Raw genomic sequence first — 72,089 nt, 5'->3', positions numbered from 1 at the left:
GTCCCTCCCAAGGCCAGTCACTGATCAGCTACCTGTCTGAGCAGGATTTTGGAAGTTGTGCTGATTTGGAAAAGGTAATCTTCAAAATGTTTGCTTCGCTATAGTGTGTGTGTGGCAGTGTGGTGGATAGTGGTGGACATTCTCTTCTCTTCTATTCTCTTCTCTCCCCACAGCAGTAACCGCTGCCTCCGCTCTACTAGGTCCAACCTCCTCCACGTCCCTCCACTTCATGAACTCTGCTTGAGGGCTCATGTTTTTCTATGGTTGCAAATGGTTTTTCTGGGGCTGTAACTTTTTACCTGGAGGAATGAGGCAATTTACCTGGAAGTGGAAGGGAAGTGATTTACATAGGCTTAATCATGATTTATTGATGCTTTTTTTTTTAAATGGACAACATTTGATCGCTCAACCTGCTCTTTGTATGTTTTTTAAAAGAGAGATAGATCCCTTTACCTGTGACTGCCTTTTTCTTTCTTTCAGCAGAAGTATCACAACTAATACGTGGACAGACACTTCCAGCCTTTCCCTTAACAATAATATTAATAAAAATAATGCTTGCATTTGATATAGCGCCTAATCACGTAGTGAGACGTCTCAAAGCGCTTCACAGAATATATTGTAAAGTGAATTGACTGTGCATTTGTGTGCAAAACTTAAACCACTTGCTTGCACAGAGAGCTCTTAAGAGAGGTTTAAAGTTTCAGAGCTGTCATTTCTGGTGTAATTTGTGTGACATATCCACCTCCAGCTTTATGCTTTCATCCAGTGAATGCTTTTGGACGTCATCTCCAACATTTGAACAGGACAGCAGACTGCGATGGAATTCAAAGAAATAGGGATTTTGTTTTCACCTTCAGAAGTTCAATTGTATTTCATTTACTAAATTATAGCAACAGATAATGTTTTGTGAAATCGGATTCCATTAACATTTAGTCTTAGTGTGCTCTTCTTAGGAGAACGCTCATTTCAGTATCTCAGAGTCGCTGATTGCTGCCATTGAGCTGATGAAGTGTAATCTAATGAAGAAGCAAATGGAGGACGACGACGAGGACAGTGACAAGGAAATACAGGAGCTCAAACAGAAAATTCGCATTCGACGTCAGCAGATCCGGAACAAGAAATTCCCGCCGGGAATCCAGGATGCCGAGTCTGACAGTACATATGACGTGTTAATGGAGAGAAACTCTATATGAGTGTTAAATTGTTGCAGGTTTTTGTTGATGCTACAATGTAGTTGTAGCTGAAAATTGAAATCCTGGCCCTGGCAGACATAAACTTTCCCCTTTTGTAATATTTTCTTTTGGTCTTCAGTCTGGACTCTGGCTCAGAGCTGCACAACAGAGTGCTTCTCTTAAAGAAATCTCTCAGAACCAACTCTGCCTCACTTAATCCCATGGCATTTACAGGGACCCTAGAGAAGTCTAGAGCCAGGACTATTTCATCCTTTCTTTGTAAAAGAAAGCGAAGGCCTGTAATGATGACACAGAAGTATTCTAGCTGCCTCCCCTCCCCTACATGCTCCCCACCCACCCCAATGCACACACACAAAAGACCACCATGGGGAAAGGGGGAAAAGTTGTGGTCACTCACCTCTTGTATAGATGAATCTGGTGGTAGAAGGTAGAGTGATATCAGCCCCCTCAAAATAGCACAAGAAATGTCTCAAGACCAGAGGTACTCAAATAAAAGCAATACTTTCATTGGCATAAATCTCCAAAGTAACCTGACCCAAGTAGTGCAAGGTGCAAAGCACAACAGGGAAAGAGGGGTCAATCAGTGACGTGGGAATATTGGGATTAGGTCGAAACATTAACGTCAATCAGGGCATGTCACAAACTAGTTGTTCACAGTGCCACACAGTGGGCATTTTGTATGGTACACTTACTGAGTTTAGTGCTTCAGTTGACCAGTTGACTACAGTAATGTGCATGTAATGTTTACTACATTTTTTCTGTTTCCCCTCCACAGCCTTTACCACCACTGAGAGCGGGTCTCCCATCAGCTCACACGGCTCTGCACCTCTGACTGATTCAGGATCCACAGATGGAGTGGATGAATTTGAGCTAAAAGGTTTCGTATCAAATTATCTAACTTTCTCTGAATTTACCATAAAACCTGAAGTTCAGAATGAGGGAAAAAAAAGTTCTGGTAAGCTTTCTAGCAGACTGCAAAGAATTTCAACTCACTAAGTTCTTGAGAAGGGAATTTAACACAGGGAAATAAATATGCAGTTGATAAAACTGAAGGTTTGTCCAAGCTGCTTGGGGAAGCTAACAACGTTCTTGGTATTGACCCATCATTACAACATACATTGTTCCACAGGTGATTTTTCCGAGCAGCACTGGAACCTTCAGCCTCTCAGTATACTTGATAAATTGTTTCTATATTTATCCTGAAAGCAATTAAACAGATCTTCATGGATCTCTTCTATATTTAATGGCAATTATCCCTGCTACTCTGGAAGTGGTATTATGGTAATCTTGCTAATTTTGTACTCATCCTTTATTTGGACGCTCACAGTTCAAAAATGTCCATGCCTTTAAGCACTGAAGGATAGGATCACCTCCTTATGTCTTCTGTCCAGTGAGGAACTTAAAAATGTTCAGACTGAAAACGATTGTGGTCAATCAGTCCAGTGTCCATTTTCTAAGTACTGTTACTCTCCATTCCCCAAACCGTTAATGGGAATTGTGCTTGGTTGCTCTGAGCCTTGCATCCACACCAAGTACCTTTTGTTTTTATGGATGTATAAGTCGTACATTACATTACTGAGATCACAAATCTTTCGACAATTGACTACTCAACACTTGAACCTATAGTTCGTTCCACTCCTAGGACTATTCTGTATTCAGCCAATGCAGAAACATTTTTTGGGCCTAGGTTGTTAAAATTATTACCTTTTTACAACACATTTTGCCTCCACCAATCACCCCTGCTGTCAATTGATTGTCACTGCACTTTTGTAGCCAGACTGAAATCTGAGAGCTCAAACCTATGCTTGCCAGTTGTCTAACCAACTTATGAATATTCTTCTTGGAGGGGAAAGGTAAGCAGAGATCTTTTGAGGTTGATCTGTACCATGTCTGGCAACCAGCCCATAATCTGATACTTGGGGGAAGGGAAACAATTGAGATTTGACATTCACAAAGATAAGTTGCCTTTTTTTATTTTTACCAGTTCAACTGGACAACATTCCTTTAAAGCACAAATCTTGGAAGTTTATGTATTTTTTGTGCTAATCTCCTTGAATCCTGTTCATTCAACACTGAAGTGTTGAGCATTAAGGTGCTGATCCATTTCTTGTGATAGAGTGTGATAGCTCTTTTGGTCTATTGGTGAGCATGTTGCTGATAACCAGCCTGTTGTAGTACCTCGCTTTATAACCATCGTTGCTGGGAAAATCCTTTAGAATGATTTGAATCTTGTTGTCACTATGTCACACAGATGGTATTGATGAGTCAAATCTCATTCATATGTCTGCGAATGGGCTCTCAACATCAATGGCATCCTTGTTTTCAGGTATTTCATTAGCAATTAGTCATTGTGTCTTCCTTCCCCTCCTCCCTCACAGGACCCCAGGGAGTGCTCATCATATACCTTTGAAACATGTTGATAGAGTTTCAAGGTTAATTTTGGGCCGGACAAATAGTGTTAGGAGGTTTCCATGTGGGTTCAAGTCTTGGAGATCTGTGTTCTCTGCCCATGTCACTGAGTTGTGTTTTCAAATGTTCTTCTGTGCAAAGTGATAGTCAGGTGCTGGGTGCCTCCCTGAAGTAGAAGGAAGAATATCTTGAAGGCACTGTTCTGCCTCCTAGAGAAAGCTAAGAGAATAATTGACAGGGATGGAAGTAGATTGTTTCCAGCTAGTGTTCCGATCAGGTAATATGTCATCCAAAGGATGGACCTCCAATAATGGAGTACTCCTCCACTTGACTGCCAGCCTAGATTCTGAGCACATCTTGGTGTGAACCCATGACCTCTCAAAACTATTTGAGATTTCTGCTAACAACCACCTGACAAACTGAGGATTTCAAGACTTATTCCAACTCTCTCACTACCACCCCAGCTGAGATCAACACCATTCAACAGTGTTGAGCACTGTTGAGCATTCACTGACTGCACCGTTGAACCATTTACCCCAAATGCATTGTTTTGCTTTGTGCCACTAAATATCTGTAGCACTCCCCGAGTCCTGTGATTGAGCGTGCTGAGTTTTGTTGTAGTTAGACTGCACAAAGGACCTTTCCTTAGAAATAATGTTAACAGTCTGTCTGGTGAGATCGATTGCAACCTTACATTTGTATAATATGCTAAACAGTTATAAAGAAATACACAGGAAAGATTTTCCTTAATGATGTTCATACTTTTCTAATCCGGTTAATTTAAATTCTCTATTTGATTAGCACTTGGGGAATGCTGATAGGCAAATGATCTTGTCCTTCACCAAATTTCTTTGAAGGCAGAGTCATCCCTAACTATAAAATGTTTGCAACAGCCTGTCAGGGATGATAAACTCTGTTCCACTAGATCAAGGTTTGCTGTACTGAGAAGTACAGACATTTGGTGCAAAACTTCTCTAAGGTTTAGAATGGAACCTTTAGACTCTCCCAACGAACTGCAAGCTGAGCAACTTTGTGGCTTGTGTGAGTCTAATAATGAGTCAGAAACTACAATGATTCAATCTAGCCATTCTTACCATCTTGTGATTTACTTCTGGATTACTTTCTAAATTTAGATTGCAGAATCTGTTTCCTGAAACTGTTAAACTGTTAGCCGTGCCCTGAGGAAAGGTCCTTTCCATGTGTCTTTGAGAAACATTCTTTCCTCGTTGGCTTCAGTCTCCATCTCCCTGTGAAGTCGCTTATTGCTAAACCCTTAGTGCTACTTGTTTTGAGTGTGGTTCTCAGGTTGGATAACACATTTCATTTTACTGCTTCAATCTTTAACAGATTGTTGGCGTCACTGCCTAGAAAAATGGTTATGTCCTGATATGGCATCAACAAAGATATAGCAATTCTAGAGCCCCTGAACTCTTCTCTCCCCCTGAAAAAGCACAGCAGGCACTGTTCCTCACAAAGTAGTTTAGTTATTTTATAATGAAGCTCACTATGTTTGGGCCTGTGTTGATGGGTTTAGAGTATAACTCAAACTCCTGAATTTCCCTATTGTTAACTTTTTTTTGTGTTGAATAACAATCTGGCAGAAGATATTGAAACATGACCTAGATCCTTGTTAGTTTAGTTTTTTAATGGAGGGGATTACGAATTGACAAAAGTTCAGTTGCTTCCGCTTCATTTGCAGATTGAAGCTTCAGATACAACTTTGGACAGTCATTCCTGGTCCCTATTACTGGAACTAGTTAAGATTTTTTTCTCCGCAACTGAGAAAGTAAATAGGGATGAAAATCTAGGATTTATGTTCAGATAAACTGATGATCAGACTGTGAGGAATTGTCTTTCTGAATGATCCTCACTGTGTCTATCCTGAGTGGTGTAATTTTATTTTGTTTTTCAGATGCAGATATAAAGAGGAGTGTGGCTTCAAGCAACAAGTCTAGGATGAATTCCGCACCCATGTAAGTGTAACGTAAAGTTTCATTATTTTAAAGAGCTCCATCCTGTACCATTGACATTGTGTTGGATAAAACTCGAAAGTTTATTGCTTATGTATACAACTTCCTGCCCAAGCGTCTTCAGAATGATGGGGCAAAGGAGTGTTTGTGCACCATAATTGCAAAGTAATACTGAGGCCTGCACTCTAACCAGTATAAGATCCAAAAAAGAGTTATATCAATCCTAACTTCTTTCAGTTACAATGGTCTTTGTTTGTATGATGTGCTGGAAATATTTCCTCCTTTGCTCCTTTACTCGCTAAAATCAGGCTTGGGATCCTGGCTTTGTCCCCCTTGTTCTTAACCAGGGATGCTGAAGCAAATTGGAGTGACTCCATTGAAGTCAGCAGGAGATGAATTTGCATTCTTGTCTATCTGGCTTGTGATATCTAAACCTACTGGGGCATCAGGGAGCTCTTATTTGTAGTTTTGAGCATTGCACTACTGGAAAAGGACCATTTCTGAGTGGCTGACTGATTCTGCAAGTTTCTAGCTTCTAGGTTGAAACAAAACACTAATATTACAAGTTTAGTTATGCTTTATGCTCTCTGAATAGCTTTGTTAATGTAATTAATATTGATTCTAAACTACATGACAATAAAAAGACAATTTTAATGAGAATAAAATATGGAATTTGCTTTGAAGAAAGCCCCAATGTTCATTATAATAATAATATTGTTTCGCCAAACAAATATACAGTCAATTCACTTCACAGTATATTCTGTGAAGCGCTTTGAGACGTCTAGAAGATGTGAAAAGTGCTATATCAAACGCAAGGATTATTATTAATATTTATTATCATTAATATTCATTTTTGAAATGAAAAGAAGACATTTGAATCAAGCAAGCTACTGAATGGTAATTGTGGGTCTCTGTGTTGCAGCTCATTCTCATTTCTTCATTCAAACTCGGCTGAAGCTGTTGCCATGGGCCTTCTGAGGCAGTTTGAGGGGATGCAGCTTCCGGCTGCTTCTGAGCTGGACTGGCTGGTTCCAGAACACGATGCTCCTCAGAAGGTATGAAATTAAAGGGCTAATCTCCCCGGAAACCTGATGTGTATGGGCAAGTTCTGTCCAAATGCTGCAATTGCGTTTCCTGCATCTAATTTATGTCATACATTTTGCCATAGATGCAGAATCAATTGAGATGTTTAAAAGGGAGATAGATGGAGACTTGGGAAGTAAAGGTATTGCAAGTATGCAGAAATGATCTTAAAAACATGAACTAATAAAATGGTAGAGCAGGATCAAATGTCCATTTCATATCTAGGATCCTCTAAATCTGGCCAATTACTGTAGTAACAATTTGCATTGTAACTAACTTCCAATTGTTCAATCTGAGGATCTACTTGCATCTGTTTTCTTAATATTTGACATTCAGATTCGGTTTGTATCAGTTTCTGCTGATGTTGTATGTGAACTGACCCATTTCTCCTCAGTCAATTCCTCCTGCTCTGTATAATGTAACTTCCTTTCCTTACCCAGCTTTTGCCAATTCCGGACTCCTTTCCAGTGTCCCCTGATGACGGGGAACATGCTGACATTTACAAATTACGGATCCGGGTCCGAGGAAATCTGGAATGGGCGCCACCTCGACCACAAATCATCTTCAACATTCACCCATCGCCCAAGTACTGATTACTACTACACAAATATTAACATTTTGTGTGTGTTATTACCAACACAATGGTTTGCTGAAAGTTGTATTAAGAATAAAACCAAGTGGTAAAATGAACTTTCTGTGTTTGTAGGAGGAAGGTGGTCGTAGCCAAACAGAATTACCGCTGTGCAGGATGTGGCATCCGAGTGGAGCCAGGTCAGTTACTTAACAGTTAGGATTCTTAACAATAATAAATAATGATCTTTGCATTTGATATAGTGTCTTTCATGTTAGGACAACATCTTAAAGTGTTCACAGGATTTTCACTGTGAAATGTAGTAACTATTTTGTAGGTGAATTTAGGTGCCAACATTCAATGATTGTGGGACATTGCCTTGCACAGTTGCTGCCATGGGACAGCGAATTGCCTTGGGGCTGTGAGTCTCAGTGTGTTGGGACATCCTCCCAACGTGAAAGGCACTTTACAAAGGTAATTTTGTTGTTGTTGATCACAAAATAAACAGTCAATCCACTCGACAATGTATTCTGTCAAGCACTATGACACGTCTCAAAGACTTGCTAAGGCACTGTATCAAATGCAAGGATTATTATTATTGACATACTCTTTACCTGTATAATGTTTAGCTGCTACTCAGGAGGAGGTGTACTTTTTCTAAGGATCACGTTCATGTAAAAAGTTATGAAATGTATGTAACTTTCAAGGTAATTTCCCCCCTTTTACACTATTGTGTTGCTAAGGTCTCTTTCTATCAATGGCAAATTTTGTGCGGCATTTTGTGTTTGTAATAAGCAAGCTGTTCGATTGCTACTCCTGGACTTAATGACTGTCTCTGCTTTCTACACCAGACTATATCAAGAGGTTGCGCTACTGCGAGTACCTGGGCAAGTATTTCTGTCAGTGTTGCCACGAGAATGCCCAGGCAATTGTTCCAAGCCGAATCATGCGGAAATGGGATTTCAGCAAGTATTACGTCAGTAACTTTTCCAAGGATTTGTTGAGTAAGATCTGGAATGATCCGCTTTTTAATGTTCAGGACATCAACAGTGCTTTATATCGCAAAGTGAAATCCCTGGATCAAGTCAGAGTAAGCAATTGTTTACCGTTCTACATATCATTATGTTGGTAATGTTGGTATCTGCTGTTGCTATAACACCAGGAACTGGTAGCTCTCCTCTCAAATTGGAAATAAGCCAAAATGCTTTTGTAGATCACCTGCCACTGGGCTTCGGACATTGCTCCTGCTCATGCAACATTCCACCTCCCCCATTCTGGCATGAAATATAATGAGGAAACAATGAATCCTATCTATCAGTTATAACTTCTGGCATCTAAATATTCAACTACTGACACCTATCTAGTGTTCATCTATCATCTCTGGTATCTACTGTACGTTGTAAATGTAGTGGTCAGAATGGGATTCTACCCAGGTGATAGTCTAATAGAGTTATTGGTGTAAGGTAAGCATTCCAGTGGCAAAGTATGGATGTTTTCTGTTGGCTGCAGGGCTGTGGAGATTCTGATCTGTAACTTCATCTGATTTTAAACTAACTGTTGTCCTCTAACTGACTGTTCTGAGTGAACTAAATTCCTGTCATCCTGTCCTCTATAAAAAGATGCTGAGAATTCAGTTGGTTCACATGAAGAATCTGTTCAAGACGTGTCGGTTGGCAAAGACGTGAGTGAAAATCTTATGCGTAAACTAACTGACTCCTCAATCACTGTTTATAATAATAATCCTTACATCTGATACAGTGCCTTACATTTAATACAACATTGAAAGATCTCAAAGCACTTTATGGTATTTAGCGTAAAGGGTAGTGATTGTGTATTTGAAGGCGAACACACCAAATGAGCCATGCTGACACCTCGTAGGGCTGGTAAAATAGAAACTCTCAGTGAAACAAAATGTGGCTCATCTCCAGCAGTGATAATGTGCTGATTTCTTTCCAACCCCAAACTGGACAAAGTCTGATGTATTTAAATTATTCCCCACGCAGCCCCACTCCCCAGTTTCTTCTGTAGTCTCCACACATTATTGTTCACAATGTGATTGTATAATGTGTAAACATCTTATAGTTGCTCCCACATTTCCAGCCTGCAGCTTTCCTGTGAACCTGAACTATTTTTCGATCTTTACTATCTCTTAACCCTGTGAGATGTTGATTTTCAGTGTTGATTTTTCTGTACAGAACTGGAAGTAACCTTATGCGAAAACTGTGAACTTCTTCTTGAAGGCTTTATTTTTGGTTTAATGTACTTCAGCAATACAATTAAACTGTATTTCCTTTCCAGTCTCCTTGATACCTTTGACACAGAACCTGGCCACCTTACTGAGGACCTCCACCTGTATTCGTTGAATGACCTGACAGCGGTAAAGAAAGGGGAGCTGACTGGTAGGCTCAGGGAGCTGGTGAAGACTGGATTGGCACATGTGGCGAAGTGTGTGGTACGTACCATCTAAATGACATAGAATGATACAGCCTGGAAATGGGCTGTTCAGCTCAACTCGTCCATGTGGGTAAATGGTACATGAGCCACCTTGTCGAATTCCACTCTCTTTTCGCTTCTCATACAACAACAACAACAACAAGATTCCATTTATAGAGCGCCATTCACGTCGGGAGGACGTCCCAAGGTGCTGGACAGTTGGGTCAGGACCCGAGCAGGGGGGAAATGGTCAGGGTGAGGGGAGGGAAGGGAGGGAGCGAGGAGGGGGTAGAGAGTCGAGAGGAGAGCTGAAGGCTGAGAGGGGAGCTGCATACCCTTTAATATTCTTTTTCAAGCAAGTGGAGGGCATAGGTGTCAAACGAAAATGCTTCAAGTAAGACTAGAAATTAGACCAATTTCTGATCTCAATAGCTTCTGAATAGCTGATCTGTCAAACAGACTCCAAGCAAAAGTAATCAATTTTCTCAATTAACTCCTTCAAATTAACTGTTTCATTTTCTCCCATCAACACCAGATGCATTTATTCTGTAACTGTGAAAGTATTTGCCCTTCAATCTGTTTTTGACACAATATTTTTCTTTTTATTCACACTATTTATGGCAGCTACAGGGCATAACTCCTGTTATAACATGGTGGGCTGAGGCCACCAGCGCAGATCCCTATGTTAAAAGGAAGCATGAAAAATTTACCTATTTCTGGGTTGTCAAGTTCCCACATTTTTATAGAAATTTATGTTGGGGCTGAAGCTGTATCCAATAAAAATAACTGAGGTTTGTTTTTACTTAGCTTTGTCAAGCAAAAGGCTTCATCTGTGAGTTCTGCAGTGACGACACTGACATCATCTTCCCTTTTGAGCTGAACAAATGCAAGCGTTGTGAAGGTAAGTGCTTTAAATTGCATCACAAGAAGAAACTGTTGTTACGGGAACCTCAAAATACTAAACATCCATTAAAACATTGCTGGGTTTCAGTATATCTCTTGTGTGGAATTTACAGTGTGACTGTTTTAGAACTTTCTGATCATGTGCTATAGCACTCCTGGGTCTGGTGAATACACTTGATTTAGTTGCCTGGTCTAAGGAGCCTCCTAAGCTGTATTAAGGATTGTTAAGAAGCATAATTGTACATGTGTAACTGGAATAATGTCTCTGTTTTTGTTTCATTACAGAATGTAAAGCGTGTTATCACAAATCCTGTTTCACGTCCGATCAGTGTCCTCGGTGTGAGAGGTTGCAAGCTCGGAGAGAACTGCTTGCCAGACAAAACACTGAACTATACTTTTCCGATCCAGAAGACGCACCCAGAAAGCAGCGATTGTGACTCGTGAGAGGAGGTTATAGACCATTTGAATGTTTGAAGTTCAATTTATTTTGATGCACTATCTCTATATGGGAGTTTGTATTAGTCTTTCTGTCCTCTGTGTGCTATAATGAAGATGCAATCTGTATTGCCAGATGCAGACACCTTGGCAAGTGCTCCTTCTTGTGCTGATGAATGTTAATAATTTACTTGTCCATCCTGGCTGCTTAATGAGTTTATTTAGAAGAGTGATATTGCCTACTTTGCTTCATTTCATTGAGGCTGGACTGAGGAGCAAACCGTAATAGCAATCACTTGCTGGCCTGTTGCAATAGGTTTCTGTCCTGCCCTGATTACGTCACATGCTTTCAATTAGCTAAATCTTCAATGTGTCTCCACTCTTTTCACTCCCTCCATCCACTTTCCTCCATCTTGTCTTTCTCCTCATCTGTGTCCTATTTATCCTGGATGAAGGAGGATATGTTCAACATTGAAGTCATGGCGGGTAAATAAAGAGCAATTTTAAGTTATAAAGGCAGTAAAGTAATTCTCTGCCTCTAGTATTGTGTACTCTTGTTGCTTTTAGCTGATATTGTGACTGATGCCCAATATTGCTTGGTTCAGGTGCAGCACTATAGTTTATGCTACACTGGCCTCACCTGGTGTTTTGAGGGCAGGAACCACAGGGATAATGATGTCATTATATCAATTAATTTATTTTAAAAAATCCTTTAAAAACCATGTTTGAATATGCAGGTTCTGCTCCATGGTGCTGATTAGTATATTGCCACCCTGTTAAGAGTTAGTGTAACGTACCTCAGGCAGTCAATGAGGCCTGCAGAAGGAGTTTGTTGTAAACTTAGCCTTTGTTGGTCTGAGAATGGGGCGGGTGCTGCCATTTAAGAATCAAATACTATATATGATTGAAAAGAAACCATTGCTGTGTCCTGGTCATTACTGCCTCTAAGCGCTGAACCATCAAAGCGCCACATTGTAAGAGATCCGGGGTGCTTGTGTCTTGTACAGTTATTTTATCAAGGCCATTTGATTGTACTTCCCCCAGTGGTTTAATTGGAAAGCCACTGTATAGTTGAAACCGAGTCACACAGGCGGTCACGTCCCAGGGTCAGTCTCCAGTCTATGCTGGAAGCTATATTCGGCCTTGCTTCCTTAAGGTTAGGGAGGGAAAAGTCAGTCAGGGATCCTGCTCCTGATCCCTTTCCTTGTGACCTCTATAAAAAGTGGATATACTGAGGTGACGGAAGGATTAAACTCGATTGATGCGCCCAACTTCATATAGTTTGTTAGCATTTGATTCCGGGCTTGCATGCAAAGACTGGTCACTTAGGTGAAGCAGCCTTAAAACTGTAAAAGCTTTCAGGATAGTTGAAGTAATGGTAGATTTTGTTTCAAAATTTATACATGTATTGATTTTAAGCTTAAGTACTTGATGGTTTTAGAGCTGGTGTAAATGAGCAATGCAAACAGACTAGTATTCATCACTTTTCCCCACTTTAGAAAGGTGCTGGCTGACTGATTCAGAACTGTAATGTTTATTGCACTCCTGCCGATTGTGAATGCAACAAATGTGAAAGTAAGCCACATAGACTACAAGGATCCCAATTTATGGAGTCCTGTAGCTCAGTGGTTAGAGCACTCGCTTTGCAAGCGAGAGACCTGAGTTCAATTCCAGGCAGAGGGCGAAACCTTGGGCAAGTTTCCTTACTCCACACGCCTAATAATAATCCCATCAAAACCAAAACCAATAATAAATCGATCATTTTCAATCCACGACTGTCTGTGGGACATTGCTGTGCGCAATTGGCTGCCGCGTTCGCCCACAAATATACAGTCAATTCACTTTACAATATATTCTGTGAAGCGCTTTGGGACGTCCTCCCGACGTGAAAAGCGCTATATCAAATGCAAGGATTATTTTATTATCCCAGACCTGATCCTTGCTAGCATTATAAAGACTACTAGGCTTGGGAGAGTGAAAACAAACTGCTAATCACTATCTAGAGAATGTCAGGTTGGAACAGGTTCAGCTCTGATGCCTCCCAAAGTGGGAAAAGTCTGTCGATACTCACTGTTCAGGCTCACTGAAAGTACCAGACAATAGGAAGAGTCCAGGATAAATCATCGCTTTCAGGAGAGAATAACAGAACAGAGAGATAGGAAGAAGTTCACTGTTGACCAAAGAATGTGATGAGTCTGAACTTTGGGACCATTTGCATTCCAACCTGCAAAATGTACAGAAAATATGTTTTAGTTAGTTAAGGCTGCAAGGATGTCTGTCCAATGTGTGCCTTTATGTAGTACACTTCACCCTTTTGAGCAGTAGATTAATGGTCTTTCTTTTTAAGTTTATAAATATCAATTTGTTCATCAACTACTTTTGTCTGGGGGAGTTCTTTACCTGTCTAAATGTTAGAAATATAAGATTATTGTCCTGCGCAGGCTGTCCTTTAGAGAACATTCTGGCTAAAACATTTAAAACTTGTTTTTAAAAAAACACCCTGATTTATGCACTATAAGGTTATCTTTGCACTATCTTCTTGAGGTGTGGGATGGGATTGATCTTTTGGGTTTTGTTTGCATTGACTGGTACAGGAACTGGTAATGTTCATCCTAGTGAGAGGCAATGGCAGCTGGAAATGCCTTGGGGTTAAAGCGCATGAATAATTCAGCAGGGCTTGCACTTACTGCCCTCTTAACTGGCCCTGGAAATGGCAAATCAGAGTTATGTCAATTAGATCCCATAGAGGAGATGTTGCTGAATGTTGCTGTCCATATGAAAGATGCAAAGCCCACTGTTCCTAACCCTTATGTGTCATTTCTGAGAAGAGTGCCTTCACTTTTTTTACATACATCTTTTAAAAACAAAGTTCTTGGGAGATTATTGAGGTTAACTAATTTAAGTACATTTCCAAGTAAGAGGGATTTTATAATTTGTCGGTTGTAAAGTGTATAATGGGAATAGTGAGTTGATTTTGCTTGCAAGTAAATTACAAAAATCTACAATGATTTGGTTCTGAAGTATTTCTTGTGGAAATTAAATTGTGATTTAGCATTTCCACTTTAAGTTCCTCTGTGCAGTGACTTCTGAGCTCACCCAGGGCTTAATCAACCACTAGAAGCACCTTCTTCCTAGCACCTGATAGTTCATGTGCTTTTATAAAGTCACATTCTGAAAACAGCATTTTAAGGTTGCTACTTGAGTTACTAAACTTGGCCAGTAGTCAGTACTTGATTATTTTATTTTGTTAATAACGGGTTGTGTTACCTTTTTCCATTAAGGTACAATCCATTTAATGAACAAAATCATACAGATTGAAACAACAACCTCCATGTGTATATTTGGTCTTATGTAAATAAATACAAAAATTTGTATTAAAACATTATGAAGTATTGTGTTGGCTAGCACTTTATTGGTTTTCCAATTATCTGTATGTGATTGCTGTAGGATGGTTTAAATGCCTCTAAGGGATGTAATGTGCAAACTTTGATGAATTCTGCGCTTCAATAGTGGGATTGTATGTTCCCTCTGTTGTACTCCACATGATCCTCTCCATGGAGAGGAAGTGTCCTAGTTTATTAAAGCCTCCTTGGCAGTGCAAGTGTGGACTGGTCATTGCAGTGCTCAAGTTTCCATGTGAGGGAAGATCTTCTTGGAAGATTTATGGGTTTCCAAGTCTTTTTGTAGTTTCCTATCTTTGGACTACCATCATCTCACTTAATATTTCATGTACGCGCAAGCAGGGAAAATTAAATCTTTACATCCAGTAGCAAGAGACTGGAAAGCAAAGTTGATGCTAAATGGTATTTAAAGCTGTACATATTGTGAAGAATCTTAAACAGTTATTTTGTAAATAGAGATGGTTATTCTGCCTGTAGGATAAGTATTTGCTTCTCAAGTGTGTGTATGTGTGTGATTTGACTTCAGGAAGTTGTATAATCAGCAACCGTCCACAATAAAAACCTTCCAACAAATGTATTGCTTCATTAGTATGTGTGTATCAAATAAAGTTGTACTGAGATGAGTTTCCAATGATTTCTTGGAACAGGTAATATTGATCCAATCACACAATGCCATTGTGTTTTACAGCTATTATACGGAACATTGGGTGTGGAGATCTGAGAGCAGTTCCAACCACCACCCAACCACCATTAAAACACCCGGTTTATTAAGATCTACACATATTAAAGCTTCTTGAGCCAGATCTGAAATTTAGCCATAATCTTCATTTGCACTACTGTGTAAATGAAGTGCCGGGTGTGAGGGACGCGATCACTGCATTGTCAAAAGTAGTATCCTTCAGGTGAGATGCTAAACTGAGGTCTTGTCAGCCTGTCTGACAGTCAAAAGAATGCAAAAAATGCTATGAGATGTATGGATAGATGCTCACAGCGATCACCAAAAGTGGAATATATGGTTTGTAGAATACACCTGCAAATAAAGACAAACAGGATTTGGGACCAAGGTCACATTATTTTACTTGGCACAGCACTTTGGTTGTGCCTAATATTATCTGCTCAAGTTCCTGAGAGATTCAGATCAAAAGCACTGAGAATTTAGGCATATGTTCATCATCTGACTGTGAACTTTAGCCTATCATGAGTAATTATATCAAATTGTAGAAAACCTCTCAAGGTGTGCAAATTTATAAACATTAGATACGGGTAAACTAAATCATGGGATAAAGGAAACCAATACTTTGTTCCTATTTCCATAAAGAGGATGGCGATTTAATCAAGTCATCGATTAAATTTCCATAAACAGGAAATTAAGTTGTGAAGGTTGTTAATGGATCATTAAAATATTCAAATGAATGTATTTCATACTGGAGTTGTAAGAAAACGCCAGTATGAAATACAACGTTGTAAAACATTGTAAGAAAAAATTTAAAACAAATGGAATATTTTAATGATATGTAAAAGGAAATGAAGCAAATCATATTTGCACATGACTGTATACAGTCATTGTATACAGTCATTTGTATACTACTGAAAGAGTATTATCACCATCTATTGACAAGAATGATATATTCCAGGTACAAGAGGTAGAAATCATGTTAAGGATACTTAAAGACAATTTATTATATCTCCTTCTTTACCACAGAATCTATGGTGGGGAATTCCAAGATCATTATACAGTTACTTTAGGAGGGTTTTAAGCTGAGTTTATCAAGCCACATCAACTGCATATTGAGCCCGACAATGGAAATGCCTTCTGCAGCCTTGCTGTCAGAAAATCGAGAAGCCTGACCATCTTGGGATGTCAATAACAATGTTCAGTTAAGGAAATAAAGCAAGTCTCCAGCCATTTCTCCTTTACTCAGCATAGGGCATCATTCTATACCATGATAACCATATGCAGAAGAACAAGCCTTACATTGGGGCTTTGAACTCACGTCGTCTAGGTTGAGACTGAGTTGCCACCCTTTGAATGAGATGTTAACCAAGGACCTGTCTTCCTGGTCAGGTGATCATTAAAGATCCCATGGCACAATTTGAAAAGAGAAGGGAGTTTCACCTGGTGTTCTGGCAAACAATCCCTAACATCAAATGGATCATTCACTTTATGGATGTGTGTGTGACATTGCTATCCCAAAATGGGCTGCTGCATTTGCAGTCTGTATATACTTTGCAGTATATCCTGTGAAGTGCTTTGAGAATCTTTTTCATACACAGTTAGGATATGGAATGTGCTGCTGGGAGTGATAGGTGAAGCAAAATTTATATTGGCCTTCAAGAGGGAATGAGCCAGAAACCTTAAAAACATCAGCTACAGGGGTGTGGGGAAAGGACAGGTTAGTGGGACTAAAGTAACTGCTCTTTAGGGAGCTGGCATGGGCACGATGGGGCAAATGGGCTTCTTCTGTGCTATAAATGTCGAGGTTTCTATGGTTCTATGATGTTTGACCAAGATAGGAAACTCATTTATTTTTAGAAATAACATCATGGGATTTTTAACATTTACCCGAATAGGGCCAGAAATTTGTTTTAATGCCTCATTCAAAGGATAGCACTTTGAACAGTGCATTGCAGTCCTGCACTGGAGTATCGCCACAGACGCCATCAGCTCAAGTCATGGGGAAGGGAAGTTGAACTCACAACCTTCTGATCCAGATATGGATTACCTTACCAATCAAGCTAATCCATATAAATAGATATTCTATTATTTCATATTCAAACTTTTATTGGTTTTATTTATTTATTTATTTATTTATTTACAATTAAAGTTGTTTACATTCATGTTTTCAAATTATCCTTTATTTTCTCATTTGCGAAGTAGGCTATACAATGTTCACCTTCCAAACAGTATGTTTCAAAGCACATTAATATCAAGCCACCACCAGAGACTCTAGCTCTAGAAGAATATGGAGTAAGATGCCAGAACCACCAGATGATTACAAGAGTGACTGATTAATATAGCTTCATCCATCTGCTCAGTGGAAATATCAAGGAATACAATATCGTAACATTTCAATTTAATATACAGTCAATTTTTTACACACTTTACAGTATATTCTGTGAAGTGCTTTAAAATGTCTCAAAGATGTGATAAGACGCTATATCAAATGCAAATTATATCAAATTATTATTATTATGACTAAATCAACAACGATAAAAATAGTGTGTAGCAGATGTCAAGCAAAATAAGCCCGTAAGTTCATTTAATATTAAGTGAAATTACACAACAATGTAGCTATCTTCACAAGATCTGATGTAGTTTGAAATGCAAAATAAGAGGTGAAAACAAAATGGAGATTCTTATCAGACGTTTATTCCATTATTTTGTTGTAAGATTATTCCCAGTTTTTCTGTTATCTGTTCAAAATAAACAAAAGATCATTACTGAGATAGTTACTGCATAGTTTATAAATTATGTTGCTTACAGTTCAAAAACAAATATAAATACTGAAGTGTTATTTAAGATGAAATTAAGGTTTTTGGATGCAACATTAGTAATGTTCAATCACTCTTATGTTTATCTCCAAAATTGGGGATATTTTCGTAACTTGTTTATAATGGATTTAATGTTCAGCATTAAGAGACAAAAAAGTATGGTGGTAAAACTCCACTGATCTTCAACAATATGCATTAAAAATAAGGAAATCCCAACACAGGTCAACCCTGTTATAAGTTCAACAACACTATTTGACCATTGGAATTTTACCTCAAAGGTTCTGTTATGTCTCAGTTGATAAATTCACTTCCTACATAGAAGCAAGCCATAGAGGGTTGATATAATTTCTGGGTGGTAGTGATTTACCTATTCTCAGAGGGAGATGGAAGGTGGGAAGGAAGGTTGAAATTGGCATTGGCTGGGGAAGTTAAAAATGCACACGTGTTTATGCTTGGTTGAGAGCAGGATTGGATTTTGCTGTGATGCTCCCCTTAGTCTCATAATCCACTTGCTCCCAGTTGTTAGGCTCACACAGAAAGAATGGCCACTGCAGCAATGTAGGAATACAGCTGTTTTGTGTGGAATAATACCCAATAGGAGAGGGGAGAAGTTAGAGGGAATTTAAAATAATTAGATAGAAAGCCAATTACAAAATAAACCCAAATAAAACAGGATCTACCAGATAATGAGACTTTCAAAGGATTCTGAAAACAAAGAACGTGCATATTTAATTTATTTATTGTGACATACCATTTTATACACCTGCAATAGGTCTTGATCCGTAAGATTCTGAGCAGAATTAAATCTTACACCAATGGTCAAAAGAACTGTAAAAAAAAAAGAATGAATGCTACCATGTTTAAATGGCACAAGCAGAGAGTGGATCCACAGTTGTCTGATCACAGGAAATCACTTGATCCAAACAAGCTGTTTCCTAAATGTAATAATAATAATCCTTGCATTTGATATAGCGCTTTTCACGTCGGGAGGACGTCCCAAAGCGCTTCACAGAACACACTGTAAAGTGAATTGACTGTATATTTGTGGGTGAACGCGGCAGCCAATTGCGCACAGCAATGTCCCACAAACAGTCGTAGATTGAAAATGACCAATTTATTATTGTTTTTGGTTTTGGAGGGATTATTATTAGGCTCTGTGTGGAGTAAGGAAACTTGCCCAAGGTTTCGCCCTCTGCCTGGAATTGAACTCAGGTCTCTCAAAGAATATATGTTGTTGATGGTGACATTGTGTAAAATACAATTGAAGCTAATGTTCAAATAAATCTGAATCAACAAATGTTAAGCACTGTACACTGAATGTTTCCTGGTTTTTAATACTATTTTCAACTTTATATTGCCATAATGATGTTTTAAGTGCTGTCTGTTCTTTTCTATCTGTTAAGGTAATTGTATACATTTGAACTATGGTAAATTTGTCAAATAATGTAACAATTGTGAACTCAACCTTTGATAGTTTGTATCGTAAGTTATTGCTTGACAAAAATCAGGTGTTTGTCTTCAGTTTCCTATCACAATTTTGGGGAAAAATAAATTGCAGAATTGAAAAAATTGCAGAATTGAAGTAATTTGTACCTCCTGATGGTGATGTTGTTTTAGGTGTAGTTGAAGCTGAAACACAAAACAAATCTGAATTATGAAATATACAAGCACATTCCTATTGTACGATCAATTTCTGTTAAATTTTACAATTCAATAAATATGTTTTAAAATGAGGTTCATCGCACCGGTTGAGAGAGGAGCAAGAGTTGGGGATGTTTCTACAATGGACAAAAACATAGGAAAACTTTTTAACCATTGTAAAACCACCACGACCAGCAACTTGCATTTATTTAGCTCCCTCCCATACCAGTCGGCATCCCAGAGCACAGAGTGCAGAACCACAGTGGTTCAAAAAAAATGTTTCTTATTGACTGTGAAGTCTCTTCAGAGACGATCCAATAGAGGTGTATACAATTTTAAACGGGATTGAAACAATAAATCCAGATCAATACTTCAGGATGTATCAAGACAGTAGAATAAGAGGGGACATATGTTAAAAGTTGTAAAGTGCAATTTCACGACAGATACCAACAAGGTTTTCTTTACAATGATTCTCAATCTATGATTGGAACAGGTTGCCAAGAAAGATGCTGGAGACCAGGATACTAGAATCATTTAAGAAGCAGCTTGATGCAATGAGGAGAGGACAGTAGGGTGGGTGTTCTAGAGCAATCAGTTTGGAGGGGGTAAAGGGTCTTCAGTATCAACACCAATCTTGTGAAGCAATGACAAACTTTTGAACCATTATAAACTTGGTGACTACACAATAATGACCTTCTTATTAACCAAATCAACTTTTGAGACTTTTTAGAATTTTTTACTGGACTTGATGTGCGAGATGTTCATGTCCAATTTCCATTCAAACTAAACTTTGCAGAAGTGAAACATCTTGCACCTGTTGTTGATGGTGCTGTTGTATTACGTGTAGTTGAATCTGAAATACAAAGAAATGTAAATTGTGAAAACTTAATACAACACACACATTGTACAATTGATTTCTGATAGATTTCACAGTTTCATAATTCTGTTTTAAAATGAAGTGTGTGTTACCTGTTATCAGGGATGTTGAAGGAGGAGTTGTCAATGTTTCTAAAGTGGAAAAAAGAGAAGAAAATGTTTCAATGATTATATAGTGAGTGACTAACTATCCAACGGATTTGTATCAGATTGTTTTTATTGATCACAAATACTTAGTTTCAAGTAAGTGACTAACTATCCAATGGTTTTCAAAGAATGTCTCCCGGCAAACCCGTTTTACCATCGGTGGCCCAGCTTTCAGCCTCTCTGCCCCCACACTCTGGAACTCCATCCCACAGTCCCTTCCCCTCGCTTCCTCCCTCGCCTCCTTCAAGGCCGGTCTCAAAACGCTTCTCTTCGACCGTGCCTTTGATCTCCCTCCCACCTCTCTGCCTTCCCTCACCCCTACACCCCCCCTCCCCCATGCTCGGGCCCCGACACCAGACTGTTCAGCGCTTTGGGACGTGCTCCCGACGCGAAAGGTGCTCTATAAATGTCATTTTGTTGTTGTTGTTGTTTCAAATGTAGTTGAATCTAAAGTAAAACACAATAGTTGGAATGATAAAATGCAACATTTGTGATCTCACTGTTTCAAAGTAGTGCCTTGTAACATTGGGTGACTAAATGAATGTTTATGAACCATTTGCTATTTCTCTTCATTTTACAGAAGTCTGTAACTCTTGTTGGTGTTGCTGCTGTAGTAGATAAAAGTGAATGTGTGACGCAAACAAATCATAATCCTAAAAAATTAAAGCTCAGCACATATCGATGGCTTCTGGAATTTATAGTCTCACAATTATGTTTTAACATGTAGTGCATATTACCTGTTGACAGAGATGTTGAAGGAACAGTTGTGGATGTTGCTGAAGTGGAAAATAACAAGAAAGAGAGTAAAATGTTTGAACGATGACAAACTCAGTGTCTAACTATCCAACGGTTTGGTTTCACATACTTGACATTGACTACATTATACAATTCCTCAAAAATAGCAAATGATGTTGATTGTGAGTGAATACCTGTTGTTTCTGTGGTTGTGTTTGGTGCTGTTGTTTGAAACGGAGTTGAATCTAAAGCAAAATACAATATTTTGAATCATAAACTTGTCAATAAATGTATCATTTGTGAATTTGTTACAAAAGTGAGGCTGTACCTGTTATTAATGGTAATGGTGTGTTAGGTGTGGTTAAACCTGAAATAAAAGGATATCATGATCACGAAAATTTTGAGCACGTCACACATAGATTTGTTTTAGATTACATAGTCAATTAATCATATTTTAACATTAGGTGCATTTTACATGTGGAAAGAGTGGTTGAAGGAGATGTTCCTCAAGTGGAAAAAACACAGGAAAATATTTCAATGATTATAAAGTGAGTGACTAACTACCAAAGGTTTGTATCAGATTGTTTTGACTGACTACATTACATAATTCCTTAAAAATAACAAATTATGTTGATTTGTACTTTGAAACACCTGTTGTTCCTGTGGTTATGAATGATGTTGTATCAAATGTAGTTGACTCCAAAGCAAAATACAGTAGTTGGAATGATATATTTGTCAACTTATGTAAGATTTGTGCACTCACTGTTTCAAAGTAGCGCATTGTAACTTTGGATGAGTAAGTAAATATTTATGAACCGTTTGCTATTTCTCTTAATTTTACAGAAGTAAGTTTGTAATAGGTAAATGTGAATCTGATACAGAAACAAATGAGAATGATAAAACATTTCAAGCTGAACCACATGTCGATTTCTTCTGGAATTTACAGTCTCATAATTATGTTATAACATGCAGTGCATATCACCTGTTGACAGAGATGTTGAAGGAGCAGTTGTGGATGTTGCTAAAGAGGAAAATAACAAGAAAGAGAGGAAATCGTTTGAATGATGATAAACTCATTGACTAACAATCCAAAGGTTTTTTTTATCAGATTGTTTTGATTGACCACAATACATAATTCTTCAAAAATAGCAAATGATGTTGAATTGTAAGGTGAAATACCTGTTGTTTCTGTGGTTATGAATGGTGTTGTTGTTTCAAACGTAGTTGATTCTGAAGCAAAATAGAATAGTTAGAATGATAAATTTGTGAATATATGCAACATTTGTGATCTCACTGTTTCAACGTAGTGCCTTATAACATTGGGTGATTAAATGAATATTTATGAACCATTTGCTATTTCTCTTAATTTTACAGAAGTCTGTAACTCTTGTTGGTGTTGCTGCTGTAGTACATAAAAGTGAATGTGACACGCAAACAAATCATAATCCTAAAAAATTTAAAGCTCAGCACATATCGATTGCTTCTGGAATTTATAGTCTCACAATTATATTTTAACATGTAGTGCATATTACCTGTTGACAGAGATGTTGAAGGAACAGTTGTGGATGTTGCTGAAGTGGAAAATAACAAGAAAGAGAGTAAAATGTTTGAACGATGACAAACGCAGTGTCTAACTATCCAACGGTTTGGTTTCACATACTTGACATTGACTACATTACACAATTCCTCAAAAATAGCAAATGATGTTGATTTGTGAGGTGAAATACCTGTTGTTTCTGTGGTTGTGTTTGGTGCTGTTGTTTGAAACGGAGTTGAATCTAAAGCAAAATACAATATTTTGAATCATACACTTGTCAATAAATGTATCATTTGTGAATTTGTTACAAAAGTGAGGCTGTACCTGTTATTAATGGTGATGGTGTGTTAGATGTGGTTAAACCTGAAATAAAAGGATATCATGATCACGAAAATTTTGAGCACATCACACATAGATTTGTTTTAGATTACATAGTCAATTAATCATATTTTAACATTAGGTGCATTTTACATGTGGAAAGAGTGGTTGAAGGAGATGTTCCTAAAGTGGAAAAATCACAGGAAAACATTTCAATGATTATAAAGTGAGTGACTAAGTATCCAAAGGTTCGTATCAGATTGTTTTGACTGACTACATTACATAATTCCTTAAAAATGACAAATTATGTTGATTTGTACTTTGAAACACCTGTTGTTCCTGTGGTTATGAATGATGTTGTATCAAATGTAGTTGACTCCAAAGCAAAATACAGTAGTTGGAATGATATATTTGTCAACTTATGTAAGATTTGTGCACTCACTGTTTCAAAGTAGCGCATTGTAACTTTGGATGAGTAAGTAAATATTTATGAACCGTTTGCTATTTCTCTTAATTTTACAGAAGTAAGTTTGTAATAAGTAAATGTGAATCTGATACAGAAACAAATGAGAATGATAAAACATTTCAAGCTGAACACATGTCGATTTCTTCTGGAATTTACAGTCTCATAATTCTGTTATAACATGCAGTGCATATCACCTGTTGACAGAGATGTTGCTGAAGTGGAAAATAACAAGAAAGAGAGGAAATCGTTTGAATGATGATAAACTCATTGACTAACAATCCAAAGGTTTTTTTTTATCAGATTGTTTTGATTGACCACAATACATAATTCCTCAAAAATAGCAAATGATGTTGAATTGTAAGGTGAAATACCTGTTGTTTCTGTGGTTATGAATGGTGTTGTTGTTTCAAACGTAGTTGATTCTGAAGCAAAATAGAATAGTTAGAATGATAAATTTGTGAATATATGCAACATTTGTGATCTCACTGTTTCAAAGTAGTGCCTTGTAACATTGGGTGATTAAATGAATATTTATGAACCATTTGCTATTTCTCTTAATTTTACAGAAGTCTGTAACTCTTGTTGGTGTTGCTGCTGTAGTACATAAAAGTGAATGTGACACGCAAACAAATCATAATCCTAAAAAATTTAAAGCTCAGCACATATCGATTGCTTCTGGAATTTATAGTCGCACAATTATGTTTTAACATGTAGTGCATATTACCTGTTGACAGAGATGTTGAAGGAACAGTTGTGGATGTTACTGAAGTGGAAAATAACAAGAAAGAGAGTAAAATGTTTGAACGATGACAAACTCAGTATCTAACTATCCAATGGTTTGGTTTCACACACTTGAGATTGACTACATTATACAATTCCTCAAAAATAGCAAATGATGTTGATTTGTGAGGTGAAATACCTGTTGTTTCTGTGGTTGTGTTTGGTGCTGTTGTTTCAAATGGAGTTGAATCTAAAGCAAAATACAATATTTTGAATCATAAACTTGTCAATAAATGTATCATTTGTGAACTCATTGTTTCAAAGAAGTGCATTGTAACATTTGGTGAGTAGATAAATGTTGATGAACAATTTGCTATTTCTCTTAATTTTACGTGAGGCTGTACCTGTAGTTGGTGGTGATGTTATAACAGGTAAAGTTGAATCTGATACACAATGAAATCAGAATCATGAAAATATCAAGTGCAACAAATATCAATTGCTTTCAGCATTTTCAGTCTCATAAATATGTTTCAATATTCAGTGTAACGACAAACAAATCATAATCCTAAAAAATTTAAAGGAGTCCGTTGTACCATTGGGTGGGTGAATACATTTTTCTGAAACATTTGCAATTGCTCTTAATTCTACAAAAGTGAGGCTGCACCTGTTATTAATGGTAATGGTGTGTTAGATGTGGTTAAACCTGAAATAAAAGGATATCATGATCACGAAAATTTTGAGCACGACACATATAGATTTGTTTGAGATTATATAGTCAATTAATCATATTTTAACATTAGGTGCATTTTACATGTGGAAAGAGTGGTTGAAGGAGATGTTCCTAAAGTGGAAAAAATACAGGAAAATATTTCAATGATATAAAGTGAGTGACTAACTATCCAAAGGTTCGTATCAGATTGTTTTGACTGACTACATTACATAATTCCTTAAAAATGACAAATTATGTTGATTTGTACTTTGAAACACCTGTTGTTCCTGTGGTTATGAATGATGTTGTATCAAATGTAGTTGACTCCAAAGCAAAATACAGTAGTTGGAATGATATATTTGTCAACTTATGTAAGATTTGTGCACTCACTGTTTCAAAGTAGCGCATTGTAACTTTGGATGAGTAAGTAAATATTTATGAACCGTTTGCTATTTCTCTTAATTTTACTAGAAGTAAGTTTGTAATAGGTAAATGTGAATCTGATACAGAAACAAATGAGAATAGATAAAACATTTCAAGCTGAACCACATGTCGATTTCTTCTGGAATTTACAGTCTCATAATTCTGTTATAACATGCAGTGCATATCACCTGTTGACAGAGATGTTGAAGGAGCAGTTGTGGATGTTGCTAAAGTGGAAAATAACAAGAAAGAGAGGAAATCGTTTGAATGATGATAAACTCATTGACTAACAATCCAAAGGTTTTTTTTATCAGATTGTTTTGATTGACCACAATACATAATTCCTCAAAAATAGCAAATGATGTTGAATTGTAAGGTGAAATACCTGTTGTTTCTGTGGTTATGAATGGTGTTGTTGTTTCAAACGTAGTTGATTCTGAAGCAAAATAGAACAGTTAGAATGATAAATTTGTGAATATATGCAACATTTGTGATCTCACTGTTTCAAAGTAGTGCCTTGTAACATTGGGTGACTAAATGAATGTTTATGAACCATTTGCTATTTCTCTTAATTTTACAGAAGTCTGTAACTCTTGTTGGTGTTGCTGCTGTACTACATAAAAGTGAATGTGACACGCAAACAAATCATAATCCTAAAAAATTTAAAGCTCAGCACATATCGATTGCTTCTGGAATTTATAGTCGCACAATTATGTTTTAACATGTAGTGCATATTACCTGTTGACAGAGATGTTGAAGGAACAGTTGTGGATGTTGCTGAAGTGGAAAATAACAAGAAAGAGAGTAAAATGTTTGAACGATGACAAACGCAGTGTCTAACTATCCAACGGTTTGGTTTCACACACTTGACATTGACTACATTACACAATTCCTCAAAAATAGCAAATGATGTTGATTTGTGAGGTGAAATACCTGTTGTTTCTGTGGTTGTGTTTGGTGCTGTTGTTTGAAAGGGAGTTGAATCTAAAGCAAAATACAATATTTTGAATCATAAACTTGTCAATAAATGTATCATTTGTGAATTTGTTACAAAACTGAGGCTGTACCTGTTATTGATGGTGATGGTGTGTTAGATGTGGTTAAACCTGAAATAAAAGGATATCATGATCACGAAAATTTTGAGCACGACACATATAGATTTGTTTGAGATTATATAGTCAATTAATCATATTTTAACATTAGGTGCATTTTACATGTGGAAAGAGTGATTGAAGGAGATGTTCCTAAAGTGGAAAAAATACAGGAAAATATTTCAATGATATAAAGTGAGTGACTAACTATCCAAAGGTTCGTATCAGATTGTTTTGACTGACTACATTACATAATTCCTTAAAAATACAAATATGTGATTTGTACTTTGAAACACCTGTTGTTCCTGTGGTTATGAATGATGTTGTATAAAATGTAGTTGACTCCAAAGCAAAATACAGTAGTTGGAATGATATATTTGTCAACTTATGTAAGATTTGTGCACTCACTGTTTCAAAGTAGCGCATTGTAACTTTGGATGAGTAAGTAAATATTTATGAACCGTTTGCTATTTCTCTTAATTTTACAGAAGTAAGTTTGTAATAGGTAAATGTGAATCTGATACAGAAACAAATGAGAATGATAAAACATTTCAAGCTGAACCACATGTCGATTTCTTCTGGAATTTACAGTCTCATAATTATGTTATAACATGCAGTGCATATCACCTGTTGACAGAGATGTTGCTGAAGTGGAAAATAACAAGAAAGAGAGGAAATCGTTTGAATGATGATAAACTCATTGACTAACAATCCAAAGGTTTTTTTTTATCAGATTGTTTTGATTGACCACAATACATAATTCCTCAAAAATAGCAAATGATGTTGAATTGTAAGGTGAAATACCTGTTGTTTCTGTGGTTATGAATGGTGTTGTTGTTTCAAACGTGTTGATTCTGAAGCAAAATAGAATAGTTAGAATGATAAATTTGTGAATAATATAGCAACATTTGTGATCTCACTGTTTCAACGTAGTGCCTTATAACATTGGGTGATTAAATGAATATTTATGAACCATTTGCTATTTCTCTTAATTTTACAGAAGTCTGTAACTCTTGTTGGTGTTGCTGCTGTAGTACATAAAAGTGAATGTGACACGCAAACAAATCATAATCCTAAAAAATTTAAAGCTCAGCACATATCGATTGCTTCTGGAATTTATAGTCGCACAATTATGTTTTAACATGTAGTGCATATTACCTGTTGACAGAGATGTTGAAGGAACAGTTGTGGATGTTACTGAAGTGGAAAATAACAAGAAAGAGAGTAAAATGTTTGAACGATGACAAACTCAGTATCTAACTATCCAATGGTTTGGTTTCACACACTTGAGATTGACTACATTATACAATTCCTCAAAAATAGCAAATGATGTTGATTTGTAAGGTGAAATACCTGTTGTTTCTATGGTTGTGTTTGGTGCTGTTGTTTCAAATGGAGTTGAATCTAAAGCAAAATACAATATTTTGAATCATAAACTTGTCAATAAATGTATCATTTGTGAACTCATTGTTTCAAAGAAGTGCATTGTAACATTTGGTGAGAAGATAAATGTTGATGAACAATTTGCTATTTCTCTTAATTTTACAGTGATTCCATACCTGTAGTTGGTGGTGATGTTGTAACAGGTAAAGTTGAATCTGATACACAATGAGATCAGAATCATGAAAATATCAAGCGCAGGAAATATCAATTGAAATTAGCATTTACAGTCTCATAATTATGTTTCAAAATGCAGTGCATGTTACCTGTCGACAGAGATGTTGAAGGACCAGTTGTGGATGTTGCTGAAGAGGAAAATAACAAGAAAGAGAGAAGAATGTTGGAACGATGACAAACTCAGTGCCTAACTTTCCAACGGTTTAGTTTCACATACTTGACATTGACTATATTACATCATTCTTTAAAAAATAGCAAATGATGTTGATTTGTAAGGTGAAATACCTGTTGTTTCTATGGTTGTGATTGGTGCTGTTGTTTCAAATGGAGTTGAATCTAAAGCAAAGGACAATATTCAGAATCATAAACTTGTCAATCATTTGTGAATTTGTTGTTTCAAAGAAGTGCATTGTAACATTCGGTGAGTCAATAAATGATGATGAACAAATTGCTATTTCTGTTAATTTTACAGTGAGGCTATACCTGTAGATGGTGGTGATGTTGTAACAGGTACAGTTGAATCTGATACACAATGAAATCAGAATCATGAAAATATCAAGCGCAACCAATATCAATTGGTTTTAGCATTTACAGTCTTCATAATTATGTTTCAAAATGCAGTGCATATTACCTGTCGACAGAGATGTTGAAGGAACAGTTGTGGATGTTGCTAAAGTAGAAAATAACAAGAAAGAGAGGAAAATGTTTGAACGATGACAAACTCAGTGTCTAACTATCCAACGGTTTGGTTTCACACACTTGACATTGACTGCATTACATAATTCTTCAAACATAGCAAATGGTGTTGATTTTTAAGGTGAAATACCTGTTGTTTCTATGGTTGTGATTGGGACTGCTGTTTCAAATAGAGTTGAATCTAAAGCAAAATACAATATTTTGAATCATAAACTTGTCAATAAATGTATCATTTGTGAATTCGTTGTTTGAAAGAAGTGCATTGTAACATTCGGTGAGTCAATAAATGTTGATGAACAATTTGCTATTTCTCTTAATTTTACATTGAGTCCATACCTGTAGTTGGTGGTGATGTTGTAACAGGTAAAGTTGAATCTGATACACAATGAGATCAGAATCATGAAAATATCAAGCGCAGGAAATATCAATTGAAATTAGCATTTACAGTCTCATAATTATGTTTCAAAATGCAGTGCATGTTACCTGTCGACAGAGATGTTGAAGGACCAGTTGTGGATGTTGCTGAAGAGGAAAATAACAAGAAAGAGAGAAGAATGTTCGAACGATGACAAACTCAGTGCCTGACTTTCCAACGGTTTAGTTTCACATACTTGACATTGACTATATTACATCATTCTTTAAAAATAGCAAATGATGTTGATTGTAAGGTGAATACCTGTTGTTTCTATGGTTGTGATTGGTGCTGTTGTTTCAAATGGATTGAATCTAAAGCAAAAATACAATATTCAGAATCATAAACTTGTCAATCATTTGTGAATTCGTTGTTTCAAAGAATTGCATTGTAACATTCGGTGAGTAAATAAATGTTGATGAACAAATTGCTATTTCTCTCAATTTTACATTGAGTCCATACCTGTAGTTGGCGGTGCTGTTGTAACAGGTAAAGTAGAATCTGATACACAATGAAATCAGAATCATGAAAATATCAAGCGCAACCAATATCAATTGCTTTTAGCATTTACAGTCTCATAATTATGTTTCAAAATGCAGTGCATGTTACCTGTCGACAGAGATGTTGAAGGACCAGTTGTGGATGTTGCTGAAGAGGAAAATAACAAGAAAGGGAGGAAAATGTTTGAATGATGAAAAACTCAGTGACTGACTATCCAACGGTTTGGTTTCACACTCACATCGACTACATTACATAATTCTTGAAAAATAGCAAATGATGTTGATTTGTAAGGTGAAATACCTGTTGTTTCTATGGTTGTGATTGGGACTGTTGTTTCAAATGGAGTTGAATCTAAAGCAAAATACAATATTTTGAATCATAAACTTGTCAATCATTTGTGAATTCGTTGTTTCAAAGAAGTGCATTGTAACATTCGGTGAGTAAATAAATGATGATGAACAAATTGCTATTTCTGTTAATTTTACAGTGAGGCTAGACCTGTAGATGGTGGTGATGTTGTAACAGGTACAGTTGAATCTGATACACAATGAAATCAGAATCATGAAAATATCAAGCGCAACCAATATCAATTGGTTTTAGCATTTACAGTCTTCATAATTATGTTTCAAAATGCAGTGCATATTACCTGTCGACAGAGATGTTGAAGGAACAGTTGTGGATGTTGCTAAAGTAGAAAATAACAAGAAAGAGAGGAAAATGTTTGAACGATGACAAACTCAGTGTCTAACTATCCAACGGTTTGGTTTCACACACTTGACATTGACTCATTACATAATTCTTCAAAATAGCAAATGGTGTTGATTTTTAAGGTGAAATACCTGTTGTTTCTATGGTTGTGATTGGGACTGCTGTTTCAAATAGAGTTGAATCTAAAGCAAAATACAATATTTTGAATCATAAACTTGTCAATAAATGTATCATTTGTGAATTCGTTGTTTGAAAGAAGTGCATTGTAACATTCGGTGAGTCAATAAATGTTGATGAACAATTTGCTATTTCTCTTAATTTTACATTGAGTCCATACCTGTAGTTGGTGGTGATGTTGTAACAGGTAAAGTTGAATCTGATACACAATGAGATCAGAATCATGAAAATATCAAGCGCAGGAAATATCAATTGAAATTAGCATTTACAGTCTCATAATTATGTTTCAAAATGCAGTGCATGTTACCTGTCGACAGAGATGTTGAAGGACCAGTTGTGGATGTTGCTGAAGAGGAAAATAACAAGAAAGAGAGAAGAATGTTCGAACGATGACAAACTCAGTGCCTAACTTTCCAACGGTTTAGTTTCACATACTTGACATTGACTATATTACATCATTCTTTAAAAATAGCAAATGATGTTGATTTGTAAGGTGAAATACCTGTTGTTTCTATGGTTGTGATTGGTGCTGTTGTTTCAAATGGAGTTGAATCTAAAGCAAAATACAATATTCAGAATCATAAACTTGTCAATCATTTGTGAATTCGTTGTTTCAAAGAATTGCATTGTAACATTCGGTGAGTAAATAAATGATGATGAACAAATTGCTATTTCTGTTAATTTTACAGTGAGGCTAGACCTGTAGATGGTGGTGATGTTGTAACAGGTAAAGTTGAATCTGATACACAATGAAATCAGAATCATGAAAATATCAAGCGCAACCAATATCAATTGGTTTTAGCATTTACAGTCTCATAATTATGTTTCAAAATGCAGTGCATATTACCTGTCGACAGAGATGTTGAAGGACAGTTGTGGATGTTGCTAAAGTAGAAAATAACAAGAAAGAGAGGAAAATGTTTGAACGATGACAAACTCAGTGTCTAACTATCCAACGGTTTGGTTTCACAACTTGACATGACTGCATTACATAATTCTTCAAAAATAGCAAATGGTGTTGATTTTAAGGTGAAATACCTGTTGTTTCTATGGTTGTGATTGGGACTGCTGTTTCAAATAGAGTTGAATCTAAAGCAAAATACAATATTTTGAATCATAAACTTGTCAATAAATGTATCATTTGTGAATTTGTTGTTTGAAAGAAGTGCATTGTAACATTCGGTGAGTCAATAAATGTTGATGAACAATTTGCTATTTCTCTTAATTTTACATTGAGTCCATACCTGTAGTTGGTGGTGATGTTGTAACAGGTAAAGTTGAATCTGATACACAATGAATCAGAATCATGAAAATATCAAGCGCAGAAATATCAATTGATTAGCATTTACAGTCTCATAATTATGTTTCAAAATGCAGTGCATGTTACCTGTCGACAGAGATGTTGAAGGACCAGTTGTGGATGTTGCTGAAGAGGAAAATAACAAGAAAGAGAGAAAATGTTTGAACGATGACAAACTCAGTGCTAACTATCCAACGGTTTGGTTTCACATACTTGACATTGACTAATTACATAATTCTTAAAAATAGCAAATGGTGTTGATTTGTAAGGTGAAATACCTGTTGTTTCTATGGTTGTGATTGGGCTGTTGTTTCAAATGGAGTTGAATCTAAAGCAAAATACAATATTTGAATCATAAACTTGTCAATCATTTGTGAATTCGTTGTTTCAAAGAAGTGCATTGTAACATTCGGTGAGTCAATAAATGTTGATGAACAATTTGCTATTTCTCTTAATTTTACATTGAGTCCATACCTGTAGTTGGTGGTGATGTTGTAACAGGTAAAGTTGAATCTGATACACAATGAATCAGAATCATGAAAATATCAAGCGCAGAAATATACAATTGAATTTAGCATTTACAGTCTCATAATTATGTTTCAAAATGCAGTGCATGTTACCTGTCGACAGAGATGTTGAAGGACCAGTTGTGGATGTTGCTGAAGAGGAAAATAACAAGAAAGAGAGAAGAATGTTCGAACGATGACAAACTCAGTGCCTAACTTTCCAACGGTTTAGTTTCACATACTTGACATTGACTATATTACATCATTCTTTAAAAATAGCAAATGATGTTGATTTGTAAGGTGAAATACCTGTTGTTTCTATGGTTGTGATTGGTGCTGTTGTTTCAAATGGAGTTGAATCTAAAGCAAAATACAATATTCAGAATCATAAACTTGTCAATCATTTGTGAATTCGTTGTTTCAAAGAATTGCATTGTAACATTCGGTGAGTAAATAAATGTTGATGAACAAATTGCTATTTCTCTCAATTTTACATTGAGTCCATACCTGTAGTTGGCGGTGCTGTTGTAACAGGTAAAGTAGAATCTGATACACAATGAAATCAGAATCATGAAAATATCAAGTGCAACCAATATCAATTGCTTTTAGCATTTACAGTCTCATAATTATGTTTCAAAATGCAGTGCATATTACCTGTCGACAGAGATGTTGAAGGACCAGTTGTGGATGTTGCTGAAGAGGAAAATAACAAGAAAGAGAGGAAAATGTTTGAACGATGAAAAACTCTGTGGCTATCCAACGGTTGGTTTCACACTCACATCGACGACATTACATAATTCTTCAAAAATAGCAAATGATGTTGATTTGTAAGGTGAGATACCTGTTTTCTATGGTTGTGATTGGGACTGTTGTTTCAAATGGAGTTGAATCTAAAGCAAAATACAATATTTTGAATCATAAACTTGTCAATAAATGTATCATTTGTGAATTCGTTGTTTCAAAGAAGTGCATTGTAACATTCGGTGAGTAAATAAATGATGATGAACAAATTGCTATTTCTGTTAATTTTACAGTGAGGCTAGACCTGTAGATGGTGGTGATGTTGTAACAGGTACAGTTGAATCTGATACACAATGAAATCAGAATCATGAAAATATCAAGCGCAACCAATATCAATTGGTTTTAGCATTTACAGTCTTCATAATTATGTTTCAAAATGCAGTGCATATTACCTGTCGACAGAGATGTTGAAGGAACAGTTGTGGATGTTGCTAAAGTAGAAAATAACAATAAAGAGAGGAAAATGTTTGAACGATGACAAACTCAGTGTCTAACTATCCAACGGTTTGGTTTCACATACTTGACATTGACTCCATTACATAATTCTTCAAAAATAGCAAATGGTGTTGATTTTTAAGGTGAAATACCTGTTGTTTCTATGGTTGTGATTGGGACTGCTGTTTCAAATAGAGTTGAATCTAAAGCAAAATACAATATTTTGAATCATAAACTTGTCAATAAATGTATCATTTGTGAATTTGTTGTTTGAAAGAAGTGCATTGTAACATTCGGTGAGTCAATAAATGTTGATGAACAATTTGCTATTTCTCTTAATTTTACATTGAGTCCATACCTGTAGTTGGTGGTGATGTTGTAACAGGTAAAGTTGAATCTGATACACAATGAGATCAGAATCATGAAAATATCAAGCGCAGGAAATATCAATTGAAATTAGCATTTACAGTCTCATAATTATGTTTCAAAATGCAGTGCATGTTACCTGTCGACAGAGATGTTGAAGGACCAGTTGTGGATGTTGCTGAAGAGGAAAATAACAAGAAAGAGAGAAGAATGTTTGAACGATGACAAACTCAGTGCCTAACTTTCCAACGGTTTAGTTTCACATACTTGACATTGACTATATTACATCATTCTTTAAAAATAGCAAATGATGTTGATTTGTAAGGTGAAATACCTGTTGTTTCTATGGTTGTGATTGGTGCTGTTGTTTCAAATGGAGTTGAATCTAAAGCAAAATACAATATTCAGAATCATAAACTTGTCAATCATTTGTGAATTCGTTGTTTCAAAGAATTGCATTGTAACATTCGGTGAGTAAATAAATGTTGATGAACAAATTGCTATTTCTCTCAATTTTACATTGAGTCCATACCTGTAGTTGGCGGTGCTGTTGTAACAGGTAAAGTAGAATCTGATACACAATGAAATCAGAATCATGAAAATATCAAGCGCTACAAATATCAATTGCTTTTAGCATTTACAGTCTCATAATTATGTTTCAAAATGCAGTGCATATTACCTGTCGACAGAGATGTTGAAGGACCAGTTGTGGATGTTGCTGAAGAGGAAAATAACAAGAAAGAGAGGAAAATGTTTGAACGATGAAAAACTCTGTGGCTATCCAACGGTTGGTTTCACACTCACATCGACGACATTACATAATTCTTCAAAAATAGCAAATGATGTTGATTTGTAAGGTGAGATACCTGTTTCTGTGGTTGTGATTGGTACTGTTGTTTCAAATGGAGTTGAATCTAAAGCAAAATACAATATTTTGAATCATAAACTTGTCAATAAATGTATCATTTGTGAATTTGTTGTTTGAAAGTAGTGCATTGTAACATCCGGTGAGTAAATAAATGTTGATGAACAATTTGCTATTTCTCTCAATTTTACATTGAGTCCATACCTGTAGTTGGCGGTGCTGTTGTAACAGGTAAAGTTGAATCTGATACACAATGAAATCAGAATCATGAAAATATCAAGCGCAACCAATATCAATTGGTTTTAGCATTTACAGTCTTCATAATTATGTTTCAAACTGCAGTGCATATTACCTGTTGACCGAGATGTTGAAGGAACAGTTGTGGATGTTGCTGAAGAGGAAAATAACAAGAAAGAGAGAAGAATGTTTGAACGATGACAAACTCAGTGCCTGACTTTCCAACGGTTTAGTTTCACATACTTGACATTGACTATATTACATCATTCTTTAAAAATAGCAAATGATGTTGATTTGTAAGGTGAAATACCTGTTGTTTCTATGGTTGTGATTGGTGCTGTTGTTTCAAATGGAGTTGAATCTAAAGCAAAAGATAATATTCAGAATCATAAACTTGTCAATCATTTGTGAATTCGTTGTTTCAAAGAAATGCATTGTAACATTCGGTGAGTAAATAAATGATGATGAACAAATTGCTATTTCTGTTAATTTTACAATGAGGCTATACCTGTAGATGGTGGTGATGTTGTAACAGGTAGAGTTGAATCTGATACACAATGAAATCAGAATCATGAAAATATCAAGCGCAACCAATATCAATTGGTTTTAGCATTTACAGTCTTCATAATTATGTTTCAAAACCCAGTGCATGTTACCTGTCGACAGAGATGTTGAAGGAACAGTTGTGGATGTTGCTAAAGTAGAAAATAACAAGAAAGAGAGGAAAATGTTTGAACGATGACAAACTCAGTGTCTAACTATCCAACGGTTTGGTTTCACATACTTGACATTGACTGCATTACATAATTCTTCAAAACTAGCAAATGGTGTTGATTTTTAAAGATTGAAATACCTGTTGTTCCTATGGTTGTGATTGGGACTGTTGTTTCAAATGGAGTTGAATCTAAAGCAAAATACAATATTTTGAATCATAAACTTGTCAATAAATATATCATTTGTGAATTCGTTGTTTGAAAGAAGTGCATTGTAACATTCGGTGAGTCAATAAATGTTGATGAACAATTTGCTATTTCTCTTAATTTTACATTGAGTCCATACCTGTAGTTGGTGGTGATGTTGTAACAGGTAAAGTTGAATCTGATACACAATGAGATCAGAATCATGAAAATATCAAGCGCAGGAAATATCAATTGAAATTAGCATTTACAGTCTCATAATTATGTTTCAAAATGCAGTGCATGTTACCTGTCGACAGAGATGTTGAAGGACCAGTTGTGGATGTTGCTGAAGAGGAAAATAACAAGAAAGAGAGAAGAATGTTCGAACGATGACAAACTCAGTGCCTAACTTTCCAACGGTTTAGTTTCACATACTTGACATTGACTACATTACATAATTCTTTAAAAATAGCAAATGATGTTGATTTGTAAGGTGAAATACCTGTTGTTTCTATGGTTGTGATTGGTGCTGTTGTTTCAAATGGAGTTGAATCTAAAGCAAAATACAATATTCTGAATCATAAATTTGTCAATCATTTGTGAATTCGTTGTTTCAAAGAAATGCATTGTAACATTCGGTGAGTCAATAAATGTTGATGAACAATTTGCTATTTCTCTTAATTTTACAGTGAGGCTATACCTGTAGTTGGTGGTGATGTTGTAACAGGTAAAGTTGAATCTGATACACAATGAAATCAGAATCATGAAAATATCAAGTGCAACAAATATCAATTGCTTTTAGCATTTATAGTCTCATAATTATGTTTCAACATGCAGTGCATATTACCTGTCAACAGAGATGTTGAAGGAACAGTTGTGGATGTTGCTAAAGTAGAAAATAACAAGAAAGAGAGGAAAATGTTTGAATGATAACAAACTCTGACTAACTATCCAACAGTTTTGTATCACACACTTGACATTGACCACATTGCATTATTCCTCAAAAATTAGAAATTATGTTGGTTTGTAGTTTGAAATACCTGTTGTTTCTGTGGTTATGATTGGTATTGTTTCAAACGTAGTTGACGCTAAAGCAAAATACTATAGTTGGAATAATTAATTCGTCAATATATGTAGTATTTGTGAACTCAATGTTTCAAAATAGTGCATTGCAACATTGGGTGAGTAAATAAATGTTTCTGAACCATTTACTGTTTCGTTTAGTTTTACAAAAGTGAGGCTGTACCTGTTGTTGGTGATAATGTTGTGTTCAGTGCAGTTGAATCTGAAACGCAACAATGTCACGATGAGGAAGATTTGGAGCACGAAACATATTAGTTTGTTTTAGCTTACTTTGTCAATTAATCATATTTTAACTTTACAACAACAACAACAACTTGGATTTAACAACTTGGGACAGCATCTCAGAGCGCTTCACAGTAACAGATCCCGGGGCTGAGCCAGGTGGAGGGGGAGGAAGGTGACCAAAGGTGCGGTCGAAAAGAAAGGTCTTCAGCCAAGACCTGAAAATATTAAGAGAGGGGATGAGGCGAAGGGAATGAGGAAGGGAGTTCCAGAGTCTTGGGGCATAGTGGCTGAAGGCACGGCCGCCGAAGGTGGAGCGGAGAACTCGGTGCATTAGCTGCATTTGACATGTTGACAAAGGGGTTGAATGAGCACTAGAGTATGTTCCTAAAGTGGAAAAAAGATAGGAAAACGTTTGAATGAAGATAAACTCACTGACTAACTATTCAACGGTTTTGTAATTTTCAGTTTTAAATACCTGTTGTTTTTGTGGTTAGGAATGGTGTTGTTGTTTCAAACGTAGTTGACTCTAAAACAAAACACAATAGTTGGAATGATAAATTAGTCCATAAATGTAAAATTTGTGAACTCACTGTTTCAAAGTCGTGCATTGTAACTTTGGGTGAATAAGTAAATATTCACGAACCATTTGCTATTACTCTTAATTTTGCAGATTTAAGTCTGTAACGCTTGTTAGTGGAGCTGCTGTCATAGGTAATGGTGAATGTGATACACCAACAAATCAGAATCATAAAAAACTGAAAGCTCAACACATATCGATTGCTTTTGGAATTTATAGTCTCATAATTATGTTTTAAACTGCAGTGCATTTTGTGTTGACAGAGGTGTTGAAAGAACAGTTGCAGATATTACTGAAGTAGAAAATAAAGAGAGAGGAAAACGTTTGATAAACTCAGTGACTAACAATTCAACTGTTTTGAATCAGTTTGTTTTGATTGACTACATTACATAATTACTCAAAAATAGCAAATGATGTCAATTTGTAAGGTGAAATATCTGTTGTTATTGTGGTTATGAATGGTGTTGTTCCAAACGTAGTTGACTCCAAAGCAAAATAGAATAATTGGAATGATAAATTTGTCAATACATATAACATTTGTGAACTCACTGTCTCAAATTAACGCATTGTAACATTGGGTGAGTAAGTAAATGTTGATGAACCTTTTGCTATTTATCTTAATTTTACAGTGAGGCTGTACCTGTAGTTGGCGGTGCTGTTGTAACAGGTAAAGTTGAATCTGATACACAATGAAATCAGAATCATGAAAATATCAAGCGCAACCAATATCAATTGGTTTTAGCATTTACAATCTGATAATTATGTTTCAAAATGCAGTGCATATTACCTGTCAACAGAGATGTTGAAGGACCAGCTGTGGATGTTGCTGAAGAGGAAAATAACAAGAAAGAGAGGAAAACGTTTGAATGATGACAAACTCAGTGACTAACTTTCCAATGGTTTTGTATCACATACTTGACATTGACTGCATTACACAATTCCTCAAAGATTAGAAATTGTCTTGATTTGTAGTTTGAAATATCTTTTGTTTCTGTGGTTATGAATGGTGTTGTTTCAAACGTAGTTGACTCTAAAGCAAAATGCAATAGTTGGAATGATAAATTTGTCAATATATATAACATTTGTGAACTCACTATTTCAAAGTAGTGCATCGTAACATTGGGCGAGTAAGTAAATGTTTATGAACTATTTACTTTTTCTCTTAATTTTACAAAAGTGAGGTTGCACCTGTTGTTGGTGGTGATGTGGTAGTAGGTAAAGCTGAATCTGATACACAAATAAATCATAAAAACTCAACTCATATCGATTGCTCTTATAATTTACAATCTCATAATTGTGTTTCAACATGCAGTGCATATTACTTTTTGACAGAGATGTTGAAGGAGCAGTTGTGGATGCTGCTAAAATGGAAAATAACAAGAAAGAGAGGGAAACGTTTGAATGATGATTAACTGAGTGACTAACTATCCAATGGTTTTGTCTCGGATTGTTTTGATTGACTACATGACATAATTCTTGATAAATAAGAAATTATGTTGATCTGTTGGGTGAAATACCTGTTTGTTAATTTGTCAATAAATGTTACATCTGTGAACTCACTGTTTCAAAGTTGGAGTATTGCAACATTTTTTGGGTGAGTTAAGTACATTTTTCTGAACCATTTTCTATCTCCCTTTATTTTACAGAAGTGAGGCTGTATCTGTTGTGGATGGTGATGTTGTGTTAGGTGTAGTTGTAACTGAAATACAATGAAATCAGAATCATGTTTCTGTCCCTAATCTTCTATAACCCCGAGGCAAGGAGGCACTGATAGTATCCTGACATGAAAGGCGCTCTATAAATGAAATCTTGTTGTTGTTGTATCCAATCAGAATGTCTCAAAAAATAATTCATCATTTGGTTTGTGGACGTTACTGGCTGCGCAATCATTTATTGGCCATTGCTAGTTTTTGCTGCCCTTTCTCTTTAAACTGCTGCAGTCCTCACGGTGTTGGTGTGAAGTTCAAGGATTTTCATTCAGCGACAAAGTGATAAATGTCCAAATTAGAACATTATGTTATTTGGAGGACCATTTGGAGGTGCATGATGCTACTGGCGTAGTTATTCTGGATGACAGAGGTCACTTGACCACTGCAGTGGTGAACGCAGCAGTGAAGTAAGAGTATTGTGCTGTATTTTGAAGGCAAGGAGAGGCGTAGCAAGACAAATGGATTCGAAAGAGTTTCACACAACAAGGACATGGAAGATGAAGGCTTGGCTACTGATAATGGGAGTGAGTCATCTGAGAAGAAAACAATAACCAGAGCTGGAAAATCAGCAGGTAGAATCTGGAATGTAGGGCTGCCGATTTTACATGCACCATAGGTGAGACAGTTGAGGCAGTTAATCTAAAGCATAGTGGACTTGAAGTGGTGAAATTTGGGTATGCTGAGAATAAGAGTTGGAAAAGGTGCTCTGTTATTCAGAGAAGTTCATAAGTAAGCTAAGCAAGTAAAGTAAGATACATTAAGTGTCAAAAGTTAAGTAAGATAAAAGAAGGAAGTGAGTGGAGACTCCTTGATGCTGAGTTGACATGCTTGGAATCAAACCAAGTGGAGATAAATTTGTGGAGTCCTGTAGTTCAGTGGTTAGAGCACTTGCTTTGCAAGTGAGAGACCTGAGTTCAATTCCAGGCAGAGGGCGAAACCTTGGGCAATTTTCCTTACTCCACACAGAGCCTAATAATAATCCCTCCAAAACCAAAAACAATAATAAAATTGGTCATTTTCAATCTTCGACTGTTTGTGGGACGTTGCTGTGAAGCGCTTTGGGACGTCCTCCCGACGTGAAAAGCACTATATCAAATGCAAGGATTATTATTATTATTATTATTATAAACCAACCCTCTGTAATATTCTTAGCAGTTCAGTTCCTGAACCAGCCAGGTTTGTAGTACTTTGCAGGATGACCAGCCATCGTGGCTCATCAGCAGGATTTGGAATGACCACTGGGCAAGGATTCTTCCCACTCATATTCTATTAATCCTGCAAATTAAATCCCCAATGGATAGGATGGTCCTGGCTGAACAAGGAGCAGGAAGCTTGCTGGACAGGACTCTCAATAGCAACCTATGTGGTTCAGCTGGTCAAACACCAGAAATACTCCAACACTAGGGATCCCAAGTCTTGGTCTGTGCCAAAGTGTACCTAGCACTCCCCAGAACTAGGTAAGATACATTGTGGAGTCCTGTAGCTCAATAGTTGGAGCACTCACCTCGCAAGCAAGAAACCTATGTTCGATTCCTGGCAAGGCGGTATGTTGGGCAAATTTTCTTACTCCACACACCTGTTTACCTCGCAGTAAGTACGAACCTGGTTGTTGGTCGATTGGCAGATCGCTTTTCCAGGGATAATAATTCTTCCCCAAAAAATGATTTGGTCATTCAATCCACGACTGTTTGTGGGATACTGCTGTGCGCAAATGGATGCCGCGTTTCGCCAAATATAGTCAATTCACTTTACAGTATATTCTGTGAAGCGCTTTAAGATGTCTAGAAGATGTGGAAAGCGCTATATCAAATACAAGGATTATTATTTATTAAATGCAATACTTTAACAATGCTAAAAAGATGATTTTCTTCTTTGAATGTCAGACTACTCATTTAACCTATTATTAACTATGATGCTTGGGGCAACAGCTGCCAGAAGGCGTTACCTGGAGTCCGAGTTGGTGATCTCCTCTCAAGACCCTCATCTTCACCCATGCCTTCGGTCACCCTCCTACGCCTACCCGCTCTCCTACCCCTACCCGCCCTCCAACCCTCCTGATCCCAACCACATGCTCGGGAGCGGATGACTAACTATCCTGCACCTTGGTACGTCCTCCTGATGTGAAAGGTGCTATACAAATATAATCTGTTGTTGGTCTTGTTGATCACACGTTCGTACATCAGCACCTGGAATCCACGTTGATTGGCTTGCAGGGAGGCAAGCAACTGCTGCTTAAACTCTGCACCTCCAATTGGTGGAACCATCGTTCAATAGGAAGTGACATGTGCCCGAGCTGCGGCAGAAAGATGGTGACAATGCTATCACTGGTACCTATCACCCACCCACTGAGGGCTCAAACCCGTGCTTGTCGGATGTCAAATGACCAACTATGCTCCTTGGGGGGTGATAAGCATGGTCTTCTTGGAGCTGAATTGGCTCCAAAATGACATGTTTGGCAGCAGAATGTCAGAATTGAGCTAGCACTCTGTGACAGTCTTGATAGTCTGGTTCCTGAGCCAGGCAGGTCCGCAGTAGTCCAGGGCACTGCTTACCAAACCTGTATATAACCTTGGTGTCAGATTCGATCCACATCTGTCCTTCCTCCCCCATATCCGGTCCCTAACTCAAACTGCTTTCATCCCCAAGACAACTGAAACCTTCTATGCCTTGGTCACCTCCCACCTCGCCGGTCTCGCCAGCTCTACTACCCACAAACTACACCTGAAATAGAACTACCCCACCCACATTTTCACCCATACAATCTTTTATACCCCTATCACACCAGTCCTTGCCAGGCTCCATTAGCTCCCTATCACAGAAAGGATCAATTTCAACATCTTCTCACTCATCTACAAATCACTTCAGGCCCTAACATCTCCCTACCTTTCTGACCTGACCTACTCCACTACCTTCGCTCAGCTGGCTCTTATCTCATACTTTTCCCTCGTCCCCTCCGCTCCACCATCGGCAGCCGTGCTTTCAGCCATTATGCCCCGAAGCTTTGGAAGCTTTTGAAAAAAACACACTGAAAACTTGTTAATTCAGTGATAGTATCAGCAGTTCTATCTTGCTGTGAGAGTTACAGACAATACTGAAAAACGCCAGATTTGCTCACCTGTTGTCAATGAATGAATGGAGCTCTTAATGGACAGTAGAAGGAAGGGATAAATCCACAGGAATATTTTTTCCATGTTAATATTATCTTGAATCCAGTCTAGACAAACCTATTTGAAGTTATGAACCAAATTTATGTTACTGAGTTCCTTGCTGCATTCCTCTGACCTTGAGAATCTCACTGGATTTTTTTTGTGACGTGTTTGTTAATTTTTGACTTACCTGCCCACATTCCAGAGGTGGGCCCATCTATTATGTCAGATTGTTCTGAGCTTCAAGAATCATTGCAGAGTTTATGGTCAAACCGGTTTCTGTCTGTTGTTTTGAGAAGATAATTTACCATTGAAGAACTACAGGTCCACCGCAGTGTATTGCCTGCAGGAATTTTAACACCACCTTCAGGGCTTGAATTTAAAGATGATCCAATAGAGCATATTTATTTCTGCCGTACATCCGGCAGAAAATGGCCAAACCTGGAAAAACAAACAGATTTGCAAGAAATCACATGACTCTAGCATGATTCATTGATTCAAGACGCCTCCCACCCACTCCTGCTAAAAAGTCACGGGCCACAAAGCAAGAAAGAAATAAAGAAAGAATAAAATCCATCAAAAAAAAAATCCTCTAACCAATTGTAAATTATTCACTGGGTAACCCCATTATATAGTCCCCTAGACTTATGGTTAGTTTACCTGCTTATGGTAAATGTACAAATCAGGCCTGAGCTTATTGACAAGGTACTTAAACTAGTTCCGTATTCCAGTTTCTCTGTTCCTCAATGTGAGAGCAGATCAAATTCCTCAGATCAGACCTATAACAATGCCAATCCCAGACAACAGAGGGCCGAAAGCATAGCTCACTTGACATAAGGTCAGCTTCCCATAAATGCATCATGAAGAGGTTCAAATTATGGTATCCTTTATTATCGAACCTCAAAAGCAGCTGCAGGCTCACAGCGCCGGGAATAACTGAGAAGAACAGATACTACACTTGATTTTAGCCAAAAGTCAGAGAAATTAATCTAATCTTTTCTTATAGTTTAATCTTTAGTTTATCCTCTGTTTATCGTTAATCATTCATCTCCTCTGCCATTAAGGCTCGATCACCCTCCCCCACCCTCCCACGTCACAATGACCAGAATTGTGTGTGGTTCTCCACTTACATATTGTGAAAGATAAATTCCCCTTCTAATATTACTATACCTCTTTCCTTCTCTATAGAGTGAATTCATTATTTTAGATTTGTTTCCTTTCAGTAAACATAATGATTGCAGGTTACTCAATGTATTGTGTATAAAGATATCGCATGTCAGGAAATTTATCACCCAACCAGTTTCAAACTGGAAACCAGGTTTTTTCCTGGAACTGTCAATGCAGTAACTGAATCCTCAAAGCCATTCAAGGCCCAAAATTCTAGCAGTCAAATATTGCTAGAGTTAATGTTAGTTTACAAATGTATATTTGTGCTGTAGGAGGTACCCAAAGCTGGAGCACAGATTCATTCAACCCGACTTGCAAACAGCAAATTATTGGAATCTTGGCATGTTCAGTTTGCTTCAAAAATCATTTTAGCTGTCCATGATACCTTTACCCTGCATATTGTGTCATGAGAACATACCAGTTCATCCTGCACAGTAGCCTTGAATAAGACAAGATGCTTTAAAACACGTCCGCACAAGTCATGGTGTCCTGGATTCGATTCCTCCACGGCCTTGCTCCTCCCTACCTCCATGACCTCCTAACCCCCTACCAACTTGTCTGCACCCTCTGCTCAGCAGGCTCCGGCCTGTTTCACGTTCCCCTGCCTTGCCTGTCCCACCATTGGCGGGTGGGCCTTCAGCCTTTCTGCCCCCACCCTCTGGAACTCCATCCCACAGTCCCTCCGCCTCGCCCCCTCCCTTTGCCTCCTTCAAGACCTGTCTGAAGACCCTCTTCTTCGATCGTGCCTTCGGTCACCCACAAATCCCTACTCTCCTCACCCTTCACCCCTCCTGATCCCAACCACCAGCTCGGGTGTGGATCCCTGACTGTCCAGCACTTTGGGGCATCCCGTGAAAGGCACTATACAAACGTAATTTTTTGTTGTTGTTCTGCATTTTGCACTGGATTGGACTTTGTGAATGTGTCCAGTTCAAGGTGAAAATCAGGGAGGGGACAACAAACATCTTGATTGTGGGCATTGTAGAGACATACATTCCTCAATTTAAGAAATATATGTGGTTGAGTTGAGCTGTGAGCCATCAATAAGCTATCAGGAAACTGCAAAGCCTGACATCAAAGCAAAGTTCCGGTAAATAAGGACGAAATCTTGTATGGCAAGATACACCAGTTTCAGCTTCTGAAGGGAAGTCAACTGTGTATCTGCCCAAGCTGAATGTTTCTATAACTGGTTTGTTTGCCAAAAGTGCTTTAGACGTCTCAGTTATCAAATACAAATTTACATTGTTTGTGCCATATTCCACCTCTTGTATATTCATGTGATACTTCAAACCTATTGGAACGATCGGAAAACACTACTACACTACTACTAATAATAACTAATCAACCCTGTTTATGTTCCAGGAAGACTTGGTAAAGGATCAAACACCATGACAAAACCCAGAACAATACTTCCAGATGCACCAAGATAAGAGGGCATAGGTTTAGTGTTGCAAAGGGCAACATCAAGATACCAGGAATTATTTTTTTTCTCAGAGGGCAATTAATGACTGAAGAATCATTCAGTCATTGAAGAATCAGGAAGAATGATTGAGGCCAGGATGCAGGACTCATTTAAAATGGCTTGATGTTGTAATGAGAAGATAGTAGAGTAGGTATTCTAGAGATCACTTCGACTGAAGGGCTATCCTGAGAACCAATCTTGTGAACACAGAGGTAGTTTTTTAATATAGGCTATTGGCCACCAGGTGGCAGCAGATGTGAACAGGTAAGTGGTTGCTATCCGAACAGATCCTAATTGTCATTTTTTGATCTGATGGAGTTAATGTTTTTTTAAAAAATCTCATGCCGTGCATTGAGTGTTTAGATTTTTTCCTTAAATACTTATTGTCCAGCAATGATTTGTTAAAGAGGGCTGAAATCTCAGACAAAAAATAACTTAGATCTTCTGAATAATAATAATAATAAACCTTGCATTTGATAGAACGCTTTTCAAGTCTTCCAGACATCTCAAAGCGCTTCACAGAATTCGCTGCAAAGTGGATTGACCGTATATTTGTGGGCGAAACACGGCAGCCAATTGCGCACAGCAGTGTCCCCCAAACAGTCATGGATTGAAAATGACCAATTTATTATTGCTTTGTTTTGGAGGGCTTACTATTAGACGTGTGTAGTAAGGAAACTTGCCCAAGGTTTCGTCCTGCCTGGAATTAAACCCAGGTGTCTCGCTTGCAAGGCGAGTGCTCTAACCACTGAGCTGCAAGTCTCCATAGAATATTTAATAATAATAATCCTTGCATTTGATATAGCATCTTATGACATGTTTGAGACAGCTCAAAGTGCTTCACAGAAGATACTGTTCCAGGATTCCATGCCCCCAGCTACTTCTCTGCGTTTCCAAGTTCTGACGATGAGCCAGCTTGCTGTGCTGTCATCAGCAACGCCTTGGAGTACTGCGAATAAATAAAAATCACTCATCTCAAGGGCAAAATAATGTTGCATACTGAGAGCTAAAAAGAAAGCAGGCATTTACCTGGAGGGTATGCAGACACCTAATAATGATTGTTTAAATTTGTGCAAAGTAAAGAATACAGCATTCTTCATCACTAGGATTCTAATATAAAAAATTGTCAAGGAAGTCAATTTTTGATTTTTATTTGGATTTTTTTTACAGTATGCCAGCGAAAACGTCCTACTCCACCAATCAAAAAAAGACTGCTGAAAGCCCACCCGATTTCCATTAGATTTGCATGGAATTAGTGTTGTACTTTTATTCATTCCATCATCTGCTTTGGTTGTTCAAACTCATTTTATGGAATTGAGTCAATAACTTCGAGAAAATACTTGAAGACCATGAACTATGTAGAACAGTGAACTAGAGGAGGGAGTTTATCCCGGTTTCCTGACCAACCAATTACCCCAAATAAAATTAGTCACTCACTCCAAGATTCTTTGTGGGAGAATTGGCTGCTGCATTTTGCCCACAAACATATACCATTAATTTACGTTACACTATAACTATGAACCGTTTGAGGCACCTCGCTGACGTACTAAGGTGTTATATCAAAAATGAGGATTATTTTTATTATTATCATTATTATGTGTTCCCAGCTGTTGAATGAACCAGGGAATCATGGAGGTGTTAGATTATAGAAGTTGTAGTCTAATAATAATGAACATTAAACAAATGTAGAATGGAGAAAGTACTGACAGTCATGGGATAGGACACATCTGGTTTTCTCTGTTTTTGAAAGAATAACAGGACTCTTATCAGTAAATGACAACAAGCCCACAGAGGTAACGGTCCAAGGTTCCGGTCGACACAGGATCTCGACTTAGCAATAAGTCGCTAGATTCTGACAGGGCCAACCGACAGAAGGCAACCCTCAAGAATAGCAACTAAGGAGCAAGTTGCTTAAGCTAGAGGACCTTGGTACCATCCCGGGATACTAATAAGAAATAACCAGTCACTTAAAGGAATGTACTCATGATCCCACATAACAAAATAACAAGCACCTGATACAGCCCTAAACTGATCAATCTCCTATCTTAGACAGGACAAAGGGAAGATCTCGTGGAGACTCACTCAGGCTGGCACCAAGCCAAATGACTGATTAACCTGAGTAGGTGACTGTCTCAGGTGGGTAGAGGGGCCCTAGGAAGGACGAGGCGATTGGTCGACAAACCGCCGAATAAGGCTAGGTAAAATACAAGTGATTGGATATGTAAATACGGGATGTAATGGCAAGTCAGGCGACTGACTATAAGTAGCCAAAAAGAGAAGATCGAAAGCCTGAATAACTGAAGCAACTAAGAAAGAGCCCTGTTCCGGACTCGCAGCACTCGGTCAAGCGGCGTTGACGGTTGACTGCTGAAATAAGCGAGCTTCAATGGTATTTTTGTTTGAATAAACTTGGCTTTACGGATATTACCTAAATGGAATGCTGGGTGACCTTTTTGATATCTAACAAAGCATTCATGCTATCCTTCTGGCAAAATATCAATCAGAACATTGTAACCATAAACTCCGAATGATTTTTCATTTTCATTTTGAATTAATATACCATTTGTAATTTGTTTGACCAAGACACATATTTCAACACCTGGGGGAGCACATGAAGTTAACCCTTTTACAGAACAAGCTGCTTTCATTATCTGAATCAAATATGGTAATGATAGATTCATGAAACCATGCACTATATTCAGGAATAGAAACTGCAGTGCATCCAACCAGGTTGAATGAGCTACCTCTGACCTTCAGAGATGTGGTGTCACTCAGACTCACTTAGCTTTTCCGTAGATAATTTATATCTCATTTACACTATATCTCATTGCACTCTATATTTCTCTTCTCCGACCCCTCAGCTGCCAACCACAGCTTGGGTGCCCAGCCAGTAGTGTCAAGCAGTTGGGATGGGTCACCCAATGTGAAAATAAATGTGCTATATAAATGTAAATTGCTAATTTAGATTGCACTGTACTGCAGTACATGCTGTGCAATTGATCTCATTTATGTTAGTTGACTCCACAGGTTTGGGTCAGTAAGATGCAGAGATACACATTTGATTCCATCACTTTGCTGTTAAGATGGTAAATTGTTACATGGGCTAGCTCAATTAGATGTACAAATTGGGAAGTGTACATCACTGTGATAGTGAAGTTTTATTTGACATTTATTGCACGCTATTAGGATCAGAGCTGAGAACTGCACCATGCCAGACTATAAGTAGGAGATACAGAACTGAAATACCTCACTCCACAATCTTCCATTTGAAAGAAGACTCTATCTGTCTGTATTGGCTAGATCCCAGAGAAACATCACAAAATGTTCAATTGTGTATTCAACTATTCAATCATCACAGAAAGGAAGTTTTCATATCACCTGTCTTCTGGATTGAAGCCATGTTGCAGAAGTGAGATCCTATGCCAACACTTTATAAAAAGAACTCTTGCACCAAAAGTTGATAAGTATCTTAAAAGAATTGATTTTAGTTCATGGTATGACAAAATTAGGTGATTATCCGCTTCCTATCACTGAGGTCAATTGTAATGTCTAAACTGCTGCTTCAGGATATTAGCTAACTCACCACAAACCAGGATTTGAACTAGCTTGGTGTTGGGTAAAGGGAAATAAAATGGGTCATTCACTTCATGGCTGTTTGTGGGACATTGAGGTGTGCAAATTGACTGCTGTGTTTGCCTACAAATACACTGACATTACACTCCGTGATAAAATCCACTGAAGCACTTTTAAGATATCTTGATGACGTGATAAGGTACTACATCAGATAAAAAGGATTATTGCAGTTATCAACTAAGCCATTTAGGGAGCATTCACACAGTACCTTTGATAATGCAACAATCACAGGATCTGTTGATTACTCTGCAGAAACTATAAGAAGAAATTTGTCACCATGATAATTACTGCAACAAAAAAAGAAGTCGCTGGGAACACTCAGCAGGTCAAGCAGCATCTATGGAGAATGGAAAGTGAGTCAGAACTGGACCCAAAATGTTGACTCATTAAATCGCTGTCTCACTTGAAAACTGTGTTTGGGGCCCTGGACAGTGGTGAGGGAGAAGGTGAAGGGCAGGTATTGCATTTACTGCTCTGGCCTGGGAAGGTGCTGGGGGGAGGCAGCAATTGTTGGTGGTGATGGAGGAATGAACCAGGGAGTCATGGAGGTATTAGATTATAGAAGTTGTAGTCCAATAATAATGAAATATCGAACAAATGTAGAATGGAGAAAATACTGACGGTCATGGGATGAGACACATCTGTATTTCTCTGATTTTGAAGGAATAACAAGACAGCCTTGGAAAAAGGCAGGAGGTCACCACTTATCAGTTAACAAACCCACAGAGGTAATGGTCCAAAGTACCGGTCGACACAGGATCTCAGCTTAGCAATAAGTCTCTAGATTCTGACAGAGCCTGCCAAGCGACAGAAGGCAACCCTCAAGAATAACAAACTAATGAGCAAGTTGTTTAAACTGGAGGACTTTGGTACCAACCCAGGATATGATAAGAGATAACCATTCACTTAAAAGGAATGTACTAATGATCCCACATAAGAAAACACCAGATACAGACCTAAACTGATCAATCTCCTATCTTAGACAGGACAAAGGGAAGACCTCATCAAGACTCAGTCAGGCTGGCACCAAGCCAAATGATTGATTAACCTGAGTATGTGGCAGTATCAGAAGTGGCCAGAGGGGCCCTAGGAAAAGGACACTCGGAAAAGGGTATAACTAGCCCACCTCTAGGTGAGAACAGTTAGAAGAACAGGAAGGCTCCAGAGAGAGAGAGAGAGAGAGACCAGTGTGGAGAGGTCCCTTTAAGAGAACAAGGAAGGTGTCCCGTGACTGTCTACAAAGAATGGTAGTACGATTGTTAAATACTTATAGTATACTTGTTAATGCATGTTGTGTTCACTCTGTTCATAATAAACCTTGCTACACCAAATTTGGATTGTCGAGTCATATTTCAAACCACAGGGCTGGAAATCCCAACAGAGGGGAGGGGAGGCAAAGATATGCTTGGTAGTTGGATCATGCTGGAGGTGCCGGAATTGGCAGATAATTATTTGTTGGATGATGAGGCTGGTGGGGTGGAAGGTGAGGACTAGGGGACCTTATCACAGTTCTAGGAAGAAGGGAAGGCAGATGTGCGGGAAATAGGGCAGACACCCTCAAGGGCCCTGCCTACTACAGTGGATGGGAATCGTTGGTTGAGGAAAAAGGAAGACAATTCAAGATAAATTTCAAGGAAATTCCAATTGCAGTAGTTATTCTGGTGAAGTTCATTTCTTTCTTCATTGCCATTACCATTAAAAAGCTGTTCTGGAACATTGCAATTGAAAAACCTTCCAACTTCATATTCAGTTATTTTGACTGTTTGAGTAACAGGGTATATGTGATCTAATTGAGTAATGATTGCTCTTCCATTCAGAAATCATATCCTCTGTGAAAGAATTTAACTGAAACTTGTAATTTTCCTGCAAATGATATCAAATTAATTCTTGTGATGCTGCTCTTTATAAGGTAAAATCTCAACCTTACATTAATGGAGTTGATGATTTAATTTGGAGAGTAAAATAATGTAAGTTGTCCTTAACAAACAAGCAAAAATATTAAATCCTTTTGCAGTGTTAAACATTTCCAGCACCACCATTAATACCTTAATTAGACCTCATCAACAAGGCAGCATAGGTTTCCTCTGTAAAGTCTTAAGCTTTCGGAAGCTTAAGACCAGCATTGATTTATGCCTCCCCAGACATGGCACGGGCATGCTAAAGGCTGAAGTAGGTTTGGTATGTTGGTTGGAAAGCAGGTACAATGGACATCATATCATATTCCTTTAAGTAAATCATTCTATTTCAATCTGGCCTCAGACTAAGCTTCAAATTTACTTTTTTCAAATCAACAAGAAAATTACATTTGTATAGTGCCTTTCACGTCGGGAGGGCATCCCAAGGCGCTTTTGGAGTCCTGTAGTTCAGTGGTTAGAGCACTCACCTTGCAAGTGAGACACCTGGGTTCAATTCCAGGCAGGCCGAAACCTTGGGCAAGTTTTCTTACCTCACACGCCTAATAATAACCCCTCCAAAAAACAAAACAATAATAAACAATTGGCTGTTGCGTTTCGCCCACAAATAAAAGGTCAATACACTTTACAGCATATTCTGTGAAGCGCTTTGAGATGTCTAGAAGGCATGAAAAGCACTACATCAAATGCAAGGGATTATATTATTATCTACTATTATTATATTATATTATAAATCAATCTGTAGATTACAGACAGATAAAAACAAAACAAATCTTCATTACTGATTAGTGTGTTAATATGGCTCAGTTATCATCAGGCTCACCACTGGGCTATGGATTGGAGCCCACTGTAGGACTTCAACTCAAAATCTAAGGTGGAACTCCAGTCCTGTACTGTAAGAAATGCAGCCATCCTACATATCACATTTGTAGCAGCAATTCAGATTGACACTTTATTTGCTACTCTTCTGTAAGGGCTGTGTATTTTTAATGCATAGGACATTTTGCTGATTCCTTACTGAATTTTATGAAAGTTAGATTTGATATTTGGATAGGTGCATGATATTTCAGTGTGTGAGATCTAACGTAAGATCTATAATAATAATAATCCTTGCATTTGATATAGCGCTTTTCACGTCGGGGAGGACGTCCCAAAGCACTTCACAGAACACACTGTAAAGTGAATTGACTGTATATTTGTGGCGAACGCGGCAGCCAATTGCGCCCAGCAATGTCCCACAAACAGTTGTGGATTGAAATGACCAATTTATTATTGTTTTTGGTTTTGGAGGATTATTATTAGGCGTGTGGAGTAAGGAAACTTGCCCAAGGTTTCGCCCTGCCTGGAATGAACTCAGGTCTCTCGCTCTAACCACTGAGCTACGGACTCCACCTAATCTAATGTGAGTTATTCAGTGATAAATAAAATAGGTAATTATTAACCAAGTCATATAGTCATATTTATTTCTCTTGTGCCAGCTTTCTGACCACCATTATTTAAGATTGTAATGCAAATGTTGTGTAATCTCTGAAATTGAAAATGCACTTAGTGAAGTGCAGAGGATGAAACTAATTCATCCCATCAATCCATGACTAGCTTTAAGTTAAGTTTAAGTTAATTACCAGTTGTACACTTTTTGTATAATCATAATAGATGTTGCGAACTGGTTAACTTTTAAGTTAAGAGTGTTAAGCGTATGAGATATCTATAGTAGTGTTATTCTGTTTAAGATCTGTTGATTGTACCGGCCTTTGGTCTGACCCATCGGGATATTGGGAATAACGAACGAATTATAATAAAACAGTCTGATATCTGGTTAGAGGAATTAGCGTTATTTCCTTGCAGATTTGGCTGATTTATTTCTAACAGTTTTGGCGTAGTCGCAGGATTCCCAGTAAACAGACAAGGAGGTACAATCAAGCCTTGACGAACGTTTAATGATGTTGCATGTCTGATTGTTTTTAAAGCTGAATATTTGACCTTACCTAGGAAGTTTGTGATTGTCTCCTTGTCAGGCATTTGAGTACGCTGGCGATCGCACCAGGCATTTAAGTGCGCTGATGTGCGTGTGAACGACATTCGAATATGTTGATATATTGTGTGTCGATGTGGAAATTGCGTAAGTGATGGAGTAACTTTCGGGCGTTCGAACAGTCAGTGGGAAATCCCCTATTACCTCCGGGTAAGGAGAGGGACCGGGACCGACAGTAATTGTGACTGTGGTCGCTGGAAATAACCTGTTGGTTACGACTGAGCTGTGAAACTCGAGAGAAAGCTCATTAAGAGAGTTTGCCTCTGGAAGTACCATCCTCCCTCCCAAGTTGTGTGACCTTGTACTATTTTTCTGACTTTGTATATCTGTCTTTTTGTACTATCAGGTTGTGTAACCTTGTAGTATTTTTCTGATATTGTATTTTTTTGTAATTTTGTGATACCTCATGTTCATTCGGTATCAAGGTGGGGACTGTTAGAATTTACACTTTTTGTATAATGTTAGAATCATAATAGATGTTGCGAACGGATTAACTTTTAAGTTAAGTGTGTTGTGGGCAGCTGGACTGAAACTCCCTGCACGTACACGAGATAACGGACTGTATCAAGGACAGTGTGTTGTGTGTGTGAGGCACGTACACCCCATGAGGTGTTCACGTGAACCCAGCATGATTTCGACCGGGTGATCTAATATCAGCACCATGATTGGATGAATATTGGTATAAGAGTTCCGATAACTTGTGTACGGGGCCGTCCCGGGTCGCGGAGACAAGGATACGGGAGATGGAGCCGTCCCGGGTCGTGGAGACAAGGATACGGGAGATGGAAGACTGAGAGCTGGAAACACTAAGACTGAGGATATCAGATGGAAGATTGAAAGCTGTAAGCAAGAAGACTGAAAGCATGAAGAATCAAGCTTGTGTGCTGGAAAGACACAGTGTTGAACTCTTGAACTTGAGATATCTATAGTAGGGTTATTCTGTTATAAGATTGTTGATTGTACCGGCCTTTGGTCTGACCCATCGGGATATTGGGGAATGACGAATGAATTATAATAAAACAGTCTGATATCTGGTTAGAGGAATTAGCGTTATTTCCTTGCAGATTTGGCTGATTTTATTTTCTAACACAGGCTGGTAATATAACCTGAAAAACCACTCTCAGCTCTGCAGGGCATAATCAAAACTATTTGCGACAATAGTAAGAAATAGAAACCACTGTTCTGAAGCTATTAGAAGAGGAAAAACAATAATATGCTGAATATGCAGTTAACGTCTACCTTCTAGCATCATATTTCAACAGTTCAGTTCATTGCACGAATACCATGCTACTGGTCCAACCTGTATAATTAATATTGAACCTGTGAAGACTAACCAAGACTGAATTCCAAATACTATACTATACTGAGTGAATGTTGCTAAAATCCACCTTTGCACATGTCACACATGACATTCTCTCTCTTGACTATGCCAACTCCCCAGCTCTTCCCTACACAAGCTGCAGACTCTCCAGAATTCTGAAATCTGTGTTCTTTCCTGCACCAGGCTCTATGAGCCTATCACCTTGATCGTCGCTCTGCTCCATTAGCTCCCAATCCCTCAGCAGATTGAGTTCAAGATCCTCATTCTCACCATTGAATTCTCCCCATCCTCTGTGACCTCCTCAAATCCTACTGTTCCAGTTGCTCCCTTCGCTCAGTGGGCACCAGCATGTTTTATGTCTCGCACTCTACCTGCCCCAACAACAGCAGGCAGTCTTTCAGCCCTTATGCTCCAACTCTCTGGAACTCATCCTGGAGTCCCTTTGGCTCATCATCTTCCTCACCTCCTTCAAGGTCCATATCAAGACCCACCTCTCTGACCTTGCTTTTGTTCATCATTCCCCTCCCCACCTGCCTCCACTCCCAGCTCGGGTGCAAAACAAGTTGTTAGTATCTTGGACATCAATGCAAAAGCTCCCATGTAAATGTAAATTTGTATCCACTAGTCGTTTACTTGGAATTAATATAGTATTCTGAAACAATGAGCTTTATATTTGTTTAGTAATAGAAATGTAAAGGACCAGAAAAGACCATTGTCGTCCTTCTAATCAGTCCAAAGTTTAAAATACATAGATTATTCCATCTCTCATACTCTTCCATTGATTCCTTTTCTAAATAAGGTAGATCCTGTAGCTCAGTGTTAGAGCACTCGCTTTGCAAGTGAGAGACCTGGGTTCAATTCCAAACAGGGCGAAACCTTGGGCAAGTTTCCTTACTCCACACAGAGCCTAATAATAATCCCTCCAAAACCAAAAACAATAAGAAATTGGTCATTTTCAATCAACGACTGTTTGTGGGACATGCTGTGCGCAATGGCTGCCGGCGTTCGCCCACAGATATACAGTCAATTCACTTTACAGTGTGTTCTGTGAAGCGCTTTGGGACGTCCTCCCGACGTGAAAAGCGCTATATCAAATGCAAGGATTATTATTATTATTAAGGTATCCATTTTATATTACATTGTTGACAAATCTGCCTCTACCACGTTCCTGAGTAGTTCATTCCACATATTCACCATTCTGGATAAAGTTATTAACAAAGAGAAGTTTCACCTCTATAGTACCTTTCATGTAAGAGAGCATGTTTAAGATGGAGTGGGACCCTAATCGAGGTTGGAGGTTGGGGTTAGGAAGGAGGTAATCAAAACAACAGTTCAAATTTAAATTTACAATTTACAATTGTTTCACCGTTTCTTTCACTGATGAAGTTCAATCGCATCTGAACAACTTCTACAGTTTGGAGAATTCGTTCCCAATTGCCAGATATCTGATAAACCCCATCTTTTGTAGTATTTTTCTAAGTTAGTAAAATGGCATCACTAGTTTGGGAGTTCCTACTCATCCTGGAATAAGCTTTCCTCAATGGCATCCTTCCTACTATTGGGACTGATGTCATTTAAGAAAAGCAGCCTCAAGTAACGGCAAGTATAGAGGACTGAAATTTGACAAAATACGAAAGAGCTTATCAATAGCACCAATAACTCCCTTGGTGTTGATATCATACATAATTAATCCTCTTTGGTTAGATCCTAATGGAGAGAATGTGCGTGAGATAAAATTAGTCAAATTGGTTGGTAGAGGGAGGAATTAGTGTCAGTTCTTTTGTGAAATAACTTTGTAAAGGATGCTGAAATTCAAGTGAGGTCTCTACTACATTCTTCCCAGTTGTGTTTGGCACATAGTGATCCCCAATTCAGATAGATTCTTTTCACTCCAATATGAAGCATCCTGGAGGTGTTGTTCTTGATATAAAAATAATCCATCATGGAATATATATACTATTGCTAAACTTTGGCAATATGAAACATATATTAATAATCACTTTAACACTATAGATCATTAGATTCAGTTAAGTTGATTATTATGCTGTTTTGATTATGAATTTGCTTATAATGGAAGTTACTTAATATTTGAACTACCTTTTTAAATGAAATTCTGCTGAGAACTATTGTAAGCTTCTTACAAATGAATAGTTCTGATTGAAAGATCATCAACCTGAACGTTAACCTCTCTCCATAGATGCTGTCTGACCTGCTGAGTGTTCCCAGCTACTTCTGTTTTTATTACCAATGAATAGTGTCTGTGTTTTCCTTATCTAACATCCTTATGTAGTTACGTAGAATAGGATGTATGATTAGAGTGGTTCTGGTATGCAGAAGTGGGAGGTTGGTAGTCTCAAACTCTAACACACAGAATGTAGAAGGAGGGGAGTAACCAGTGTGAGTTGTTTGAAGTTCTTTGTTCTCTTAAGTAAAGTATAGTGTGGGTTAATGGTCAAGGCCAGCATTTGATGAAAATAATAATGCTTGTCAGAGAAGTGTGGTGGATGAAAATTGTACCGCGATTGGAAATTGAATTGGATTGAAGGAGGTGGGGTTTAAGCACAGGATCAGAAACATGTCGTTAACAAGGTATAATTAGCCTAAAGTTAAAACAGTCTCTGGAGGATAGAAGACAACACTGATTCCTGGATTGGTAAATATACCTTTCTGTATATGCACATTACTATAAAAAGGTTTCTTGGATGAAACATGATAATAATAATCATTGCATTTGATATAGGCCTTATCACGTCTTTGAGACATCTCAAAGTGCTTTGTGAAATATACTGTAAAGTGAATTAACTGTATATTACGTGGGCGAAACATGGCAGTCAATTGCGCACAGCAGTGTCCCACAATATCGTGGGTTGAGTGACCAAATTATTGTTTTCTGTATTTAATTTTTTTTGAAGGGATTATTACTCCCGGAAAAGTAATCCGCCAATCAACAAACCAGTACCTACTTACAGCTAGCTAAACATAGGTGAGTAAGGAAGCATTTTGCCTCACCTGGAATCAAACCCAGGTCCTCTCGCCTACCGGGCGAGTTCTCTCACCACCAAACTACAGGATGGGGGAAGAGGAAGAGTGCATAAAAACAATAAACTAACCTGATGGGTATTGAATCTTAAACAAAATAGTGTCACCCCAGGAAAAAATACATATTATTGAAGGAGCGCCTGTTTCTGTGAGCTTGATTTTCCTAAAGAAAGATTTTCTTTTTTCCTAAAGAATATAAATTAATAATTGTATTTAAATTAAACATATAGAATTAACTCATTGCAGTCAGCACATTTCTTTGGATTACAGTCCTCTTCAGACTAAAAGATGGGTTTCTCAATTGATGATTCTGTTGACAGGACATGGATAAATCTTGTGAAGCTCGGATTGTGAATACCTCGTGCATACCTGTATGTCACTGGGGGAGAACGTTTTCTAACACACTGTTTCGAATTGATGCAGAAACTTTGTGAAATTCAGAAACCAAAGGACAATGACTTACAAGGTAGAAAGTTGTTCATACACAAGAAAAAATTATAGTCATGTTCCTTTTGCTGCTTACTAATATAAAGACGCACTTACATTCATTTGATCATCTCTTTCCATTCGGAAAATATGAAATTAAAAATAATTGAAACACCTTACCTGTTATAAACAATTTCAAAATCTCACACTCACTATAAATTATACTTCATGCACTTGCCTATCTTTTTTGACTAATTCACAAACCTCTCCTCTGCCTGCCCCTTTGCTCAGCTAGTTTGGTGTTTGCTCCATCTTCTGCTCCACCGTCGATGGTTTACTTTCAACGACTATGCTCCAACCCTCTGAAAGTCTCAATTCCACCTCCTTGCCTCCTCTTTTCCCATCTTCAGGTTGAATTGATTTGGACAAAAAAAATCATATTATAGCATAAAATCTTTAATGGTTCCATAGGTAATTCTTCACAAATAGACGTGCCAAATTTTTTTCTACTCTATAATGTCCTCCAATGGGTGAGCTGACACCTGGAATGTGAGATGTTGTTAACAAGACAAACTCAAAGTCTGGAGAGATTCCAAAGGAGGGAGGAGGTAAGCGGATGTATTTTGAGAACAGTAACCTGATTCAGCTAATTGATGCAGTTTAAAGGGTTTCTTGCAGCTGGAGCACTGTGGAGTACCGACAGAATAAAGAAACATGGGGAAAAATGTCCTGTGGATTTATTCCTTTCTTTTACTGATCTTTGGGGAATCAGTTATACATCTACAATAGGTGAGCAAATCTAGCATCTTTCAATACTGCCTATAACTTTCATGAAGGGGAAAGTAAGAATCAGTAATCGTCTTAGTTGGTTGTAATTTCAAATGGTTTTATAATAATTGTACTGGTGAGAAATCCCTGATTCTCAAAGAAGACAAACTTCTTTATGCCTGTCCGAAATCGAGTCCTGGACGAGAAAGAACTTTCTTCAGCTCAAAGTGCGCAAACTGAGGCCTCCTGATTGGCTCGCTTCAGCGCCTCCGCACCTCAGGCGCTGACAGCATTAGCATCCAAGGCTGCACTCTCCACTCTCAAAGCCAGTCAGGAACCCGGCGTTCTGTTCGACCCTGAGCTGTCCTTTCTTCATATCCGCGCCACAACTGCACCGCTTCCATCACCTCCGAAACATCGCCAGACTACGGCACTACCTCACCCTCACGCTGCTGAAACTCTGGTCCACGCCTTTATCACCTCAAGGCTGGACTATGGGAACTCTCTCCTCACCGGCCTTCCCGCCACCTCCCTCCACATTGCAGGTCATTCAGAACTCTGCAGCTCGTGTACTGTCCCGCACCAGGCTTCGGGACCACATCACTCCCACCCTCGCTCGCCTCTACTGGCTCCCCATCCCCCGGAGGATCGAATTCAAGATCCTCATCCTCACCTACAAGGCCATTCACGGCCTCGCTCCCTCCTGCCTCTCCGACCTACTATCCCCTACTTACCTGCTCATACCCTCCGTTCCTCTGGCTCCGGTCTGCTCCACATCCCCCGCCCAACCGCCCTACCATCGGTGGCCGGGCCTTCAGCCTCTCAGCCCCGAGCTCTGGAACTCTATCCCCAGTGCCTTCGCCACTTCCTCCCTTTCCTCCTTCAAGGCCAGTCTCAAGACCTTTCTCTTTGACCGTGCCTTCAGCTCCCTCTCGACTCTCTACCCCTCCTCGCTCCCTCCCTTCCCTCCCTCACCCTGAACATTTCCCCCCTGCTCGGGTCCTGACCCAACTATCCAGCGCCTTGGGATGTCCTCCCCGACGTGAAAGACGCTCTATAAATGGAATCTTGTTATGTTTTGTTAACTATTGGAAATGGGAGAATACAGGCTGCTGAATTATTCAAATTTTTATCGTAGTTTATTATTTGTCAGCCAAGCTCAGTCGGTAGCACTCTTGCCTCTGAGTCAGAAGATTTGGGTTTTAAGCCCCACATTGGAATTTTGAATCAAAAATCTAGGCTGACACTGGCAATGTGTGGTGGGAGTGCATTACATTACTGGATACGGCATCCTTCAAATGAGACATTAAGTCGAGGTCCCACCTGTCCATTCAGATGGATGTTAAAGATCCATCTATTTCAAATTTCTCCTGGTATCCTGGCCAACAATTCCTCAAATACAATTGATCATTCAATTCCTGGCTGTTTGTAGGACATTGCTGTGTGCAAATTGACTGCTGAGTTTGCCTACAACAAGTGATTATAATTTACAGTATATCCTATGAAGCGTTTTGAGATGTCCTCCAGACATGACATGAAATAAAAGAATTATTTGAATTCAGAAAATCAGATTTTGTAATATTTATCTGCCTAACATATTTCTGTTGCACTACTCTTAAATAAAAACTTCCAATTATTTTATTTAGCGGTACTCTCTTATCATACTTTTTTGCTTGTTTATATTTTGTAAAAAGAGTGGTATGGGACAAGCGGAAAAATAAACAAATGCAGATTTTTTTTAATGAGTAGCGCAAACATCTCCCACACTTTTGTAATTTACTCTTGAAACTTCCTTGTGTGCCTTGCAACTGTAAATGGTTTGTCCTGCAGAACAGGAAGCTAAAAACACCATCTATTATCATCACAATCTGAAATGCTAATAGAGGCAATCTAGACCAAGCTGAAATTATACCTGAGTCTTATTCCATTTTCTTAGCATGGGCAAATTCTTGAATTCAGTCATAACTTTTAAATTGTTTTTCTTATAGATCTTATGGAAAACTGTTTTCAAATCCAGCCTGTATTTAAGATTTTACAAACTCTGGGCACTTTAAAATACTACATACATAGAATAAATCCTGACTTGGGTGGAATTTCCCTAATGTTAAAGTTCCATTCATTTTTCTTTTTTATTTCTAAATTAATTTCTAATCTCTAAACTTTTCTCTTCTCAGCACATTGAATAATAATAATAATAATCTTGTATTTGATATAGTGGCTTGTCAAGTCTTCAAGACTCTCAAAGCGCTTCACAGAAAATACCGCAAAGTGAATTGACTGTACATTTTGTGGGTGAAACGTGGCAGCCAATTGCGCATAGCAGTGTCCCACAAACAGCCGTGGATTGAGTGACCAAATTATTAGTTCTTTAATAAGGAATTATTACCCCCGGAAAAGCAATCTGCCAATCGACTATCAACAGAGTTCCTATTTCTTGCAAGGTAAACAGAAGTAAGGAAACTTGCCCAATATTTCACCCTGTCGGGAATCAAACTTAGGTCTCTCGCTTGCAAGGCGAGTGCTCTAACCACTGTGCTACAGGACTCCACATAAAATATTCCACTTGCCATTAATTATAGTGATTTGAACAATTGGTAAAATATTTTGTCTGCAAGCAGCGTCTATATTTTGCCTGATCATCGATTGCTATTCAGTGACACGTGCTGGAAAATGCATGTGTTTGGAGTTGGGTGAGGATAAGATGAGCCTTGGTTATGATATCCCCTGCAGTGAAATAATAATAATAATAATGATAATAATAATAATCCTTGCATTTGATATAGCGCTTTTCACGTCGGGAGGACGTCCCAAAGCGCTTCACAGAACACACTGTAAAGTGAATTGACTGTATATTTGTGGGCGAACGCGGCAGCCAATTGCGCACAGCAATGTCCCACAAACAGTCGTAGATTGAAAATGACCAATTTATTATTGTTTTGGGTTTTTGGAGGGATTATTATTAGGCGTATGGAGTAAGGAAACTTGCCAAAGGTTTCGCCCTGCCTGGAATTGAACTCAGGTGTCTCACTTGCAAAGCGAGTGCTCTAACCACTGAGCTACAGGACTCCAAGTTTATCCCAGAAGGTTCACGCATAAATCATAACAATTTGGTGAGGCACCAGAGGCTGCGAGGATAGCCATATCCCAGGAGAGAAAAAGGAATCAAATGCATATGAAAGATGAGCAGAGCGAAAAAAATGTTGAGAGAAATTTGTGAAAAAAAGAGATCCTAATACTAGACCGCTCGGAGTCTAAAATTAGGATCCACCACATGAGTTTATCTGAACCTACTCTACGAACCTATCACCCCAACTTTGCTCAGCTCCACTGGATACCTACCAGTGTTTGAGTTCAACGTCCTCATTGACATATCTAAATCCCTCCATGGTCTTACCCTTCCCTACATTTGTGATCTCTTTAACCATACCAACCCAGCCTTTCCTTTGCTTGCTGACACTGGCCTCCTCATGTCCCTGCTCTATCCACCCAATCATTGTGTGCCGGATTTCAGCCACTTGGCGTCTGCTCTTTGAAACTCCATTCCCAGATTCCTGAGACAAGCTCACTCTCTCCCCTCTTTCAAATTATGCCTCAAAATGTCTATGTTCTTTCAGTCATCTTTTGCCTCCTTCATCCCCCTCAGGTCCTACTCTCAACATCAGTGCACAGACAGAAATGTTGAGTGTTTTGAGCCGTCCTCATGATGTGCCAAGCGCGATATAAATGCAACTTATATTGTACATGAGGCGTAGCCAAGGCAATGCAGCGGAGAACAACAGAGATGGTACCCAGTTTTAGAGTTATAAGCAACAATTAGTCAAACTTAAAAAGGAGATCTCTCACAGGTGACAGTATAGAATTATATAAAAATTAAATGGGATTGAAAGGTAAAACCCAGAACAATACTTCAGGATGTACCAAGATAGAAGAATAAGAGACAATTGGTTAAAGTTGCAACAGGCAATTTCAGGATAGACTCCAGGAATTATTTATTTAACCAATTATGGGTGGAACAGGTTGCCTGTAAAGGCTGGTTCATGCCACGATACCAGCCGCCACATTTCAAAAACAGCTTGCTGCTGTGAAGGAAAGATGGTAGAGTGGACGGATGAGATTCTGAAAGAATTTGAGTTAAAATTAGCTGAAGGGCCTTCTTGTCCAAACCAATCTTGTGATTCTGTGATGTTCAGAAACAGCAACAGACACAACACAGATAACTTCTCAAGATGCAGCACCACCGTTTGAAGTTGAAGTTTTGAAGTCAAGAATGATATGGTTCTTACAAACATAAGTTCCATAAGAAGATGGAACACAGCATAGATTAAAACCCAAATGTGTGCAGGATTATTTTGTTCTATAGCAATCACAGTGTATGCTTCTCGACAGCTCTAACAATGTATCTCTTGTGCAGCAAAGCAATACAGGTATCTTATCAAAATGGTTCCTTTTTTTCTATCAACATCTACAGAATCATCTCAGAGATAAACACTGCAGCAAAAATTACATAATTTTCATTTACCAGTAATACAAGAGAAAATATGGACATACATATATTTGCTGATTGTTTACCATCAAATGATGTTGACAATTTGCTTCACAGTAATTACCTGAAACAGCTCCAAGTCAAATTCCTGACTTCCCCATTCCTCTTTACTGTGAAGCATCATTATAATCAATAATGTTGTTGAATCATAAATAACTGATATCTCTTCATTAGAGTAGTCCCCATGGTAATTATCGCAAAGGCTCAATGGTATTTTGCTGCCCTTCTTCCTCAATCCTCTTCAGTGAGAAACATCATTATTATTATCAGTAATGCAGTTCCATCATAGAAGTCTGAGTGATGTGGTTTCTCCAAACTGAGACCTGGTGAAGATAAACTGTTGAATTGATTCATTTGAATACTGACCAGGAATATTTATCCATTGTTTGCAATTTAGAAACACCAACATCAACAGCAAATGCATTGGAGACATCATCATCATCATCATCAGCATCAACGATAGGTATAGTTTGTTTCCATTTTCAAACAGAGCAATTAAATTAAATAAACGAATAGCAATAATAAATTTGCCTGGTAAAATCATCACATGTTACGGTCAGAAAATATTGCACAAATTGAAATCCAAAAGTGGTTAAGATTGATTTGTTCTACGCCAATCACAGTGAATCATTCTCTTACCTCCATCTCTTTTGAAGTCAAGCATTATAATGTTCTTACCACCATAGGTTCTAATTTTGAATCAACATCTTCAGAATCATCAACAAGCACCCCAGAGATTACCACTGCAACAGACACAACATCGTCTTCATTCACTGGTAAGATGAGTGACACTGTAAACATACATAGAAGGTGGATCATCGCATAGATTGAAATCCCAAAGTGTGCAAGAGTCTTTTGTTCTATGGCAATCAATGTGTTTTTCTCTACATCTCTATCAATGTATCTGTTTTGAAGTAAAGCAAAACAAGTGTCTTATCAATTTAGATACTATTTTTCTATCAGCATTTACAGAATCATTAACAAGCATCTCAGAGATTAGCACTACAGCAGACATTACATCATCTTCATTTACTGATAAGACGAGAGAAATATGGACATAACATATTTGCTGATTCATTGACCATCAAATGAGATTGACAATTTGCTTTACCATAATTGTCTGAATTACCTCAAAGTCATCTAATTTCTGACTTCCCCATTCCTCTTTACTGAGACACATCATTATTATCAATAATGTTGTTCAATCATAAATAACTGAGTAACTTAGTTCGTTCAAACTGAGACCTGGTGAAGATAAATTGTTGAATTGATTCATTTGAACACTGATCAGGAATATTGATCCATTATTTGCAATTTAGAAACACCAACATCAACAGCAAATGCATTGTTACAGTTTGTTTCCATTTCCAAACAGAGCAATTAGATTAAATAAACGAATAGCAATAATAAATTTGCCTGATAAAATCATCCCATATTACGGTCAGAATATATTGTACAATGAGATCCAAAAGTGTGTAAGATTGCTTTGTTATATGCCAATCGCAGTGAATCATTCTCTTCATCTCCATCAATGTATCTCTTTTGAAGTCAAGCATTATATGGTTCTTACCACCATAGGTTCTACTTTTGAATCAACATCTTCAGAATCATTAACAAGCGCCCCAGAAAATACCACTACAACAGACACAACATCATCTTCATTCACTGGTAAGATGAGTGACACTGTAAACTTACATAGAAGGTGAATCACCGCATAGATTGAAATCCCAAAGTGTGCAAGATTCTTTTGTTCTGTAGCAATCAATGTGTTTTTCTCTACATCTCCATCAATATATCTCTTTTGAAGTAAAGCAAAACAAATATCTTATGAATTTAGATACTTTTTTTCTATCAGCATCCACAGAATCATTAACGAGCATCTCAGAGATTAGCACAACATCAGACATTACATCATCTTCATTTACTGGTAAACGAGAGAAAATAAGGACATAATATATTTGCTGATTCATTTACCATCAAATGAGATTGACAAATTGCTTTACCATAATCATCTGAAATAGCTCAGTCATCTAATTTCTGACTTCCCCTTTCCTCTCTACTGATAATCATCATTATTATCAATAATGTTGTTCAATCATAAATAACTGAGTAACTTGATGAGTTCAAACTGAGACCTGGTGAAGATAAATTGTTGAATTGATTCATTTGAACACTGATCAGGAATATTGATCCATTATTTGCAATTTAGAAACACCAACATCAACAGCAAATGCATTGGAGACATCATCATCATCACCATCAACAATAGGTACAGTTTGATGCCATTTTCAAACAGAGCAATTAGATTAAATCAATGAATAGGAAGAATAAATTTGCCTGATAAAATCATCACATGTTACGGTCAGAATGTATTACACAACATGAAATCCAAAAGTGCGTAAGATTGCTTTGTTCTATGCCAATCACAGTGAATCATTCTCTTCACCTCCATCCATGTATCTCTTTTGAAGTCAAGCATTATATTGCTCTTACCACCATAGGTTCTACTTTTGAATCAACATCTTCAGAATCATTAACAAGCGCCCCAGAGATTAGCACTACAACAGACACAACATCATCTTCAACCATTGGTAAGATGAGTGACAAAATCATCCCATTTTACGGTCAGAATATATTGTACAAATTGAAATTCAATAGTGCGTAAGATTTCTTTGTTATATGCCAATCACAGTGAATCATTCTCTTCACCTCCATCCATGTATCTCTTTTGAAGTCAAGCATTACATTGTTCTTACCATCATAGGTTCTACTTTTGAATCAACATCTTCAGGATCATTAACAAGCACCCAAGAGATTACCACTGCAACAGACACAACATCATCTTCATTCACTGGTAAGATGAGTGACACTGTACAATTACATAGAAGGTGGATCACTGCATAGATTGAAATCCCAATGTGTGCAAGATTCTTTTGTTCTAAAGCCATCAGCATGTGTTTCTCTACACCTCTATCAATGTATCTCTTTTGAAGTGAAACAAGACAAGTATCTTATCAATTTAGATCCTTTTTTTCTATTAGCATTTACAGAATCATTAACAAGCATCTCAGAGATTAGCACTACAGGAGTCACAACATCATCTTCATTTACTGGTAAGATGAGTGAAACTATCAACATATACATATTTTCAGATTTGGAATATGGAATATTGTTCCATTATTTGCAATATAGAAACACCAACATCAACAGCAAATGCATTGGAGACATCATCATCATCATCAACAATAGGTACAGTTTGACTCCATTTTCAAACAGAGCAATTAGATTAAATAAACGAATAGCAATAATAAATATGCCTGATTAAATCATCCCATATTACGGTCAGAATATATTGTACAAATTGAAATTCAATAGTGCGTAAGATTTCTTTCTTATATGCCAATCACAGTGAATCATTCTCTTCATCTCCATCCATGTATCTCTTTTGAAGTCAAGTATTATATTGCTCTTACCACCATAGGTTCTACTTTTGAATCAACATCTTCAGAATCATTGACAAGCGCCCCAGAGATTAACACTACAACAGACACAACATCATCTTCATTCACTGGTAAGATGAGTGACACTGTAAACTTACATAGAAGGTGGATCACCGCATAGATTGAAATCCCAAAGTGTGCAAGATTCTTTTGTTCTATAGGAATCAATGTGTTTTTCTCTACATCTCTATCAATATATCTCTTTTGAAGTAAAGCAAAACAAGTATCTTATCAATTTAGATACGTTTTTTCTATCAACATCCACAGAATCATTAACAAGCATCTCAGAGATTAGCACTACAGCAGACATTACATCATCTTCATTTACTGGTAAGACGAGAGAAAATATGGACATAATATATTTGCTGATTCATTTACCATCAAATGTGATTGACAATTTGCTTTACCATAATCATCTGAATTAGCTCAGTCATCTAATTTCTGACTTCCCCTTTCCTCTTTACTGATAATCATCATTATTATCAATAATGTTGTTCAATCATAAATAACTGAGAAACTTGGTTCGTTCAAACTGAGACCTGGTGAAGATAAATTGTTGAATTGATTCATTTTGAACACTGATCAGGAATATTGATCCATTATTTGCAATTTAGAAACACCAACATCAACAGCAAATGCATTGGAGACATCATCATCACCACCATCAACAATAGGTACAGTTTGATGCCATTTTCAAACAGAGCAATTAGATTAAATCAATGAATAGGAAGAATAAATTTGCCTGATAAAATCATCACATGTTACGGTCAGAATATATTACACAACATGAAATCCAAAAGTGCGTAAGATTGCTTTGTTCTATGCCAATCACAGTGAATCATTCTCTTCACCTCGATCCATGTATCTCTTTTGAAGTCAAGCATTATATTGCTCTTACCACCATAGGTTCTACTTTTGAATCAACATCTTCAGAATCATTAACAAGTGCCCCAGAGATTAGCACTACAACAGACACAACATCATCTTCAACCATAGGTAAGATGAGTGACAAAATCATCCCATTTTACGGTCAGAATATATTGTACAAATTGAAATTCAATAGTGCGTAAGATTTCTTTGTTATATGCCAATCACAGTGAATCATTCTCTTCACCTCCATCCATGTATCTCTTTTGAAGTCAAGCATTACATTGTTCTTACCACATAGGTTTCTACTTTTGAATCAACATCTTCAGAATCATCAACAAGCACCCAAGAGATTAGCACTACAACAGACACAACATCATCTTCATTGACTGGTAAGATGAGTGACACTGTACAATTACATAGAAGGTGGATCACCGCATAGATTGAAATCCCAATGTGTGCAAGATTCTTTTGTTCTAAGCCATCAGCATGTGTTTCTCTACACCTCTATCAATGTATCTCTTTCTAAGTGAAACAAGACAAGTATCTTATCAATTTAGATCCTTTTTTTCTATTAGCATCTACAGAATCATTAACAAGCATCTCAGAGATTAGCACTACAGGAGTCACAACATCATCTTCATTTACTGGTAAGATGAGTGAAACTATCAACATATACATATTTTCAGATTTGATCATCAGCAAATGAAATTATTTGATATCTCTTCATTAGAGTAGTCCCCATGGTAATTATTGCAAAGGCGCAATGGTATTTTGCTGCCCTTCTTCCTCAATCCTCTTCAGTGAGAAACATCATTATTATTATCAGTAATGTAGTTCCATCATAAAAGTCTGAGTGATGTGGTTTCTTCAAACTGATACATGGTTAAGATAAATTATTCAATTGATTGAAGTGAACACTGACCAGGAATATTGATCCATTATTTGCAATTTAGAAACACCAACATCAACAGCAAATTCATTGGAGACATCATCATCATCACCATCAACAATAGGTACAGTTTGATGCCATTTTCAAACAGAGCAATTAGATTAAATAAACGAATAGGAAGAATAAATTTGCCTGATAAAATCATCACATGTTACGGTCAGAATGTATTACACAACATAAGATCCAAAAGTGCGAAAGATTGCTTTGTACTATGCCAATCACAGTGAATCATTCTCTTCACCTCCATCCATGTATCTCTTTTGAAGTCAAGCATTATATTGTTCTTACCACCATAGGTTCTACTTTTGAATCAACATCTTCAGAATCATTGACAAGCGCCCCAGAGATTAGCACTACAACAGACACAACATCATCTTCATTCACTGGTAAGATGAGTGACACTGTAAACTTACATAGAAGGTGGATCACCGCATAGATTGAAATCCCAAAGTGTGCAAGATTCTTTTGTTCTGAAGCCATCAGCGTGTGTTTCTCTACACCTCTATCAATGTATCTCTTTCGAAGTGAATCAAGACAAGTATCTTATCAATTTAGATCTTTTTTTTCTATTAGCATTTACAGAATCATTAACAAGCATCTCAGAGATTAGCACTACACAGACATTACATCATCTTCATTCACTGGTAAGATGAGTGAAACTATCAGCATATACATATTTTCAGATTTGATCATCAGCAAATGATGATTGATATCTGCTTCATTAAGTATCCCATGTAATTATTGCAAAGCGCAATGGTATTTTGCTGCCCTTCTTCCTCATCCTCTTCAGTGAGAACATCATTATTATTATCAGTAATGTAGTTCCATCATAAAAGTCTGAGTGATGTGGTTTCTTCAAACTGATACATGGTTAAGATAAATTATTCAATTCATTCAGTGAACACTGACCAGGAATATTGATCCATTATTTGCAATTTAGAAACACCAACATCAACAGCAAATTCATTGGAGACATCATCATCATCACCATCAACAATAGGTACAGTTTGATGCCATTTTCAAACAGAGCAATTAGATTAAATAAACGAATAGGAAGAATAAATTTGCCTGATAAAATCATCACATGTTACGGTCAGAATGTATTACACAACATAAGATCCAAAAGTGCGAAAGATTGCTTTGTTCTATACCAATTGCAGTGAATCATTCTCTTCACCTCCATCCATGTATCTCTTTTGAAGTCAAGCATTATATTGCTCTTACCACCATAGGTTCTACTTTTGAATCAACATCTTCAGAATCATCAACAAGCGCCCCAGAGATTAGCACTACAACAGACACAACATCATCTTCATTGACTGGTAAGATGAGTGACACTGTAAACATACATAGAAGGTGGATGATCACATAGATTGAAATCCCAAAGTGTGCAAGATTCTTTTGTTCTATGGCAATCAATGTGTTTTTCTCTACATCTCTATCAATGCATCTCTTTTGAATTAAAGGAAAACAAGTATCTTATCAATTTAGATAATCTTTTTCTATCAGCATTTACAGAATCATTAACAAGCATCTCAGAGATTAGCACTACAGCAGACATTACATCATCTTCATTTACTGATAAGACGAGAGAAAATATGGAAATAATATATTTGCTGATTCATTTACCATCAAATGAGATTGACAATTTGCTTCAACCTAATTATCTGAATTAGCTCAAAGTCATCTAATTTCTGACTTCCCCATTCCTCTTTACTGAGACGCATCATTATTATCAATAATGTTGTTCAATCATAAATAACTGAGTAACTTGATTAGTTCAAACTGAGACCTGGTGAAGATAAATTGTTGAATTGATTCATTTGAACACTGATCAGGAACATTGATCCATTATTTGCAATTTAGAAACACCAACATCAACAGCAAATGCATTGGAGACATCATCATCATCACCATCAACAATAGGTACAGTTTGATGCCATTTTCAAACAGAGCAATTAGATTAAATAAACGAATAGGAAGAATAAATTTGCCTGATAAAATCATCACATGTTACGGTCAGAATGTATTACACAACATAAAAACCAAAAGTGCGTAAGATTCCTTTGTTCTATGCCAATCACAGTGAATCATTCTCTTCACCTCCATCCATGTATCTCTTTTGAAGTCAAGCATTATATTGTTCTTACCATCATAGGTTCTACTTTTGAATCAACATCTTCAGAATCATTAACAAGCACCCAAGAGATTACCACTACAACAGACACAACATCATCTTCATTCACTGGTAAGATGAGTGACACTGTACAATTACATAGAAGGTGGATCACCGCATAGATTGAAATCCCAATGTGTGCAAGATTCTTTTGTTCTAAGGCCATCAGCGTGTGTTTCTCTACACCTCTATCAATGTATCTCTTTCGAAGTGAAACAAGACAAGTATCTTATCAATTCAGATCCTTTTTTTTCTATTAGCATTTACAGAATCATTAACAAGTATCTCAGAGATTAGCACTACAGGAGTCACAACATCATCTTCATTTACTGGTAAGACGAGAGAAAATATGGAAATAATATATTTGCTGATTCATTTACCATCAAATGAGATTGACAATTTGCTTCACCCTAATAATCTGAATTAGCTCAAAGTCAGCTAATTTCTGACTTCCCCTTTCCTCTTTACTGATAATCATCATTATTATCAATAATGTTGTTCAATCATAAATAACTGAGAAACTTGGTTAGTTCAAACTGAGACCTGGTGAAGATAAATTGTTGAATTGATTCATTTGAACACTGATCAGGAATATTGATCCATTATTTGCAATTTAGAAACACCAACATCAACAGCAAATTCATTGGAGACATCATCATCATCACCATCAACAATAGGTACAGTTTGATGCCATTTTCAAACAGAGCAATTAGATTAAATCAATGAATAGGAAGAATAAATTTGCCTGATAAAATCATCACATGTTACGGTCAGAATGTATTACACAACATAAGATCCAAAAGTGCGAAAGATTGCTTTGTACTATGCCAATCACAGTGAATCATTCTCTTCACCTCCATCCATGTATCTCTTTTGAAGTCAAGCATAATATTGTTCTTATCACCATAGGTTCTACTTTTGAATCAACATCTTCAGAATCATTGACAAGCGCCCCAGAGATTAGCACTACAACAGACACAACATCATCTTCATTCACTGGTAAGATGAGTGACACTGTAAACTTACATAGAAGGTGGATCACCGCACAGATTGAAATCCCAAAGTGTGCAAGATTCTTTTGTTCTAAAGCCATCAGCGTGTGTTTCTCTACACCTCTATCAATGTATCTCTTTCGAAGTGAAACAAGACAAGTATCTTATCAATTTAGATCTTTTTTTTCTATTAGCATCTACAGAATCATAAACAAGCATCTCAGAGATTAGCACTACAACAGACACAACATCATCTTCATCCACTGGTAAAATGAGTGAAACTATAAGCATATACATATTTTCAGATTTGATCATCATCAAATGAAATGATTTGATATCTCTTCATTAGAGTAGTCCCCATGGTAATTATTGCAAAGGCGCAATGGTATTTTGCTGCCCTTCTTCCTCAATCCTCTTCAGTGAGAAACATCATTATTATTATCAGTAATGTAGTTCCATCATAAAAGTCTGAGTGATGTGGTTTC

At 37.4% G+C, this 72,089-nt stretch overlaps 2 protein-coding genes and 1 long non-coding RNA gene across 47 annotated transcripts in view; 1 reads left to right on the top strand and 2 right to left on the bottom strand.

Annotated features, from left to right (window-relative positions):
- LOC121851996 (run domain Beclin-1-interacting and cysteine-rich domain-containing protein-like) overlaps positions 1–12,370 on the top strand; it is a 16,323-nt gene extending 3,953 nt beyond the window's left edge. The window contains exons 4-16 of the mRNA XM_042346070.1: positions 1–74; positions 954–1,155; positions 1,969–2,070; positions 3,445–3,519; positions 5,515–5,575; positions 6,495–6,627; positions 7,096–7,241; positions 7,362–7,426; positions 8,078–8,316; positions 8,846–8,907; positions 9,525–9,678; positions 10,467–10,560; positions 10,848–12,370. The exon at positions 1–74 is cut by the window's left edge and continues 42 nt beyond it. Of these exons, the coding sequence (XP_042202004.1) occupies positions 1–74; positions 954–1,155; positions 1,969–2,070; positions 3,445–3,519; positions 5,515–5,575; positions 6,495–6,627; positions 7,096–7,241; positions 7,362–7,426; positions 8,078–8,316; positions 8,846–8,907; positions 9,525–9,678; positions 10,467–10,560; positions 10,848–10,999 (1,559 nt within the window). The 3' untranslated portion in view covers positions 11,000–12,370. The remainder of the gene's footprint in view (positions 75–953; positions 1,156–1,968; positions 2,071–3,444; positions 3,520–5,514; positions 5,576–6,494; positions 6,628–7,095; positions 7,242–7,361; positions 7,427–8,077; positions 8,317–8,845; positions 8,908–9,524; positions 9,679–10,466; positions 10,561–10,847) is intronic.
- A 5,380-nt stretch (positions 12,371–17,750) lies between these two features.
- LOC103183288 (mucin-2-like) lies at positions 17,751–43,030 on the bottom strand. Of its 45 annotated transcripts, none has more exons than XM_042346074.1 (52): positions 42,783–43,025; positions 39,147–39,185; positions 38,746–38,784; positions 38,599–38,637; positions 37,857–37,907; positions 37,320–37,358; positions 36,921–36,959; positions 36,774–36,812; positions 36,576–36,626; positions 36,381–36,419; positions 36,234–36,272; positions 36,028–36,078; positions 35,831–35,869; positions 35,683–35,721; positions 35,485–35,535; positions 35,290–35,328; positions 35,142–35,180; positions 34,939–34,986; positions 34,752–34,790; positions 34,605–34,643; positions 34,407–34,457; positions 34,212–34,250; positions 34,065–34,103; positions 33,859–33,909; positions 33,664–33,702; positions 33,516–33,554; positions 32,780–32,830; positions 32,585–32,623; positions 29,741–29,779; positions 28,456–28,506; positions 28,260–28,298; positions 27,907–27,957; positions 26,201–26,239; positions 25,651–25,689; positions 24,995–25,033; positions 24,735–24,773; positions 24,530–24,580; positions 24,335–24,373; positions 23,982–24,032; positions 23,151–23,189; positions 23,017–23,067; positions 22,822–22,860; positions 22,469–22,519; positions 22,272–22,310; positions 21,618–21,656; positions 21,484–21,534; positions 21,292–21,330; positions 20,501–20,539; positions 20,346–20,384; positions 19,484–19,519; positions 18,642–18,718; positions 17,751–17,812 (listed from the first exon to the last, which is right to left on the bottom strand). In XM_042346074.1, the coding sequence occupies exons 1-52, from the start codon at positions 42,856–42,858 to the stop codon at positions 17,759–17,761; spliced, it is 2,292 nt and encodes a 763-aa protein (XP_042202008.1). In that variant the 5' UTR covers positions 42,859–43,025; the 3' UTR covers positions 17,751–17,758. The 45 variants fall into 45 exon arrangements, with proteins under 45 accessions (XP_042202008.1, XP_042202007.1, XP_042202005.1 ...); XM_042346073.1 differs by lacking the exon at positions 33,516–33,554 and adding an exon at positions 32,978–33,016; XM_042346071.1 differs by lacking the exons at positions 33,516–33,554; positions 33,664–33,702 and adding exons at positions 32,978–33,016; positions 33,125–33,163 and having other exon boundaries at positions 42,783–43,024.
- Positions 31,725–32,080, bottom strand: LOC121851998. Its single transcript, XR_006086024.1, has 3 exons — positions 32,052–32,080; positions 31,909–31,947; positions 31,725–31,753 (listed from the first exon to the last, which is right to left on the bottom strand). It is a non-coding gene; the product is annotated as an uncharacterized LOC121851998 (long non-coding RNA).
- Positions 43,031–72,089: the final 29,059 nt, after the last annotated feature.

This window comes from Callorhinchus milii, unplaced genomic scaffold (genome assembly GCF_018977255.1).
Source record: "Callorhinchus milii isolate IMCB2004 unplaced genomic scaffold, IMCB_Cmil_1.0 Scaffold299, whole genome shotgun sequence".
Lineage (NCBI taxonomy): Eukaryota > Metazoa > Chordata > Chondrichthyes > Chimaeriformes > Callorhinchidae > Callorhinchus > Callorhinchus milii.
Note: the sequence above shows the minus strand (reverse complement) of the source record. Positions and strands in the feature narration are given on the sequence as shown.

Excerpts from the sequence above, each read along its gene's own strand:
- LOC103183288 (XM_042346074.1), bottom strand. The coding sequence starts at position 42,858 with ATGGAAAAAATATTCCTGTGGATTTATCCCTTCCTTCTACTGTCCATT. Across the intron at positions 33,555-33,663 it reads TTCAACATCTCTGTCGACAG|ATTCAACTGTACCTGTTACA; the intron begins GTAATATGCACT and ends ATTGTGTATCAG. Across the intron at positions 32,624-32,779 it reads CACAACCATAGAAACAACAG|CAACATCCACAACTGGTCCT; the intron begins GTATTTCACCTT and ends TTTCCTCTTCAG.